At 32.2% G+C, this 58191-nt stretch overlaps 5 protein-coding genes and 1 pseudogene across 5 annotated transcripts; 5 read left to right on the top strand and 1 right to left on the bottom strand.

Moving 5' to 3' along the window:
• Positions 1 to 28136: 28136 nt before the first annotated feature.
• On the top strand, positions 28137 to 28628 carry LOC110727645 (pathogenesis-related leaf protein 6-like). The gene has a single exon (XM_021907223.1). The coding sequence runs from the start codon at positions 28137 to 28139 to the stop codon at positions 28626 to 28628; it is 492 nt and encodes a 163-aa protein (XP_021762915.1).
• A 4930-nt stretch (positions 28629 to 33558) lies between these two features.
• On the top strand, positions 33559 to 34053 carry LOC110727644 (basic form of pathogenesis-related protein 1-like). The gene has a single exon (XM_021907222.1). It carries the CDS (start codon positions 33559 to 33561, stop codon positions 34051 to 34053), a length of 495 nt encoding a protein of 164 aa, XP_021762914.1.
• Positions 34054 to 35954: 1901 nt separating this feature from the next.
• LOC110727643 (pathogenesis-related protein 1A1-like) lies at positions 35955 to 36449 on the top strand. The gene has a single exon (XM_021907220.1). The coding sequence runs from the start codon at positions 35955 to 35957 to the stop codon at positions 36447 to 36449; it is 495 nt and encodes a 164-aa protein (XP_021762912.1).
• Positions 36450 to 38660: 2211 nt separating this feature from the next.
• LOC110727642 lies at positions 38661 to 43796 on the bottom strand (annotated as a pseudogene).
• An 874-nt stretch (positions 43797 to 44670) lies between these two features.
• Positions 44671 to 45469, top strand: LOC110727760 (pathogenesis-related protein 1A1-like). The gene has a single exon (XM_021907338.1). The coding sequence runs from the start codon at positions 44867 to 44869 to the stop codon at positions 45356 to 45358; it is 492 nt and encodes a 163-aa protein (XP_021763030.1). The 5' UTR covers positions 44671 to 44866; the 3' UTR covers positions 45359 to 45469.
• A 5891-nt stretch (positions 45470 to 51360) lies between these two features.
• On the top strand, positions 51361 to 55256 carry LOC110727641. Its single transcript, XM_021907219.1, has 8 exons — positions 51361 to 51843; positions 51901 to 52311; positions 52427 to 52850; positions 53075 to 53364; positions 53421 to 53498; positions 53995 to 54568; positions 54639 to 54785; positions 54886 to 55256. Exons 1-8 carry the CDS (start codon positions 51361 to 51363, stop codon positions 55254 to 55256), a joined length of 2778 nt encoding a protein of 925 aa, XP_021762911.1.
• The last annotated feature ends 2935 nt before the right edge of the window (positions 55257 to 58191 follow it).

The following is a 58191-nucleotide window of genomic DNA, read 5'->3' as shown; positions in this document are numbered from 1 at the left end:
AACATGCAATCAATAGGATTAACCCTAAACCTGTTTAATCTATGTTGGTTGAATATTAATGCACAAATAAACTATTATTGGCGATCACTTGAATTATAATCACAATTAACCCTAACAAGATTATTAATTATCTTATTAAGCATGATTACAAGTACCAATTCCCTTTAAACATGCAATAAAGGTGATCAATCAATAAATATCAATAATATATCAAGCAACATAATCATTAATCAATATCACAACAATAAAATTATAATCAAAATAATCATTATAAAAATAATAATAAATTATAACAATTATAATCATAATCATGTTCATGTTAATATTAAAGCATAATAAACATAGCAAGATCCTAAGCATGATACTAACAAGATTAATAACAAACCCTAGCATGTCACTAAGCAATAAAAATCAAATCTTTAACCCTAACATGATACTAACAATCATAAATATTAGGAAGAACATAGGAAGCATCGTAACAATCATATTTAATATTAAAATTAACCTAGACATGATACTAGGAATATCATAATAACAATATAAACATGATTTCTACATCATAATATCAATTAAAACATTAAAGCACTTACTTTGATGCCTCGTACCTCTTTCTAATAACAAAATACACACGTTAGTAACTTCAAGGAAAATAATAATCAAACAATTAAATTAAATAATTGAAATAGAGATTTGGAACCAAACCCTCAGAAATTAAAAACCTTTCACGTCTAGGGCGAAGGCAACTTCGAATATGGCTAGGTGTTTCTAGATCTTGTGAATGCGGAATTTTGTATGAAAAATTAAGAAAGAATTGAATGAAAGAATGCTAAAGAATTAATGATTGTTGATGAAAGCTTGAGAATGAAGAGAATTGGTTGTAGGTGAATGTAGATGATGAATTGGTGAAAATTGGTGAATGAAAACGGAGTTTTTGATACGATATTTATAGAGAAAATTAGCCAAAAAAGATAATTTAACCAAACAGAGTCTGACGCACGCAAAACAAGGTTGGCGCCAACCCTGGCTAGCTGGCGTCAGCCACCAACGGCTAGCGCCAGACGCCAATGGCTAGTACCTGGCGCCAAGCCTGGTTCCAGGCGCCAATGCCTGGGGTTGGACGCCAAACTGGATTTTAATGCGTTTTCGGAAATCTGATAAATTTCCCGTACTGGAAGATAAAATAAAATAATTTCTTCGAAAATGCTATTTGATTTTGATTAAAACTCTGAAAAGTCAACAAAGTCAATTTATCAATGCTAATTGAATTAGGAATGAAAAGAACCTTCTAGAAGATTCTAGAAGACTAAAATCTTTCCTAATTGCATTAGGAATGATAAATCACATTAGGCCCTCCCCAAGATCATTGGGCCGTACATAAAGCTCAAACCGGGCCCAGTTTGGTAAATTGGCCATAACTTCCTCAATATTCATCGGAATTGGGCTTATAATATATCGTTGGAAAGGTCTTTGCAAGCCCCATACAACTATACTACTATTGGACCCATATAATGGACCAACCAAACTGGATTGGCTGTTTTATTAAAATAAAGTTTTCAAAAACAAAGAGAATAGAAAAGAAATAAAAACTTTCCGCGACACTAGACCTTTCCACACTTTCGTTTCATTCGATTATGATTCGACGTGAAAGGTACTCATCATTGGGTTTGGTTTTGGGGAGACACAAATGGGTGTCTACAATTAAGTAGACCTTGTGTCCTATCGGTACACAAGGTCACTTGGGAGGAAAACGGAGTTTTTTCGCTCCCATTTCTTTTATTAAGTAGACCTTGTGTCCTATCGGTACACAAGGTCACTTGGGAGGAAAATGGAGTTTTTTCGCTCCCATTTCTTTTATTAAGTAGACCTTGTGTCCTATCGGTACACAAGGTCACTTGGGAGGAAAACGGAGTTTTTTCGCTCGCTTGTAAAACATCCACGAACATTACAATAAATATTTTAATAAATATACTTAACAGAGTGCAAGAAACATAGTATTGAACCAAATAGGTTAATAACACATTTTTCTGATATAAAAAGAAAGTTTAAACATAGCATAACATTAAAATTATCTATTATCCTAAAGTGAGAACGTCGATCAATAATCTAACGTCCTCACTTGGGGGGCTAGTTGTATGGGATGATATGTGACGAGGGATGATATGCTCCAAAAAGCATAATGATATGTGACGAAGGCTGATATGATCTAAAAAGCAGACATATCGGCCATGTAGGCTCTTCGGGTGGCAGTCTTATCATTGACACTTGGCGAGAAAAGCCTTGCATATCTTATAGCCACCTGTCACGAAATTTATTATAAATAGTAGATTAAGCTTCATTAAATGGTAAGCATTAATTACTCTCTCTCTCTCTCTCTACTTTCTCTCTCTTACTTACCTTCTCTTAAACACATTCTAACTTTATCGTCGGAGTGGTTATCTCCGGATCACCCCGGGGTTAGCTAACTTCTGCTCATTGTGTAGGTTCTCAGCTTGCCGATAGGAGTATCAAGATCTCAGGTTCGGGTTCTCGAGCTATCGGATCCAGACAGAAACAATAACGCGGTATTTCTGTTAATTTCTTGATAATCTAGAATTTAATTTGGTCCATAAAGGGCCAAAATGACCCCAAAAGTTTAACACAATATTTTTTGTAAATCGAGAAATTTGTTATTTTTTATTGATTAATATAGATCGTTAAAAAAAAGTGTGTTATGATTAATTTTAATTTAATGACTAATTAACAGAGATAATGGTCATTAGTTATTAATGGGATTTGGTGAATTATTTTTCAATAATTTGATAACATTTGATGAATTTTGAAAAACTCAATGACATTCTTCCTATACAAATTTTATTATAGGAAGGAAAAATTAACATATGGAGTAATAAATTAAATATCATTTGACTCTTTATAAAACTAGCTTATGGTCCCGTGCAATGCACGGATTTACCAAAATTTATAAATATTTTTATTTCAACAACTTTTTTATGATTTTTTTTATAATAAGTATGAAAAAATTCGATATTCTGCTAATTATATTAACAATTATGCATATCTTTTTAAATAATACTATTTTGCTTAAATTTTCTATAAGTTGTTACAAAAATGTTTTAGTGAATTTGGGACGGAAAGATTGCGTTTAAGTAGGAAAGAAAATATTATAGTGTATTAAAAGTGCCTAATATGTTATAAAATTAAAGAGAAAGAGGAGAAATTAGGGAGAATAGATGAGTCTATATTATTCCATAAAGAGGGGATATATATATACATACAATATAACTAGGGTTTGCTTAGATAACAATATATCCTAATTTTAGAACATTCTGTAATGATAAAGGAGGATAATGGATATCCATACAATATTTCATAACACTCCCCCTTGGATGTCCATTATCAAAGACTGTGCCTCATTAAAACCTTACTACGAAAAACCCTGTGGGATAAAAATATAGTGAAGGAAAAAGAGTACATCATTCTTCGTAATACGCTCGTGATGCTGCCTCATTAAAAACCTTACCAGGAAAACCCAATGTGGGACAAAACCGTGGTCAAGGGAAAAAGAGTGCAGCGCGTATTTTCTCCCCCTGATTAATACATAACTTGAGATCTTCTAGTGACGCAGCAATGAATCCAATATGTTGTATATCTTCTCATATGCAGTAAAATATCACTCATTGATATGATCTTCGATCCTCCTAAACTGAAATTGCATCTTCAAGTCTTCACGTTAACATGTGAAGTGTCTTCATTTCACCATACATGTGTTTTCTAATATCAATATTTCAAATATCTGTTTAACAGTTGATTTAAAGGTTAAACTTATACGGTTATGACTTCTTCTGGAAGTCGTTGATAATAAATATTGATGATCATTATTTGATCAAACATTCATTAATATGAGTAATAATTTGATGACAAAACTTAGCTTGATATTATTAATATCATTCTTCTCATATGAATTATAATATAACACACGTAATTATATACGCTAATTATGGTTCTTCTGGACCATAAGAAAATATTGTCACGCATAAGTGATCCATTGATATCCTTTAGACGTTTCATAATTGACACGATAGCTCTCTTACAAATACAAATAGTAAATCTCATTAACTCTCATATGCTCAACTTCAGGTTGAGATGTCAATGATGTAGTTACATTGAATTTTCAAGAGTTTGTTAGTAATTGCAATATTCAAGAATATAAACTTTGTAGGACTGGATATTTAAATATGTCGTATATAAGTTCTTCAGGAACTTATCTTACATGATTCATAACATGCAATTAAATCAGTGTCATCAATAATTTCATTACAATTATAAGCCCATTGTAATATATATATCTTTATCTAATTTTCATCAAAGTTGTAAATATGTCTTACTATACTTTGAATAAACATTCACATAAACGACTGTCATGGTAAGAAACTAATGCATACAATATGAGATATAGAAAACATGATAACATATTAACATATCAAACAAAATATACAATGAGTAATACATCTAACAACTTCATACATATGCAATAAACCATTAACTTATGACTCACATGTACATGAATATAAGACTTAAAATGATGCAAGTCACTGTACAGTGTGGATTTAAAAATCCATATTTCATTGGACTTCGAGTCCATGATAAACTTATGATCATTTCATTATGTCGACATCAAAATGTACATATATTTCAGATCCCTTATTCACTAGTCCATTCCATTATGCATATGCATATTATTCATCGGTTCCATTGTGTACAGGTATCATAAAATTCCTTTAACTTACATTTCGCATGCTATTTTACTATGATATCTGAATACATTTCTCATTGGTACCATCATAACTTTTCTTACATCATAGACCATCTATTATAATAATTCAGATATCTTTAGGGTATTTCATACACTATGGTATTTATACTATTACACTATCAGTGTCAACTGCACTATCTTGCCAAATATCATATCTATTAAACATATCTTTATTTTTGGAACCGATCATATACAACCTACACTTCAGGCGTAGTGATTCAAGTACAATTGGCAAGATTTTATCTCAATGTATACACATAATTAATATGACCAAAATGTATCTTCAACGCTATGCAACATGAGTCATAACTGAATACAAATCAAATCATAAATGTGCAACATATCTTGATAATATATATACAAAAGTTGGCATATTTATAACTTTCCAAACTACCATTATAGGGATCATAAATATTCTTTATTTATTTAATTTTTTTTTTGATTTTTCCAACTTTTGTTATTTCTTCTCCCCCTAAGTTGGTAAAATATCTCTTTTATAGGGACGTCTAATTTTATTCCAACTTAGTATATAAATTTGCATTAAAATTCATTTCATTGGGAGGATCACAATCAAAATTTATCTCTTTTGGAGAACAATTTCGATAAAGAATCATTTATTCATTAACTTTATATTTCATGTGTATTTATTATTAAATTTTCAATAATATTTTCTCTTCTGGAAATCAATGTCAATGGGGAGGCATATGTTGTGCATTTGTACGTTTTTCTTTCTTCTCCTACTTCATATGTGCTGACATATAATAGCCCCAATCAAAAGAATTGTTATACAAGCATAAATCACTTGCTCGTAATTCTAGTAGGTGATGATCTTCTGGATCTTTAAAGACTTAAATAGTGTATTTGGTGAGCTTCTGATCACTTGATGGTTGACAATAATATATAAGTTATTTTGGTGAATTTCTGGTTAGCCATTATTCCTTTATCAGCCATTACTCCTTTATAAAAAAATCAAAACATATTAAATCTTGAAATTTTCATAAATACAAATTATTATAACTCACAATCCAAATATAACTCAATCTCAATGTTACGTCTTGCCATTCAATTCATTTTATATATTTAACATTGAGAAAGCGTCAGCACATTATCAAATGAAACTTCAGGTTTCCATTACGGGTAATTATTATTAAACCCGGATGGCCTAATTTAATTATCACATCCAATCACTTCTCTAAATTTGAACTCTGGTCAGTTTTCAACACTAATTATCACTTTATTAAACTTACTATATGTATGGTCATGAATGTGATGTGATATTAGAACACCAACATGTGTTTCTTTATACAATTGGCAAGACACTCAATTAATATTTTATCCAATAATTACTCATACTCTAGTGGAGTTTAAACTATAAACTTGATACATGTTAATCTTGTTGGATATTTCATACTTATCTGTAGCCTTTTATATAATCATGAAATATATGAATTTTACTAAAAGTGATTTCTTCTAGAAATGTAATGATATTTACCACTTCCTCAAATTTGTTCAATAGTAATTCCTTTCCTTTTCAAAGATACTTAATTATCTTTAGAACCTATTGATTTATCACGCTTCAGGCATGCTATAAGTTCATCAACAATTGATGTTATACTCTTAGCACATCAATTTTAAATTAGAGCATTTAAAACTAGTATATGATAAATCATAAATGTCATTTATTTATATCCATCTTCAGGATGGTATCATTTCAAAATATTTAATTAACATGTGACCACTTCTATTAAATAAATTGTTGATATTTAAGTTATTGTATGTATCAAACTGACCATCAATATATTTTATTATTTATATGCAAGGATTACATACAATCTCCCCCTAATCCTTACATATGGGGTTATGGAATGAATCAATCCAATAACCTTTAAAATCCTTGCAACTTTTAAGCCATAAATTCTTTTGGCAATGTCATGTATCAAGTAACGTGTTCCTTTTAGCAAAAATATGCTTATATAAAATTATATTTATAGAACACTTATCATGTTCCTCATGCCCAATTGCATTCATCTTAAAAAAAACAAAACCTCTTATATTTATGGGCATAATAAAACGTTGATTATGTATAGTTTCTCACAATGTCATGTTTAATTTCTTTAGCTCATAAAATTATTCTGATGCATGTTTACAATTCTTATGAATTTTCCATGAATATTACAGAGTATATATAAAATTAAGAAAACATCATACAAATGTGTTTGTTGTTGTTTCAACTATGTACTTTCTCATTCACTTCTGGGAATGAGTTAGTAAATTTAATTAATTGGTTAGGAATAATCAAATCTCACCCTTTAGTATCAAGAATTTCCTGCCACCCAAAAGATAATACGAAGTATATATCTACTACTAAATATCAAATAGCATACGCAAGCTAATCCTCATAGGATAACATGCATAGAACTTCCCTTCATCCAATTCAATACTGCTTTGCTTCTCATTTGGGATTTATGGAAAGAATTGTCCATCTTCCTCTTACATTAACTTTTCTAGAGACTTAGAAAATTTAAACGGAGTAGTAGAGTAGTAGCATTTACTCCTAAAAGGTATGGAAGATTAACATGCTGCTAGGTAAAAGTGACATTGGGTTATAGGAAAATAGGATTTTATACAGATTCAATTTCATCCATACCAATATAGTCTTACTAGTCACTACTCATTTTAGTCATTTGAGACTGCCAAAAAAAAAAAAAAAAAACCGATCATCTTGTCACAACATTTCTAGAGACTATAAGAACCTAACCTTTTACTGCCAATTTACTCATGAAGTCATTTCTTAATATACATGACAATTAGAAACAATATTGCTCATTTGAGAAGACATTTCTTCATCAATAATTCAATACTATGCTTAAATATATATGAAATAAAGAAGCATACTGACAAAACAAATTGACGTACCTTCGTCTATTTCTAAATAACACAATACTTAAAAGGATATGGGCATACGGCTAAGGTAAAATTATTTTATTAGAAATTTAACAATACTAGAAGTCTAGAAAACAGTTGAACTAGATATTGCAGCAATTCATAAAAATTCACTAAAGAAGTATTAGTATGATCTTATTCATCACAATTCAAAATTGGTGGTAATTGAAATACAAATCTATTGAATTACATCATCAACTCATCGACACAGGCTTTCAAAGTAAACAAATAGGATATTATTTAATTAGATATAAAAATTATAATACTAGTATTAATCATGTAATGTGAAAATATAATCATGAACATGCTATCAAGCACGCATAGTATGTTAGATAATCGTTAAAATTGTTATACAATATCAGAAAGTTAAAAGCTAAAGATAAACATGTATGGTTTATCATGCAAAGATAATTATTGAAGTGGCTAAAACTGATACTTAGCTAATCGGCAAAACTCTTCATATGATAAATAATTACAAAACTATTCATTTCATTTCAGTTCAGTTCAGCTCCTAATTTCCTTTTCTTATAAAATATTCATTTCAGTTCAGTTCAGTTCAGTTCAGCTCAGTTGAGTTCAGTCAATGAGAACAGGGCATTACACTTACCAAATCCGATCGTGTTTTAATAAGTGTTACACTTTTTTTTTGGCTAAAAACTACATTAAAATATTATATATCTCTCCTCCCATGGTCCCCACCCAAACCCACTACTACTATTTTTTTATTACTATGTGTATCTTTTGTTTCGCATTCATTACTTTTCAATAAATTGTTAACCCACTATCTTTCTTTTACATTTTTTTAATACTTCAACTACTTTACTTACCTCTTATTATATTTAAGTCAATTAAATTGCCTAAAACTATGTGTCGGTCAAACTGTAACACTTAAAAAAAAACACGAAGTGAGTATTAGGTATTATTTTTGTAAAAAAAATGAGGTAAATATTATTAAACAATATTGTATATATTATTTTAATTTTCGATAATACTATATATTAACTTTTTTTTCTTCCAATTTTGTTACTTTTGCAATAATGTTTAATTAAATTAAAAATAAATCCATTTTGTTAAGAGATATCCACACACTTTATTTTCTACTTTTAAAATCCGTATTAATAATAACGCAACACGTGTAAAAATAAAACCTTATACATTGATATAGTTAGGAATAAAATTAAAATTATATTTATTTTTAAATTAGTATTATGATTATAACTTTAGTTTGTAATGCCTTACTCATTTTTTTCCAGTTTGTCTAATAAGACTTTTTCTGTTTCATTTTCAGGATAAAGAAATTGTGTGAAATGGAGGCCTTAGGGTTATCACGACTGAAAGTAGTCGTTCTTGATATGCATGCTGATGTTAAAGGCTTTTTATTGCTTACCCTCCAACAAGTCAGGTTAGCTAGGCCTTTAAAAAAATGTTTTCATGTTTTTGGTTGCTGTCCATCTCTCAAGTTGGGAAGTCAGCGTATATATTGGTTTTGGCCTTTATCACCCCTCTTAAATCACAGGTTCAAGGACCCTTCAGAGTAGCATAACGTAAACTTTAAAACATGCAGCACTAGATAGACACAATTGTAGGATTCTATATCCTGCAATTTATAAACATGATGATATAAATTCTTTACTATGTGAGGCATATTTTATGAGTATTTTTTTTCCTGCTTCTGGAGAAAGTTATTACATAATTTGCACTCTATTTTATCACAAAAAATAAAGATGTATGACTGTGCGAGTGGTTTATTCATAGGTCGGCGTTATATCTGTTGATGGACTTTTTACAAGCATGGAAGAGAGGCTTGTTCCATGTTAGCTACTCGTCTTTTTTATATTCTTTCTTAACCTTCCGCAATAGAACTCCAAATTCTCATTCTGTTTGTCTTTGTATGTATCTTGATCTAGGAAAGAAAGCATTTTGAAAGGCCAATGAATCATTAGGATTCATTTTAATATAATCTTATCGAAGCATGGTTTCCATCGTTTTCATTGCTTCTTGGATAATGATTAGGTCTAAACTTTACAATGGAGGTCGTAATGAAATTTGTTGAGACTTCTTTTTACCCTCATAAAGCCTATCCCCACTGGGATAATCCGACAGAGCTAATGTCAGGATTGGGGTAAACCGATAAAGTGTTATCTCTTCTGTTTGCTTCTCACTTAGTTCATACTAGGTTAAGTCCCGTGTCATGCACGGTCATAATTAAATTTTGTAACAAATAAATAATAAATAATGGTGTTAATTCAACGATAATTTATCCAAAAAAAATTATTTGTAACAAAATCACTTGAATTTTAATTAGTTTATACCAATACTAAATACGTAAAGGTTATTGAATTGGATTACTACCTCCGTTACATTATTTCCAAAAAAAAAACCCTACCTCCGTTACATATTAGTTGCAACTTTTGTCAAAATGGGTTGCTACATATTAGTTGCAACTTTCTATTTTTTTTTTCCTTTTTTAGTAAACTTTTTTCAATGAAAGTACAAAAATACCCTTACTAATTATTTTAAATGCAATTAAAAATAATTTTAGTTTAGTAAAAATAAGTTCAGTTCAGTAAAATTAATTTCATTTCAATAAAAATAATTTCAATTCAGTATAAATAAGTTTAGTTCAGTAAAATTCAGTTTTCTTAAAGAAGAATTATAGTAGAAAATCAATAAAAAATAATTTCAGTTCAGCAAAAATAATTTCAGTTCAGTAAAATTAATTTAAGTTCAGTAAAAATAATTTAAGTTCAGCAAAAATAATTTCAGTTCAGTAAATATAATTTCAGTTCAACAAAATTAAGGTGAAGAGAACAGAGCCTTAACCTAGTAATCTAATATTTGACATTGATTAATAATCTAATATCTATATGTCAGATATTAAAATAATAATGTCATATATTATAATATTATTGTCATATATTAAAATATTATTGCCGAATATATTAGACTTACGGTGAGTTCGGTCTCATACAAAAGCTTCTCTTTAAAGATAATCCTATAATACCGAGTATAAAGGCATCAAGTGTATCCAAACTTTCTAGAAATAAAATATTACCTTTACATGAAAGTGATCGCTAAATCCAAATTGCAATCGACATATGTTGACAAATATTAGCAGTTAGGGAGTAATAATTATTCTGTTCTTTATTAATTGTAATTTACTTGGTATATCCTTATTATAAATTCATACTCTCTCTCCTTAATACAAAGCTTCGTTTTTTTGTTGGCTAAACCAAAATACATGTCTCTTTCTATTTAAAGGTTTTATTATTTTTGACATTATTAGCATTTTTTTTATGGGTTGTCATCTTTTTTCCTTAACTTTTTTGTGCTTTAACATCAATTTTCAACACTTTCTTTCTCCATCTCTTCAATTATTACCAACTACTTTTTCTTTCTCTCTATCTCTCTCTAACCTCACATGCATATATGTACTTTTAATCATCAATATTAAAGATTTTCCAACTTTCTTAATCCCCGCGCAAAAACCAAAAGATGTTTTGTATTAAGGGACGGAGGGAGTATTGATTATTGATACATAAATTATTTAGTTGTCGTTTGGTTGGATCCTTTAAAATGGGTTGAAATGGAATTAGAATCTATTCCATCTAATTTTTTGTTTGGCTGAGATTTTAGTAACAGAAACTCATACATAAGGAGTTCTAACTCCCCTTTATACGCATGGAATCTCATACTCACCCATTTCTCTAAGATTCACAATTCATTCTATTAATGAAAGATAAAATTCATTCCAATAGTAAAATCAAACAATTTTGAACTTGTATGGGTTTTAGAATCCATACATGTCTAGTATGAAATTTCATACCAACCATTCCAAGTTGATGAACTAAACGTGTCGTTCTCTTAATAAAAATTTTCCCGCCTAAATGCAATTTTTTTTTTTTGTAGAGCAATCATATTTCACATTTTTGAAATTTAAATATTAGAAGCTTCTACATTACAACTTAAACCTATTAATTTATCGTAGGAATTTTAAATAATTTTAAATAGCACATTAATAAATGATCTTCTACATTGAACTATGAATTAGACGACGATGAACAGATACTATATCATAATTTTGATGAAAATAAAAAATTTTAAAATTTCAAAACGTACGTAATTCTTATTTATATTCATGTACAATAGGGATTTTTTTATTAAAATGTACAAATTAAAAATAGGTTTTATATAAACCGTGCATCGCGCATGTTCTAACCTAGTATTTACACTACTTTGTAAACAAGGGCTACACCTTGAAGTGACAATTATGGTTAAGCCACTCGTATATTATCATCTTAAAATGGTTTAGCAAGATTGGTCATTTTTGTTTGGTAAACCTCTAATTGCTCATTTGTCTATGCCATTATTGGATTAAAAAGACAAATAATTATGGGTCGCGAATCAATAGAAAGTGATATTGGAACAAATTTGCAATTAATATCCACAATAAACCATTCAAGAAACAAGTGAAGCGATCAACCATTAATGAAGATATTAAGAGCAGATTTTTTTTTATTTTTTATTTTTTTTTGAGGGAACAAGATATTAAGAGCAGATAGAGAAATGAGGTTCGTGGAAAACCTTAATTAAGAATCAGAAAAGGGGGAAAAAAATCACACCCTACCACTATAATGTAGTTTTGATAATTGATGATTAACTAGTGAGTAACCCGCGCGTTATCCTGTTGGAAAAAATACCTGTTGATTCCATGAATAAAAATAGACAAATCAAGAACTTCCCTGGAACAAATTCAATCGTCATACTCGAACCAAATACCTGTTCTCCTTCAGTTGTACCGTGGTTTGGAATTCACTGACTTAGAAGCGAAATACGCTACCACCGGTACAAGTGTCCTAGTGACGCACGCCCCCCAAGTTTTACACAACGACCTCCATAATTCGTGTACCCGAATTTGAAGGTTGGAATTGCTCAAGAACTGTTCAGATTTTAAAGGGGTAGGCTTGTGTTTATGTGTTTAGGGTTCAATAAACTGTGTTATGAATTATTAAAAGAAGTAGACAATACTCGTATTTTATATGTATCCCAAAAATAGGAGACAAATAAACAAACCCACTTAAGCAAATTAGGTGGGCCCAATTGGGCAATGGCCCACCCAGTCGGCCACGAGTATTCCTTGGAACGTTTAATCCCCCACGAGTGCGGATCGTCAGACCTTGCAATTAACCGATTGCATTACCATTTCCAACAATCCCCCACTAATGCAAGCGGATTAACAACATGAAATCTGAACAGTAAATGAAAGTCTCAGTACTTAAATGCTAGTATCCAAAGATTTGAACTAACACATTAGTGCACAAGGTTTTCAATACTTCCCTAGTGAGTATCCAAAGGTTTGAACTCCTAGGAGCGAGGAAGGGACCTTGGGAACACATACCTTGACTTTAGAGCTCGAGCAACTCCGCGATTCTTGGCTACACTTGGGATCTTATAAGTACTTCAAAAGGATCACGACCAATCCTTCCTAGAAGAGCGCCACTCTTCGTACTCACGCAGGTGTCTCCGTGTGATCTTCATCACACACTCCTGCAAATCTAAGAACTATTCATGCAAATATGTGCAACTCACAATACTTTGCAAATTCAAGGACTATTCATGCATCGGAGTTTCGACATTAAGAACTCTTAAGTTCATCCTCTTTCAACATTTAATAGTGCACCATCTAGCCGCAGCTCAACGAGCTTTCGGGCAAGATGCACTCAACACTTCGGTGTCTCTATCGGTCCCTGCTCAGGTATCTGGGCTAATAGTTCATGATCACTTAAGACCACTATAACTCCCTACTCTTGAGTTACTGGACTAGAGCCATTAAGAGCTACGCTCAACCTATCTCTTCGGTACTTCTCACTGCACATTCCCTACTCAAGCAGTCTTAGAGATGACAGTCCAGGTCACTTAAGACCACCATCACTCCTCACTCTTGATTACCGGGATAAAGGTATTAAGAGTATGCTCAACCTCTACGTTGGCGTCATTATCAGTCCTATTCAAAGAATATCTGGACAAATGACATTGAGAGCCACACTCAGCCTGTCTCTGAATCACTTGTGCTCCATCCTTTTCTAAGGAACTGCTTGATTCTTCCTGCTTTTACATACTCTCACCGGAGTACCATTTCCACAAGCTCTGTCTTACTTTTTCACTACCTTCGTAGTTCCTGACAACACACACAAAGACACTTTAGAAAATAATGTAGAGAACATGAGGATCAACTTACCCCCACAATGGAAAAACTTTCAGAGTTCACTTTGCAATAACTCATATTCTTGACACTTATCATCCCTAGATAGCAATGATCTTTGCTTCCTACCGGATAGTGTGTCACACTTGCTTTGGAATTAACTCAAACAAAGTACAACCCATCAACCTGTAAATGCATACACTGGCAGGGTAATCATAATCTTTAATGTTTACTTAACCTTAGCTTTGTCCACTGCATCACTCCAACTCCAACAACGATTGGACAATGCTATCTAGACAAATTAAGTGAACGAACAAATTCCTTTCTGCAAATCCACATCATGTCAAGAATAAAATGTTAAACCAAATTATTTGTAAATCATTAGCATATTGAATCAAACATCAAAGCTAATCCACACCCATCAACTCTGGTTTTAAGATAATTAGCATATTCACCATATTAAATTCTCTACATAGTGAGAATGAGTTCAAGACATACCTTGGCCGATTCAATGATCTCACCACCTAGAATCGCACCACTCATCTCATCATCTCATACTTTCATCTTGGCATAGATAAAAATTAAGACCTTCAATCTTAATCAACCAATACATGTGTAATCAACAACATATGATTAATCTAGCAACTGACTAACATCGATGTTTATCATAATAAACACACGCATGCATTACATCAATACATTAGCATGCCAAGAATGAAACATTTAACATAGTTTGGGTACTTACACTTGACCCCCCACATGACTTGTCAAGTCCACTCACCATATTAACTGCAAAAGTTGATTTAGTATATGAAGGTTATACCTTATGAAGGTTATACATCATACCTTAAGTTGTCTCATATGATCATATATATCACTAACAAATCCCATGATCATTAGTCAATCATCTAGGAAGCTTACACTACCTTACTGCAAAACAGACAAACTCATAACACTAGTGAGCAACAAAATTGAGTCAATACCAAACTTACATACATAGCTCATAGTTCAACATATATATCACCCACACATTTACATACTGGTTACTCATGCCATATGAGATGTACTTTACAAAATATACTTCAAAGTTAGAAACCCCCATATCAGATCACACACCCTTGTGATAATAAAACATGACTCCTGTCAAAGTTTCAGGGAAAGACAACTAACAACTTGGGTGAACAACACTTTAAAAGCATAACAACATGAAATATAAGGCTACCCCCACATAGCAAATATTCACAGAATAAATAATCTACAATTAAGACATAGAAATTAAAATTTACTTTCTATTCTTACCTCATGTGGAGTCCATAACATTTAAACTAGTATAACTTTACTAGTCCTTGTCAAATTATACCTTTCACTTCTGCTCTCAAGCATGGAGGAAAGACCTGTCATACCTAGACCTTCAACAAGAAAGGTTACTATTCCTCTAGCAATTATGCACAATTCAAGTTCAAAAATAAGCTAAACAAAAACACAAGAATTAATAACAATAATTCTAAATCCCCTTTTCAATTTAAAAGGGAACATCACAACCTTATCACATACTGCATGCTCAACAAAATAATTTTTCCAAGATTAGGAAAATAACTCAACATAATGACTATCAAAAGATAGAAAAAATAATATCCCTAATCAACTAGGAAAAAAGCAAAGTTCATAATCATACATGATTAAACAAAGCACACATCAAAAGGCAGAAGTAAGGTACGTGCAACTCATAAAATCAGTAAAAAGCCATAGATAAAATGATCACTCATGGAAAACTTCATCCTCAATACCACTCACTAATATGAGTAAGACCAACTTACTAGTTAGTCACAAACATCTAACTCAAATTACCCCCATATTGCAAAGCAATACTTCAAAAGTACAAACAAATTATGCATACTTGGGGCACATATAATAAACATATTATATTAAATAGAGTTAGAAATAACCTAAATAAATTGAGAAGGGACTTATCTGGTATCGTGCAAATATTTTGGTCAAGATTGGCATCATATCAATAATCAATGAGATTTCCCTCGACTTGATCATCACTTCTTCCAAATTACCTTTTACTGACTTTGAGCTCCAATGCACTGTTGGTGTCCATTAAATAACTTCCTTCACGTTGCATTGGTTGTTAGCAATAATAATAATAATAATATATTTTACACCAAATTGTAGAATATCCGACTTGACGAAGGAACTTCCAGTACATAATATGAATCACTCGTCAATCTTGGAGTACAATTTTGACGCCCATCGTCAAACAACAAGAAACCAGGCATCGCACTCTATGACCATTAATATAATTGCATTACTCAAAAATTTGCAGCAAACCTTTATACACAAAAAAGTTCCCCAATATTGATGCAAGATTTCACTATAAAATTCCACTAGATTTGATCATAGGAGTTGAATGCTTGCAATATTAGTTTCCAGCAAGTGGAATAATCCCAAAACCAAATTAAAGCCACCGACTTCAATCAAATTTATAAAGTCCAACACATATGGACAAATCAAATTCGATCGTGCAAGAAACTCACAAAGGCTCTGACAATCAAACCCTCAAATTAAAAATAAAGGGATCACAATGTGACCGATCTTGATTTTCGAAAAAATTATTGATCGATTTATTCAACATTCGATCAAATATACAGAACCCAAATAAAGCTCCAACGTACAAAATATAATTTCTTGCGGCAAACGAAATCCCATATTCGAAACAAGAACGATTCCAAATCATGGCAATCAACAGAGTGTAAATGATAATATTTCGCTTCTAAATTGTTGGAAAAAATACCGGTTGATTCCATGAATAAAAATAGACAAAACAAGAACTTCCCTGGAACAAATTCAATCGCCATACTCGAACCAAATATCTGTTCTCCTTCAATTGTGCCGTGGTTTGGAACCCACTGACTTAGAAGCGAAATACGCCACCACCGGTACAAGTATCCTAGTGACGCACGCCCCCAAGTTTTACACAACGACCTCCATAATTCGTGTACCCGAATTTGAAGGTTGGAATTGCTCAAGAACTGTTCAGATTTCAAAGGGGTAGGCTTGTGTTTATGTGTTTAGGGTTCAATAATATTGTGTTATGAATTATTAAAAGAAGTAGACAATGCTCGTATTTTATATGTATCCCAAAAATAGGAGACAAATAAACAAACCCACTCAAGCAAATTAGGTGGGCCCAGTCGGGCAATGGCCCACCCAGTCGGCAACGAGTATTCCTTGGTTTAATCCCCCACGAGTGCGGATCGTCAGGTGGGTGCATTACCATTTCCAACATATCCCAGTTTGCTACTGTTGTAGACGTGAAATATATAATTTTTTTAAAAAGGATTTTTAGAATTGAAATTATCATTGTCAAATCAAAGTTGAGTTATTATTTGAGTATCTTATTTTTATATATTTTTTTAACTGAAACTTGTGGTTTACACTTATATAAATTTTCTTTTATATTAGTAACATAGTTCACTACTAGAAAAAGGTCTATTTACGACCAAAATTCACGACCATACGCGTTTTTGGTCGCAATAAATCAGTATCAACGTCGAGTTTATTAAGTGGTCGCGAATAGTATAGTTATTTACAACCAGTTACGAATCTCGTTGTACTTTGTCAATATTCTCGTCGTCAAAAATACCAAAATTTCGCCAAAAGTAAGGCGGGATTCTTCCCGGGTTTGCAATAACAATTACGACCATATGAAATTTATTTACGACTAGTTAGTGGTTGTGTTTGTCAAATAAACTTTCTTTTTAAAAAAAAATGCTTGAAATGACAATACAACTTCAATTAAAAATAAAAATAAAAGTTGAAAATGAAAAAGAAAAGTCAGGAAATAAACCCTTTGTTTCCTTTGTCATTTCGTCACCGATTCACCGTCGCTTTTTCATTCTCTCTTTCCAAGTTTGATAATTGTCAAAAGTGATTCTACTTGTTGAGCTTGGATTTTCCTCACTAATCTTAAATTTGGTTAGTATTTTAGTAGATTCATACTCCAAAGGCCCAAAATTTGGATATAATTCGCTCAATTGTTCGATTTGTTCCAAGTTGCTAAGTGTTGAACTGTGATTGTGGGTGAAAAACCTGTTGAGGTAAGCCTAATCTTTTCAATTTTATTTTCGTTTAATCATCTTTATATGGGTTTAATTTTCTATTCATTTTTCTGTTTTCATTTCTAAGGTATAATTTTTTCTATGGGTTTAACTGCTTTTTTTAGGTGGTATAGGGTTAGCAAATTTGTCGTTGAAATTATCAGTAGAGATGGAAGAATGGGGTTTTTATAGTGGGAATTTTAGAAAAGAAAGTGAAAGTTAATTAAATAATAGTTTGAGGAATCCAAAAGATTACTTCATTTGTTAAATAGTTTGGCCTTAATTTAACCAATTATGTTTTGTAGTGGGAAGAACAAAGAGTAAAATATTAGTAGGAGCAGAGTATATGTGATATGACGTCTTTAAGAAAAATTGAGTTTTTTTTAACAAGAATATGCATCTACATACCTTCAGAATAGGCAAAATTAGATGAATGTCTTTAGAGCTTAACTTTTTCTTGTCTTCTTTGTAAATGATTATGTAGTAAAGTAAGATAGTTGTTCTGCTTCTTTATTTTTATGTAATTTATATGTAGGCCACATACTTTTATACGAAGTATGAGTGATCCCATATAGTGTGTCTTTCGATTTAATCATAAAGAATAGATTGAAAATAAAGTGATTAACTTATAGTAATTCTTTTTGTTTATTATTGAATATATGTTGTTAATGTTTCATATGTTTGCCCCACATTAATTGTATGACACTAAAAAGACTGTTAAAGATTTAGATGGAGTAATGAGTCATTTACTATGTTGCTGCAATTTTTGAAAACTCAGCTACTACCAAAAGAGTCATCCCTTCCTGATTGTTTTTATGATGCTAAAAAGACTGTTAAAGATTTAGGTCTCTCTTATCAAAAGATAGATGCATGTGTTAATGACTGTATGCTCCTTTGGAAAGATGATGAACAATTAGAATGTTGTAAAGTATGTAAGGCTGCTAGGTGGAAGCAAGGTAAGCATAGTGGAGAAACTAGAACCAACAAAAAAGGTAAGAGAATACCCCAGAAGGTACTTCGTTATTTCCCACTAAAGCCTAGACTTCAACGTTTATTCATGTGTTCTAAGACAGCCTCTGATATGAGATGGCATCATGACAGACATATTGAAATTGGTGTGATTAATCACCCTGCTGATGGTAAACCATGGCAACATTTTAATGAACAACATGCAACCTTTTCTTCAGAACCTCGTAATGTCAGGTTAGGGTTAATTAGTGATGGATTCAACCCATTTTCTAATATTGCAAATTCATATAGTATTTGGCCTGTTATGCTAGTCCCATATAATTTACCTCCTTGGGTTTGTATGAAACAATCTAATATGATGTTGTCAATGCTTATACCTGGTCCAAGAGGTCCTGGGGATGCAATTGATGTCTATTTACAACCTTTGATAGAAGAGTTGAAAGAGTTATGGGAAGTGGGTGTTGAAACCTATGATGCATCCAAAGGTGAAAACTTCAAATTACATGCATCCAGGGGCGGAGCTAGAAGGGGACGAGTGGGGACACTTGTCCCCCCATTTTCAAAAAAAAAATTAAAAAAAAAAAATTTAAAAAAAAAAACAAAAAAAACGCAATTACAGAGTGCTTTGTGCGACATTTGCAGCCAAACCCTAAGTCTTTCAATTTTTAATTTCTCTCTCTTCGATTCGCCCTCACCTCGCCAGAGTCGCCTGACGCTGTCCACCGTTCTCCGGCAGTTCGCAGCAGTGAGGCCAATGACGAGGTTCGACAGACGACAGCGCACAGCGGACAGCCTTCAATTCCGTTCGACAGTCACCAAAATTAAAAAACCAAAGTCCTGTCTGTCGCTCGGTCGCTGCCTGCCAAACCCCTCATCGTCGTCGGTCGTCCGTCAGTCGCCAGTCGCCGCCTCGGTCATCTTCTGGTCTTCGCTGCATCTAAAGGTATGTCTTAACTCTTAAATATATTAATTTGTTCTTCTAATTGAAAATTTGAAATCCCCAATTTGCAATTTTAATTGTTAACCCAATAACCCTTTCTTTCTCCCCATACTTTACTTATTTTCTGAGGCTATATATTCTGAAAAGGGAATCGGAATTTGTGTCAAATATTGAAGGGGATTTGTTTTGGTCTTTAAATGGGGTTGGTGCTCCTGATTTGATCTTTATTTATGTGCCTGAAGGGTGCCGAGTTGATGCCCCTTTAAATTTGAGGTCTTTCTCACTGAAAGGGAGTGATGCCGAGTCGAATATGTTGCCGGTTTCGAACCCGAGAGTATTGGTGTTGATAGAAGGGAGGAGAGGTGGGTATAGTTGAGGTGTTTTTAGGTGGAGATGGTAACAAGTGTTATTGGACTAATTATGTTCTTGAGGTGATCATCGGTGAAGGAGCAACATTTAGCCATTTTTATGTACAAACACAATCTTTGGGAGCTGCCCATATTAAATGGACTTCCATTAGGCAAGTATATTTGGTTCTGCTTTTATTATGTTTTTGTTGATTAAGTGTCATTATGTGCAACACTTTAGATTTTGTGATATCCTTTGCTTATAATCCTGTTAGTGCATTATCATGTGATTGCTTATACTTCTATTCTTGTTGGTGCTTTGGTATATCAGGATTAAATCAATTATAATGCAACTGTCTTCGCTTTTATATTATATCCATAATTTGTCCCCCCAATTTGAAAATCCTGGCTCCGCCAGTGCATGCATCTTTACTTTCTACTATTAACGATTTTCCTGCTTATGGAATATTATCTGGATGGAGTACAAAGGGAAAATTGGCTTGTACTAGTTTATGATTTATATGTAGTGTGTATATATATATATATATATATATTTTTTTTCTTTTTTTTTTTTTTTTTTTTTTTTTTTTTTTCTTCTTATCTTCTAAATTTTATTGGCATGTTTTTGGTGAAGTTTTCTGCCTTTTTATCTGCCTTTTTTTTTATCCTTTTTGTCTATACTTATCTATTGATGATTTTCTTTTTGAACTTGAAACCTCAAGTGATAAATGGTACTAATATAAAAAATTGCATCAGCTTTGTTTATGTTGTGCGCACTTTGAGTATAAAGTTTAATATATGATATGCTAATATATAATATGCTGATTAAGTCAGGGGCTTTTTAGGATAGCTCATTTGTTGTTTTTCTATGATACTCTTGTTCTAGCATGAGGTGGTTCATTACTTTTATGTAGTACGATCTGTATTGCTTGCTTCCTAATTTTGCTGTCATTGGGCAAGCTTTGTAGTTTTCTTTTAGCTGCTGCTATTTTATGTTGGTTGTTATTTTATGTTGGTTGCTTGGAGGTGGTTCTAATATGTTTGATTGTCTATCCTAAGTATTACCTGTGTTTCAATGGATTGCAGGGATATATAGTAGATATTATTGAAACAACTTTTGAAGACTCGACAAAGCTCAACATGCTCATGGAAGCTTCTATTTTGGTGATTGATCGAATCCACTAATTTTAGTTAGATCAATACTTTTGATATATTCTAACTTTAGTTTATTGGAAATATTCTAAGCACATCGTATATATGATGATTTTTGCTATTTTGGACGATTAAAGAATGTGTATCCTTACTTTTGAATATTTGTAATTGACATTGTGTTAAACTATATATGATATCAATGAGCAAGTTTGGAGTTATTATAAGGGTGTGCTAAATTGCAACTTTATAACTATTTTGATGAGTATATTATTTGTGTAGAAATTATATTTAAAATTTATACATAAAAAAATGATGATAAGAAATCTAATCGTAATTATAAAATTATTCGTCGTAAGTAATTAACATTAAATAATCAGAAAAAATAATCGCGACAAGTAATCTGGTCGTGAATGTGTACAATTGTTGTCTATGAGGAAAATGACGACAAGAAATCTAGTCGTAATTATAATATTTATTTGTCGTAAGTAATTAACATTACATTATCATAAACATTAATTACGACAAGTAATTTGGTCGTGAATGTGTACAATAACGACAAGAAATCTGGTCGTAATTATAAAATTTAGTTGTCGTAAGTAATTAGCATAACTTTATCGGAAACAATTATTACGACAAGTAATCTGGTCGTGAATGTATACAATAACGAAAAGTTTTGTACCTCGTCGCAAAAAACTTAATTACGATGAGTCTTCAAAACCAGTCGTCAACTTTTCGCGACCAAGCCTATAGCGACGACTGACGACCATATGCGTTTCTCGTCGTAAAAGCCCTTTTACGACCAGATTAAGCTCATTTGCAACTGGAAAACTCGTTGTAGATGAACTATTTTCTAGTAGTGGTTGATATTTAAATAGGATAGCTAAATAGCCATTTTTGTTATAAGAGGTTGAGGTTTCAAATCTCCATATCCTTATGTTTTTATATAGAGGTTGCTTGGGTGATGTGGTGTATTATACGAAATAATATTGGTCTATTATTGTGTGACGTGTCGTAATGATTAATTTTGTTTGAGTGATGATGTTGCATCGTGAAATTTTGGAAAGGTGATGTGACACAATACAAAAAGGACTATGTGGTCATCGATGTTATTGGAAATGCCTTTTAATATATTAGTATTGATCGATTTACAAGTATTTATGCTATGGTGCTACTCGAGCTACTCTTTATTTCACTTTAAATACTTCCTCTATTATTTTATTATTGCACCATAGAGGTTGGTACACTTTTTTTTGGTAGTGGGAAAAGGGAAAAGAGAGATGGGTAAAATTACAAAGTTATCCATGTAATGTAAACATGAACTAAAGAATCAAGTGACAAAAGTAAGGGTATATTGGTTATTTGTAATGTGAACAAAGATATTTTGTTTCCTAAAATATAAATGGTGCAATATTTGTGAAACTTCCTTAAAAAGCAAGTGGTGTAATAAATAAAATACGAAGGAAGTACTTGTATTGGAACCTTAGTTGAGTCGGACACTTGAACATGTACATGTGTCGAATATGGATAACTGAGTCTAAGAAGCATAGACAAACATCAATATTATGAAATTTAAACTCGTAACATGCCTTCTCTTAGAATGTAAGAAAAGCTTTATATATATATTTTTTGAAATAAAAAATCTTTAATCATATAACTAATAATAAAACTAAATTTTTAGTCAGGCGACGAGACAACAATACTTGGCGTTCCAACTTTTCGCCAAGTGTTGCGCCACGTAGGATAAAGTTTTATAGATTCAATTTGTAAGATAAAAAAATTAGGGCATGTACAGTTCAACTTTATTTCAATTCAGTCAGTTCAGCTCCAATTAGTTTAGTTCAATTCAGTTCAGCTCCAATTAGTTTAGTTCAGTTTGATTCAGTTCAGCTCATGATTTCCTACTCTCATAAAATATTCATTTCAACTTAGTTCAGTTCAGTTTAGTTCAGTTCAGCTCAAATCAGTTTAGTTCAATTCAGTTCAGATCAGCTCCAATCAGTTGAGTTCAACTTAGTTCAGTAAATGTGAACATACAGGCTATAAGGAAGGTGTTCCCATCGTAGGGGATCCTTTTTCTTAGATTCTCATGGCCCTCTAAAAGGCTAGGACTTTACACTTATTATGGTGTATTAGGATTTGAATTCCTGACTGTTTGGGGGACCTTGAATTAGAGTTGATTATATCATCACGCTTTTCTATAAGAAATAAGTAGGCTGGAGTCGCCAATGAGTTTTAGGCTATTAGTGGTGTAACACTATAATTATATTTATCGTTAGTGCTTGTAACATAATAATTCGTATTTAATTTCAAAAATAAAATTGTCAAAAAGTATTATAAACCACATGAAAAATTTAACTACGATATATTTATTTTCTTATTATTTCTAATATTTACTAAAATAAACACACGAAAAATAAAACAAAGTACAAAGAGCTTATTAACAATGAGTTTTGTAAAAATACTCCTTTGACTATGAGTGTTTTAAAATTCACAACAAAGTGATGCTTAGATTTTGCAAAAAAAAAAAAAAAAAAAAAAAAAAAAAAAAAAAAGGTGTAAAGGGCGGGAAATTTTTTCACAAGATAATGACAATTATCATGGAAGGATTTGCTTTTAGTATAGGTTAATAGGTGAAAGGCATAATTGATGATAATAATGTAGATAGTTCTAAGATGCGCATATAATGGGACTATGGCAGCAACAGTTGATCATTAATAATGTTGCATATCTCAAACACTTCTCTAAACTTTATACCCCGTAATTCTCGGCTTTCTGTTACGGTTACTATTTTATACAACCTTTATGTTTTTTTTTTGAAAGATTATACTACCTTTATGTTAATTAGGATTAATTTGGCGGGTTTATCCATAATTGGGTTTATCCATAACCCTACTTTAGCAATTATAGTCCACTAATACCCGCGATTAGTGCAATTTGAGTTGCTAATTGGCGCAGCAAACATTCGACTACAGTACTAGTTATTGCGTAGGTCTAAAGTATCTTTATGTCTTGATTTTTTTTTTTCATTTTTTCCACATATGATGGAGCCTACGCTTTGTCCAGTGGAGCAGTTTGGAAGACTTTTTTTTTTTTTTTTTATTTTTTTTTTTTTTTTATTTTTAATTTTTAATTTTTTTTTTAAATATATGTGATTCGTAGAATTTATTTGGTGGACGAGTTGGACATGTTCCGTTCACCTTATAATCTTATATTCACTTATTTAAAATGTGAACTATGTTCAGATAAGTTTAGTTAACTTCAGATAAGTTCAATTTAAGTAAGTTTAATTTTAGAAAAAATAAGTTTTGATAAAGGTTACCCTAAAACAAATTACAGATAGAATAAGTTTTATAAGGTCTGGTTCAAATAAAATAAGATAAATTTAGATACCTGAAAATCATGTGAATAAAACACATCTTAAACAATAATGATATTTCAAATTACTATTTTCAAGGAATAACCGAATCTATTAAATATTAATAAAACATAAGTTGCTGATGTCACCATTTCCCACTTGTTGCTTTCTCAATAAAAAAAATTCCGCCTAAATGCAATGATGATGTCATTTTTTAATTTATTTTGAAGCTACCATATTTAACATTTTTGAAATTTAAATATTGAAAACTCCTACATTACAACTAAAACCTATTAATTTATAGTAGGAAATTGAAACAATTTTAAATAGCACACTATTAAATAACCTCCTACATTGAAATATGAATTAGACAAAGTTGAACAGATTGTACGGAATATATCAAAATTTTGATGAAAATTAAAAATTTAAAAATTACAAAATATACGTAATTCTTATTTATATTCATGCATAATAGCAATTTATTTTTAAAATGTACAATTTAAAAATAAGTTTATATAAATCGTGCATTATGTGCATCGCACGGGTTCTAACCTAGACACCTAATAAGGAAATCTATGACATTGCGTGGCCACCAACATAAAAGAGTAAGACCCTATTTTTTTAGTTTCTAAGCAAAGCAGGGAATATCATATGCAGAACATGTGTCAGCACGACTGAACAAGTGTCAGCACATTGTTAATACCCACCATCCCAGCACAAGACACTGCATGATCCCCGTAAATATCCCCATAAAAAACTCTTAAGTAAGCTGAACACGAAGTTGAAACGGAGTACAAAGGATTATTATTATTATTATTATTATTATTATTATTATTATTATTATTTTGAGGTATTTGATTAAATTAGATTATATGACCACAGACTTTGGTCTTGTATGGACCCGGTCTACAATAAATTATTGTAGACCCAAAATTTTATACTTTCAAATAATATAATCACATTCTGGATGATATAATCACTTTTTTAGATGATATAATTATCTTTTTGTGAGTCATATTTTGATCTCATATTAAACCATTTAATGAGATTATATAATTATCTTTAGGATGATAAAATTTAAAAATCATCTTTTGAATGATGTAATTTACTATTTGATACTTTTTATAATTATAAATTCACTTTTTGAGTGATACATTTACATAATAGTTTCAAGATGACATAATCACTTTTGTAATAATATAATCACATTTCGTATGGTACACTAGAAGGTTGGGTCTACAATAAGTTATTGTAGATCGGGTCTATTCTAGTCTTTGTTATTATAGAATTCTCACAATAATGACAAATTCACAAACTCACAGCTCAAATACCAAGTTCACACATAATTTGCTTGAAAAACCTAATTTATTATTTTAGCTCGCATGATCGAGCTATATAGTTAAGGACCTATGAAAATTGCAAGTGTCCTTAGTTACAACTATTAGAGTTGCTCCAGCTAGGGAAACAACAAAGATATAAGTAGTTAAAGTAAGAAATCACTAAGATAAATCAAATATCAATTACAAGGATATCAGACATGGTCACAAAATACATGAGTGAAACAATAAGGGCTGGGCAAAGACATATGGAGCTATGTTTCTAAATTGAGCATTTGTTTCATCAACACCTTTTATATACACCTGGATGTACATAGAGATAGGCGCATTCAAGTGTGATTTTTGCTCATTTGATATTTTTTCACTTATTTTATTATTTCATAGATCAAAATTAGAGGTATTCGTTCGGTTTTCGGATTCAGTCCAAACCCGATCCAATCCGAAATATAATTCAATTTTAAATTTTCCAATTAATCCAATCCGAATTTCTCTCCCAATCCAATCCGATCTAAGTTGAAATAAAATTCGGTTATTTGAATCCAATCCGAATTATAGTACATTATTTTTTAGCGCCTAATTCGATTATAAAATAAAGTTTTAATATAAATAGAAGTGTTCAAAATCATGATTAAAATAAATAATTTTTTTTGGTGAAAATTAAATAAATAATATAGTTCAACATTAAGTCATTAATTAATTAATACTGTACAAAGTATCCCAAATTTATTTTATGTAGTAGTAAGTATTTGAGCTAAACTTTCAAAAATAAAGAAATACGCATTTATACGAAGTACAAGCTTATTTTTACAATTCGGATTTCGGTTTCTCAATCTGATCAGGTCCGATTAAAATTTCAAATTCGATCCGAGTTGCTAATTCGGTTTGAATTGAGTTGGATTTCAGTTTTAATCCGAATTATGGACACCCCTAAATAAAAAATGATGAAGCAAGATTCAAAATCAAAATCAAAATATTAGACTTTTAATCAATTTTGGATCCAACATGCCTGTTAATGTATTTTATAAAGTTGACATATTACACTAACTGACCTATTTTTGTAAGAACTGTAAAATTTTGAATTGTAAAATGGTGGGTTATGTTTTTGGATTGGTCAGTTAAACAACAAATATGCGAGAAATGAGTTTGTGGCTGGTACTTTTGTTTTACTTGGGTGAAAAATTAAATTGGGTGTAAGTTGGACTCATCATGCTAGTTGTGTAGCAGCAGTCTGGGTTAAACAAGCTAGCCTAATGGGCTCATAGAAAAAATGGGCTTTCCCTTTTATGGGCTAGTCTGACTGGGCTATAAAATCCGTTTCACCCATGTTCACTTCCAAATTTTGAGCACATAAAAAACATAACTCTATTGATTATTGTTTATATGACTTCCGTTTTATATTATTTGCAATGATTAAACATTTTTTCTCTCATATTATTTGCAACAATTAGACATTTTTTTTCTACTATATGTCAAATTAGTGCAAATAATATGAAACGGAGGTAATATAAAATATAACCATCAAATGAGCAAAAACTTCCTCTAAATTCACCTTACACTTGGGTGTATGTAAGAATTTAATGAACAACAATTTTATGTTGCGCTAATTGTGGCCGTAAATAATTGATAGTTGAACTTTTTCAAAAGCATACCTTTAACTCCAAAAGTATATAATGATCTAATTAGTGATCGATAATTGATAAAAATTTTCCACAAATAATCCATGCATTTACATTTAGTTTACCCAACCTAATTTTAGAACTTTATACTTGTAATCAAATATTGGATTATTGGTCATGCGAAATATAATCATCAATTGTATTGTGATTTGTGAATAAGAAGAATCAACCACAAATAATGCATGCATTTACATTAGTTTAGCCAAGCAAAATGGATGGATAAATTTAGTCTATATATATTGCAACACATACTATATCATTCCTCTAGCAAACAATTCAAATCCAATCACAACAAAAAAAATATGAGGTTACTCCAACTTTCAATTTCATTACTATATACCGCGATATTTTTATTCAAAAGTAATTTATGCATTGACGAAAGTGATAAAAAATTCATCCTTGAGGGCCATAACAATGCTCGCGCCCAAGTAGGGGTAGCACCAATTTCATGGGACAATAAGATTGAAGCCTATGTTCAAGACTATGTTGATAAGGTAAAATCTGATTGCATTGTCAAAGATGGTGTAAAGAGTCCATATGGGATGAACATCGCGTCGGGTTATGAGGCTAGCATTGGTTGGGCGGTCATAGGTGATTGGGTTAGTGAAAAGAACAACTATAACTACGCTTCAAATTCATGTGTCAAAGGTAAAGAATGCTCTCATTATACTCAATTGGTTTTTCGTAACTCCGTTCGTGTTGGTTGTGGTAATGTTTCTTGTGGTGCTGGATGGCCTTACTATGCTTGTGCTTATGATCCTCCGGGAAATATCGAAGGACAACGCCCTTATTAGTTGAATACTTGAATCCCTATGTATTTTTATGCAATTACTCTCTTCCTTTGTTAAATCAATTCAAATAGGTTGAGTTTTTGATTGAAGATAATATGTTTTGATCGAGTTGTAACATAACTAATAATCCTGTTAGTTTTCTTTGGTGTTCGGAGAGCCACAAGGATGAGGGTAAGAATTGATCTAAGGATTTCCTTAAATATGAAGGGAATCTCTAAAACTTGAGTTATCCCTCACTCTCATCCTGTTAGGTTTGGTTAGGTTACTCTCTCTCTCTCCTTTTTTTTAATTTTATTTTTATTTTTTTTAATATAATGTAATTTATAAGTTGGGGGATTATCATAGCGGATTATATAAGAATAATAATTTGCTGCTTTGATTTTAATTAGTTCTTTTTCCCATGCATGTTAGATGGGATTGTCTTACTTCATTCAATTGCCATGTTTGATTTCAATCAGAGAACTGGTTATGCTTGAGGATTTTTTAAAATTTTATTCCTAATGGAGGTTAGTCAACGTCGGAAAATTAGGTCTACATCAGAAATAGAATAAGTATTTTATAATATTTTAGTTTTTATTAGGTTACAACATTTTATTTAATAGGTAGTTTTCACAAAATCTGGGTTTTATCAGGTTGTTTAGTTAGTTTATTATTATTATTATTATTATTATTATTATTATTATTATTATTATTATTATTATTATTATTATTATTATTATTATTATTATTATTATTATTATTATTATTATTATTTATTATTATTATTATTATTATTATTATTATTATTATTATTATTATATCTCAAAACCATACAAAGTTATACAACCTATAGATAATTAGTGGGAAGCCCAAATACAATATGGTCCCCCACTCCTCTAGCTATAGAAAAGCCGATCGTAGTAAAGATATGGGCTGCGGCACGCGCCCCGATATCCTGAGTCTTCGAGAACTTCTGGATTCGCTTAAGCAATGCAACAACCTCCTTTTCTAACTCCCCAAGAGAAGAGAAAGAGAAAGGAAGGAAGCCATATCCGATTGTCGGACAACTAGATTCTAACTTGACCCGCTTCCGATTGGCCGCATCAGTCACTACCCGTCCAGGAACAAAGGCAGAAAGCCCAGACTGTGTCAAAGGAGAAGACCCTGTCAAGTCAACACAGACATCGCAACCACGATCCCATGAATAAAGTAACACATCTGCAGGTCTGAGAGCCCCGTCGTTCCCTCCAGATAACCCAATGTCCACCTCCTTTCTAGCTGAAATCCCTGACCGATAGCAAACATCAACAAGGGTATCCCGAACAACATTATGCCGATGTTTGATGCCCACAATACCAGCACAAGACACCTCGTGATCACCGTAAATATCCCCAGTAAAAACTCTTGAACAAGCATAGCACGACGTCGTGATAGAGAACAATGGAACACCCAACCGGTAGCACAACACACGGCGATAAGTCTTGGCGCTCGTCGTCTGACCCAACCTTGAAATAGGGATCGCCCTAAGCCAAGCAGAGGTGTGATCTCTTTGCTATGATTTCCATAATGCTGATTGCCGAGGAGTTAAAGAAAAAGCAGAGTCTGCTGAAGCGGTAACCTTTGTGAAATATATATCTGCCAATTTCTTCATGAGTTTAGGGGCAGCAACCTCACTAGGATTACTCAAAATGTCAGACTCCACTGTTCCATTAAATAGACTCAGCGCATCCTCAAAGGCTCGTCCAAGACCAACAACACCAGCATGCCGTAGAAGTTGTGTCTGAACCCAGCAGACTGCAACCGAGAAGCAAGAAAAGCATAGTGACGAACATCACCTGTGGAATAAACACCAAGCCCTCCAAATGCGAATGGTAAGGTGGCAAGCCGCCACTGCCAGTCGCCAAACCCAAGCCCTGAAGCAGTAACAATACGCTCCAAGGAAGATTGAAGAGCCCCATAGAAAGTGCGTTGAGCCGCCTCAAAAGTACTAGGAGGACAAGTACGTAATGCAAAGTAGAGTTTAGAAACTCCGGTACAGGCCCTAAGTAACAACAGCTCACACTGAGGATCATCCAGCATAACGATCTTATCCATAAGGGCAATGGTCTTGGTCACTCTCTGCATCACAAGCTCACCACTAAAACTAGGATCGGAACTAGCGGGACCACCAAGCAACTTAACTCCAGGCAAAGGTCGAGCAATATTAGGTGGAAAGACACCCTCACGCCTGCTTCGAGGATTTTTTGTAGGCCAGAAAATTTCAGTTTTTTCCACGTTAAGACGTAACCCAAAACGAGGCCCTTCCTCCATAATCAACTGTAAAACCTTCCCCACCACTAATGTGTCACCAATAATAGTGTCGTCATCCAAATACCAAGCCTGAAGACATACATTAAAAGTCTCTCTGATTTTACACACCAGGGGTTGTAAAACTAAAGCAAAAAGCAAAGGACCAAAGGGATCACCCTGCTGCACCCCTTGAGATGACCTTAAGGTTTGGTCCCTATAATATAATCTGGCTGGATTAGAATAGCAGAATTCAACCCATCACAAAATGCATGGACAATGGCGACGAACTTCATGTAACATGACCGAACGATCAACTAGATTGAAGGCGTTTTGAAAATCCACCAACAACATAGAAAGACCAACATCAGAACCACGGTCCTCAATCAACCGATTCACTACATGAAGAATTGCCTCACCACCTGAAGAGACCCCGACACCAAATTGAAGACCATCAAAGTAACTCCCTAAGGACTGACCAACCATAACAGCACCCACCTTCGAAACTAGACACCGCCAAACTGTACCCACAACAATAGGACGAATACCACCACCGGGCTTGACAAGTGGTGTAAGAGGAGCACTAGCAATATACTCTCCTAATTCCATAGGACATCTTTTAGCTAAGAAGATTAACCACCCCAATAATATAGTCAACCAACTCATCCGAGACTGCCACAGCTGCACCACTCAAGCAATCCATAAGATGTTGAGCACGCAAACCATCCCTACCACATGATGTTCCACGAGGGAAACTCTTAATCCGATCCAAAACAACAACAGAAGTCGTAACGAGATGAAGTTGATCAATGGGTATATCAGGCAATGATGGAGCTGGAGATGAAGGATGCTTTGACTGTAAATCCGCAAGAGTGGCGTCATTATATGGAGCAACGCCTGAAGAAGAAAGAACCCGAACAACAGCGGTGTAATGGCCATCGTAAATCTTCCTACGACACTGCTTAATAATACGCTCTTCCAAATCAAGGTCCTCATCATCAACCACCGACAATGTAAGAGAATCCTCTGCCAAAATTTCCTTCACAAGCTGCAAATTACCACCCGCTACACTCCAAGAACAAATAGCACGGGAAATACTCTCTTCATGATGCCGACGTCTAATCGAAGACCGAGACTCACGACTGCTCCGCGGGCGAAAGGTTTTTAGGATGCAAAGAGGTAACACCAACAAAGAGACCCAATAAGAAATGTCATCAGGCTTAGAGATCACCTTATCAAGAGCACCTTTTAAAACCCGAGAAAACCCCAAACGACACTTGGAAGGGATAGACTTAACAAAGCGAAACCCCTTAGAGAATAAACAGTCAAGGAGAGCCACATCAAAACCACCGCTATGATCTTGTGTCAAACCATCCACATGTCCAACTCGAGCAGGAGAAGAAGGAGATTGCGGCTTGGTGAAATTATGTAACACAAAACGAATAGTACCATCTCCTTCATCAGGGGGTGACACGTCCTCACCCCTACCATGACAACAGTTCTATATTATTATTATTATTATTATTATTATTATTATTATTATTATTATTATACGAAGTTAGATCCTATTATCGTGGATTATTTTATGTCTAATTAATATAGAAGATTATGTGTAATGGAGTTTCCAAACAAGTACATCAAATATCAATCCATCAAATTGCTAAGCTCTAAATTTTAGACTATAGATTTTTTTAACTTATAAAAGAATAAAATGTTGGACGCGTCGTCTCAAGAATAAAGCCCCAACCTATACAATCCGCTACCTATGCAATTTGCATATTAAGGAGTAAAAGCTTATAAAGTAATACAACCAAAATACCTGACTTTTGTACATTATCCAAATATATGTGAGGAAATGTTTTGTAAAACGTTTATTCAAAAACCTAATGCTCAAAATACATTTTATACGCCGACCAATGAAGATAGTCATTAGAAAGTGAAAGATAGCTCAAGTGGTCAAAGCTTTCCTCCCAATTCTAGGAGATCCTGGGATTAATTCTCACCCCTGCCGCTCTTTAAACACGGAAAAAAAAATGAAGATAGTCATTACAAAAATAAATCAGCAAAAACACTATTTTTAACTTCAGGCAATCAAGAACCCTTCAATAATACATTGTCATTAAGAGTTCATCTTTAAAATCCTTTTACGACAACGGTTTCAAATCAAGGTCAACATTCATATCTATTTGTTAGTTAATGCATGCATAGTATTCCAAACATAAATGAGTTGTATTTCACTAGCTATTGTATTGCCAAGTGATCAAACGAACGGCTATTTACTAAATATCTGGAAATTCAATGAATAAATAGAGTTGTTACAAAATTACATAGACTATAATAGAAATTTTAGATGTAAGTAAATATAACATCATTAAAACCAAATTAAAAAGTCGAGTAAAACGCATAAATATTTTAGTAACCGAAATATTTTAAATTGGAATGTAAAAATAATACTCCCTCCTTCCTTTTATTAGTATTCCATTTCTCTTTATTATATTGAGTAATAAATGTTAGAAATGAGACTCTAACAAAAGGACGGAGGGAGTATTATAACAAATTACAGTAATTAATATTCTTTTTGATCAAAATATGTAACATACTCTTCAAACCATACATATTTCTTTGGCATTGAAATTGTTTACACAATCAAATCCCAACCAACAAAAAAATGAGGTTACTCCTATTTTCAATTGCCTTACTCTATACCATAACATTCTTACTCAAATCTTATTCATGCCAAAACCAAGATGATGACAACAAAACCTTCCTAAATGGCCACAACGCTGCTCGCCGCGAAGTCGGGGTAGATCCATATACATGGGACAAAAGGCTTGAAGCCTATGCCCAAGACTATGCTAACAAGGCGAAATCTGATTGTAACACGGACAAAGGTTCAAAGGGTCCTTATGGGTTAAACCTTGCGTCGGGCTACGAAGCCTTGAGTAGTTGGCAAGCAATGGATGGATGGGCTAATCAAAAGTCCGATTATAACTACACATCAAATTCTTGTGCCAAAGGTAAAGATTGCACTGCTTATACACAAGTTGTTTGGCGTAAATCGATTCGCCTCGGATGTGGCGGTGTTGCTTGTGGCGCTGGATGGCCTTTATATGTATGTGTGTATGATCCTGCAGGAAACATTCCTGGCCAAAAACCTTATTAATTAACCAATACATAGTTCTTCATCAAATCAAATACTGTTGAGTTATTTCTTATTAGTAACAAAGATTATATTACGAGGAAAGTACGCGAAGGGGGACCTTCTACCGGGGCCCGGTCCCCAGTAAATTATTGTAATTAATTAGTTAATGAACTTATTAAATAAACTTATTTTACTTATAAAATATTAAAATATAGTGATTAGTTTTGAGCGGGCAAAAGGTAGAAGATTTAAATCTCGGCCCCTTTAATATTTTTGGCCAAGATCAGCCATGTACTAAATAAAACTAACTTAAGAAGAGCTCATTATTTTTTCTTTCATTAATAACAAAGTTGATGAGGAATGTAATACTATAATTGTCTTTTTTATAATTTTCATTGCAAATATTTGGGTTCAAAATAAATTTGTTTCAATTCATGTTGCACTTATCCTTATTAGTCCAACTCATCACAGTTAGCTTAGTTCAGATTAAATCTAGTATAACATTTAATTTTTGTGTTTGTGTTTATTTATTTTAATTTAAATATACTTTAATCCGTGGCTAAAAAGACATGAATATTACACGTTAATAATTTAATACAAATATACAATTGTTATTTGTCAAATTTCATTTGACATATATCATGATGAATTGTCTAACGAGTCAAATCTAAAAACTTCTCAACATAGCCAATGTTCAAAATTACCAATATATAAATAAAAATACTGATGGTCAAAGGTACATATTAAAAACCTTGTAAAGTTAAAATCAGAATATTAAATTAAAACAAATGTTTTTTTTTTTTTTTTTTTTTTTTCAATTATCAATATGTAAACATTAAATTATGTGTAATGCTAAATGTAGCCATTAGGGCTACAAATAAGCATTAAATACTTTAGGAATGGAATAAAAATCACACATAAATTAGTGTAATTAATGAATATATTACACTAATATTTCTCTCTTTAGTTTCTTATACATAGCCCTTAAAGCTATATATAACTTTTTTTTTAATTATTTTGATATTTAAAAAAAATACTACAGGATGACAAAATTACACGTAAATCAGTATAATTAATATACCAATTATTTGATTAATAATTTTCTCTTTTAACAGGGTACCCTATTAAATTTTCAGTTTCGAACACTAAACCTCAGGGATATAAGATCAAATATTTTTAGTATCGCAGCCAATAGTAATTTAGGATTTTCATATACACTTAAAAAAATACGAAGTATATCTTTGACTAAGCATAGCCTGGAAAAATGATTAAAGATCGAGGAATAACCTCAACAATTCCAAGACAATAGTGAATTATATTCTTTAAATCCTCTTTTTTTATTTTAAACGAATGGCATGTCTCAAAATAGCAACCTAATACAATGCTCGGGTTATACAATACTTAAGTGATTGAAAAATGTACAACTTTGCCAATAATAAAGATCAAAATTAATAAGTAACAGTTTGACTTTTACCACCACAAAAAATACGAAATTGTTTTTTACTACCAAAACTTCTAAAAGTTTTATTATACTACCAAGTAAAAATTTAAAAATTGTTCTTTTACTACATGTTAAAAATAACTATTAAATCTAACGGAATTTAAAAAAGTCTTGAATTTTCATTCTTTGGGACCAATTTATTAGTTATAAAATACTACGGAGTACAATATATATATGAATACCAATGACAGATCACTATTAGTATTTAAATTATTGATTGAGATAATTTTTTTTTTATCATAAGTAATTTATTTCCTTATATAGAAGATCATATGAGATAACATACCAAAAATATTACATCAAATTTTAGCCTATTAAATGATTTTATCCTATAAATAATGTAAGTAACACATACATTATTCATATGCTCCTCTAGCAATTACATTGCATTTTGGTTCCAATCAAATTCATCCCCCAAAAAATGAAGTCACTCCTATTTTCAATTGCCTTTCTTTTCACCATAACATTCTTATTCAAACATTGTTCATCCCAAATCCAACCAGGAGACAATAAAACCTTCCTAGATGGCCATAACGCTGCTCGTCGCGAAGTCGGGGTTGATCCATATACATGGGACAAAAAGCTTGAAGCCTATGCACAAGACTTTGCTAACAAGAGAAAATCAAGCTGTTCAACAGACTTGAGTTCAAAGATTCCATATGGTATAAACCTAGGTTTAGGTTATGGTTCCTTGAGTAGTTTTCAAACGATTGATAGATGGGTTAGTCAAAAGTCCGATTATAACTACACATCAAATTCTTGTGCCAAAGGTAAAGATTGTTCGGCTTATACACAAGTTGTTTGGCGTAAATCGGTTCGTCTTGGTTGTGGTAGTGTTGCTTGTGGCATTGGATGGCCTTTATTTGTATGTGTTTATGATCCTAAGGGAAACATCCCTGGTGAAAAACCTTATTAATAATAAGTCATTATGTTGTTCTTTATCATATTAGTATGTACTCATGTACTATCTTGCTTTGTTAAATTAAATAAGGATAATTTTCAAATGGTTACAATAAAATTGTGGTCATTATATTACTTCCTCCGTTCTATTAATATTGTAACAAAGAGGAAGTTACGCATCCCTGTGCACATTTTATATGCTAAATATCTATAATTATGTAAGAGTAAAAATTATAAAAAGCTGATATTGTGAAAGTATTTTATGAGACGAATCCAACAAGATCCCACATGACTATATTTTGCTAAACGTATAAATCATATTATATGGTCAAACAAGAGTGATGAATTGTGCAAAGAGTCCATTGTTGCAATATTAACAGAACGGAGGAAGTATTATATTAGATTAAATCTCAACCTTTCATCTACTTTAACTATATTTGGTTTCAAAAATGTTTTGTTCATAACTCAATCAACCCCTGTTGATCCAATTCATCTCATTCAAACTATATTCATTTAAACTTTTTTCACAAATGATAGGATCAACTCGACAAATCGGACACAATTTTTTAAACTTTTTTTTTTTTATCCAAAAAAGAAAAACATTCTTTGATATGATGTTAAAAGAACCACATCAACTAAAAACTTAAGCTTATGGTTGAGGTCCATTAATATGTTTTATTCTCTATCACTTTGTTGCACATAATAAAAAACGGAGGTATCAATTAAGATAGACTAATTGTATTTGTATATCTTTCGAACAAAAAAAAAGGTGTAATTATTGACATTACAACTAAGCAAAAAAAGGTGTGTGTCAATAATTACTCCATGGCCCTTTATATTTGATCTGGTACGTTATTGTAGCATATGAGCCTCTTGAGTCTTAGACTATAATATTACTATATCCGTAAGTCCGTTAATTGTTATGTGCAATTTTGGGGTATTATTTGTGAGATATAAAATATTTCAAACTTGCACATAATATTTAACAGAGGTAGTATAATAATGGATAACTTTTGGCAAGTCATTTGGTTTAGCTTCGTCTCTATTAGTGCCTTGTGCAAATACAACGTTCTTTGAGATAACAGACATAGCTCCAAAGAATAACTCTACAACATACCTAGCTATAATTTTGGTAGTAATAATGGCTTGCGATGGTACAAGGAGCTTGACTTAGATATCAAATTAAACAATTGATAATAATAGATCTAATCATACTTTAATAACACCAATAACAATTATAATCAAGCTCAAATGGCTAAAAAAAAATATAATAAAAATTATATACGGAGTATTAGCTAGTCAAATGATAGAAGGGAATTCCAAAAGATGATGAAATTAAGCAAATCACCTCTTTAATCTGGCCATGTAATTCTTGCACTAGTATCTATTAGCCTTTGGACCTCTAATATCATTGATACAAATTATATTTTGTAAAATAAAATATTTTACAAATGCTCCTAAAACCTGTTAGTGGTTCTTATATACAAATTATATACATGTACTAAGAACATTATTTATTTGTTTTGAATATTATTGTTTATTTACTCATCAAATGAGCAAAATATACTCTTTGGATAATACAAAACTATGAAGTTTTGGGATAGTACAAGCTATAATGTGCGTTATAACATTATTTTTTTTTTTTGGTGTTTAGAGGAGCCACAACGGCAGGGGTGAGAATCGATCCCATGATCTCCTGGAATCGGGAAGGGAGCTCTAACCACTTGAGCTATTTTTCACTCTCAACATTAATTAATTTTGATAGTGAACTTTATTGTTTAACAATCACTCGTTTTAACGATACGGTTTAGTGGTTTATTCAACACTTCTCATGGGTCCAACCCTTTCTTACTCTTGCTAGTAGTTAGTATGGTTGAGTTTTTTTTTTAGGTTATTATTATTTGATAAGTTGATTGATGACACTTATTCAAAGTATTTGTACATGTCTGGTAGAAATTTTATTGGTACAATGTATGTGGGCATTTTCATACTCTCCGGACTCCGTATCCCTTACCTTTTTTATATCTAAAAACTAAAATTACTCGTAATTCAATAATAATAATAATAAAATTGTACAATTTTTTCTGATAGAGTACAAAATTATTAAATCAAATTCAATCAAATAAATCTCAATTGTGGCAAACTAAGATTTTTTTTTATTTTGTCATTAATCTATTTATCTTCTACTATTTTCGAAGTCAAAACAGCTCAATAGTTTTAGTCAATCCTACCAAGAATACTGCAGTGTATTTTTTTTTTTTGGTGCAAAGAATACTGCAGTGTATGAATACCAATAAGATGAATTGATTGTTGCAAACACAATGTCTTGTCTACTTCCCTTCGAGATAACTGGAAGGATTTGTCGAAAATCTCCTCGAAAGACAACTACCTTACCCCCAAACGGTTGCTCTGAAGGCCTTAAAACATCTCTTAAACTTTTGTCTAGTGCTTCAAAACAGAATTTATTTATCATAGGAGCTTCATCCCAAATGATAAGTTTTGTCTTTTTTAAAAGCTCCGCCAAATCACTTCCCGATTTTATATTGCGTGTTGAGTCTTCCGTTACATTCAAAGGTATTTTAAACCTAGAGTGAGCTGTTCTTCCTCGGGGAAGGAGAAGTGATGCGATTCCACTTGAAGCAACAGGGAGCACAATTTCTCCTTTGGATCTTATAGCAGCGCATAGAGTTCTCCAAATGAAAGTTTTACCCGTGCCACCATAGCCATATACGAAGAAAACACCTCCCTCATCTTTTGAAACCGCACTCATGATTTTATTGTACACCTCTTTCTGCTCATCGGTAAGACTTGAACAAAGGGCCTCATGTTCTTGTTGTAATGATGACCTATCATACTGCAACTCATCTTGAATCAACTTATTTCTTCCTTCTGACATTAGCATATCATCTGGAAAAGGTATCCTGGGATATTCGAAGTGTGCTACCATTACTTTGCAAAAAATTTTCTATTTCAGATAAAGTGAAATTCTTTAGCTGATCATCTGTTAACTGCAAATCTATAATATAGTTGAAATTATGTCAATGATTTGCATTAAAGCTTATTGTAAGTATATTATTCTATTAAATGATTAAGTGAACAATCACAAAATTTAGATTAAATAAAGTAAAAAAATTGATTCCATGAGAATTGCATTACAAGTTAGAGAATATATACATTGCACAAGTTATAAGCATACAGTTACAGCTAGTGGAACGACATATGTTTATAGTATACAAAGACCCACCTAATAAATAATTCAAATCTAACAGCTTAAGAAATAACATATCAAGGGAATTAAAATGGTCACCTATATTGGCTATATATTATGAATGAAGTATCAAAAAAAAAAAAAAAAAAAAAAAACAATCAAATCAATTCATATATATAGCTTAATCTTAATTACAAATTAACTATTAAACTTAAATTTGATCTCAAGTATTGACAAACAAATATTTGCTTACCTTGAATTTGTAGACAACGCCTTTGTTTGTGAAGAATATCCTCCGATAGTAAATGCCATGTCGCATTCCACACATGTTCTGGTCTTGATAGACTATCTGACAATAACAACAATGCAAAAAGGCTCCTAAGGTAGGTTTGCAGTTCCCCAAAAACTTGCTTCCGTGATTCCATCAATGTACTCTTTGTCATCATCTAACAACCCTCTTGTATAGCAAGCTTCTTTAAAAGATGAGTATAAAACACCATTGACTGATCTAATATCTTCATAGCATGTCGGACCTCTCACATGGTTCAACAAAATTCTCAAATAGTACTTTTCACCACAACCTGGAGGGACATGATAAATTCTTCCAATAGAAAATGAACGTTGCCTTTCTTCCCACCTGCCTTCTTTCCACACATACTTTGTTGGAAACTCAACATAAGTGAGCTTTCTAGCTCTCGCATCTTTTTTATTACATTCCATCCATGCCAAAAACTAAGATTTCCCAATGGAAGGTTTATTTAATACCGCATCTATTGGATCATCATCTTCGAACACGACATTTTTCTCACCAGGAAGATGAAAACTTAGTCTTTCGACTGAAGGAGTTCTATAATGCATGTCAAATCCGAAAATTCTCCACACTGCTTCACAGGGTGAAATATACCTTCAAACAATAAATTAAATTAAAATAAAATTAAAAATAGATAATGGAATTCCTTCAGAAGATGAAATTGAACAAAACATTTTCAAACTCTTAGTTCCATATAAATCATGTCATTCTTTTATTCTTGATACCATCTAAATATAATATCCAAAATCTTAACATTTTTATATGGTTACAACCATTTCAATATTCCTTTGAAGTTCAAGAGGAATAAGTCCACATTAAAACATATACGACATATTATATACATCAACATATAAAAGAATATCCATCACCCACTACTACCTCCAAATTAGTTTACTGCAAATTTTAGAAAATAATGATAATTTTTTTTTAAAAAAATGCAATAAATTAATTTTCATGAGTATTGATATATTTTACTACATATTTTTACTTTATTTAATCTAAATTTTCTTTTGCACTCTCTCGCAAAACCACATGAAACAATAAATTGACGAACAAATTAAAAGATATATTCAAACAGAGAAAAAGAGATGACTTACAAGCATTAACTTCGAAGGGAAATATCTTTTGCTCCTTTAGATCACTTATTAAGCGATCTAGCTTCATTTTAAAAACTCTACAAAGGATATCTGGTCTATCCTCTGGCCTCAAACCTCTCTTTTCAACGAACCTTGTGATTTCTGGCCATTTTGGATTACAAGTAAATGTAATAAATAAATCCAGATATCCATATCACTTGCAAAGGGCCATTGCATCTTGATAATTCTCCATCTTATATCTTGGTCCAGCCGTAAATGATGAAGGTAAAACTACTCTCTTTCCGGTGGAAGATGGCTCTGTGTCTCCTCTCATTACGACATTAGCAAGATTCTTGTATAATTCTGATCTTAGCTGTTTTTGGTGTGTTCGGATGTAAGAAAGTCTCTCTGCCTCGATCATTGTATAAGCATCAACCAAAAATTGTTGGAATAATTTTTTTGACAACAATAGTGTCGCGGCTTCATTGAGTCTGTCGATAATCCTAAATGCAAAAAACTCTCTCATACTTAGCCTAGACCTTTTCCTCGTAGCTCCAATGTCCCTTAATGGAATATCAACCCTATAACCATCCTCACCATATGGAAATAATAATGGATATTGTAAAGCCGAGGTAAGAAGGGTGTAACTCGTTGATGCGTTGAAGTGCACCAGATTGTTTCTCCACAATAATATCTCTATCTGTAGAACTTCCTACATCACCAACAATAAGTGCTGCCACTTCGGATGCACTTGGGAGGTTGTATGTCCGCCCATCTGTTCCCCTACTTCCGATAAGCTTTAGCTTAACATCTTGAGAAGCATTAGAAATAAAACGATCCCTTGCCATCCTAAAAGCTTGAGCAAGAGGGTTGTGTAGATCAAGCATAGTTTTGAGATCATTAATAATCCCATCAGCAAAATCATCAGAATTTCTTAAATAGTTTTGCAAAAAAAAAAATTCCCAAAAAAAAAAAAATGTTAGTATTATATTTGTAATAATAATATCCTTCAATTGAATGAATAATATTTCATGTATGAAAGATAAATGTTACACACCTCATATTAAACTTTCTGTTGGAAATCTCATTTTCAGTGTCATAGATGTACAATTGAGCAAATTTCGGAGATGATCCGGAAGTCGGTAACAAACTTCCTATCTTGTGATAATTTTGACCATGCAATCTAAGGTATAAGGCCCTCTACCATGATTAATTGTTGAATCGATCCTTCCTCCCATTGAGGTAAATGAGTGCATACTGTTATAAGGTCTTATGTTTTCTAGAAAATGGTTACTTCTAGGATCCTCCTTCTTTAAAAGACCATTAAGGGGTGGTGGTGGTTCTTTTAGTAAAGGTAACTGCACTTTTCCTTGCATACAACATAATGAAAACTTTGGATCTTTTGATGAGCCACGTTTCTTCTCTAATCGCTTCTCGTACCATAACATGGCTCCACAAAATTTACAAATACAAGTCGGATCTCCAATGTCCCAATACTCTAAGTAAACATTAAAAAAAATATTGTTAGTTGAGACTTTTTTTTTTGTTTTTTTTTTTGCTAAATAGTTAAAATATTAATACGTTTTGTTGTAGATTAAATTAATTATCAATAGTTCATCAAAAGTACCTTAAAATTAAATAGATATATAACTTAAATTTAATCTCAATACTTATATTTGTAATATACCTTGATCTCCTTGAGTATATAATTTTTATAAGTGTTATTGATAGAAATTGAGTTATGGCTCATGTAACACGTCTTCATTTGCACAATCTAAACCTTCAAGCTATACTATACTTTATAAACTATAATATTATAGAATGAATTTGATTACTTACCAGTACTTGAAGTAGTAGCACAATTTGACATAGTACTTGTGACAGATTTTGTGATAGACCTTGTCTTATCTTGAGCCACACCATCACTTTGAATTCGGTTGTCAGCATGATTCGCTTCATGAAACAATACAAATAGTGATGATTAGCATAGATTAGTCGCTAAAATATCTTTTACTGTATCGTTGAAAATCACCTTGAGTGTTGCAAAAAAAATTAAAAGTTACTATTCCATACAATTGAATAAATCTAATTACTTACCCAAACTTGAAGTAGAAGCAAATGTTGTAATTCTGATGGATTTAGAGTTAGACCTTTTCTTTGCTTGAGTACCGTCACATTGGATGAAAACATCATTTCTTTGAATTAAGTTGTGAATATGATTTGCTTCATGAAAAATACAATACGTGAGGATTAGCATATATTATCAACAAATTATTTCACATATAAATTTTAGCTCATACACTATTGCACATTCAACACAAAATGTAGCTAAATTCATACTACGTACATTACATACTCTCAAGATTAGGATATTATGCATAGGAAGTCTCCACTTATACTATATTGATTATGAATTATTAATTGATGAATTAAAAGTAAAGTATGTAAAATATAAAATGTTGATCAAAATATGATGGACCTGACCATTTGAAATGTCACCCAAAGGGATTCTCTGACCACTATTGAATGATTGCTCTCTTTGTAGCCTTATTTTTGTTGCTTGGTCTGTAGAACCTAAATCAATAAATTAAATGTTAGCTTTGATCATATATATGTACTTGTAAATAGTGTTCTTATTTCATTTTGAGTACGTAAGAGATGTATGGGTATTGAAAAAGTACCAGAGTAATCAATTTCTTTTCTTTGACGCTTCCTTGTTAGAATAGCCTTCCTCCTTAGTCTTGCAAATTTCGCAAAATTTGGATCCATAGAAAAATCTTTTATAAAATGCAAAACAGATTAATTAAGTGTTTCAATTAAGATTCATGCATGAATTAAAGTTTACTCTCAATAATCGAGTTATAATGAATTAGTCCACTTCTCTTATGTAGATATTTTATTTTATTTTTTAATTTTTTATTTAATTTTTACGAGCACTTCTCTTATATAGTTATGTGGAGTATTATTCAATTATTAAAATAACATTATAAAAGATTAAAAGAAATTCAAATAACATAAAATACTATTCAAATAACGTTCCTTAAATTTTTTTTTATTGACCATCAGTAACCAATTCCTTTATTAGTAATTGAATTACCTTTGTTTTTATTTTTCCTACGAGTTTAATAATTTGATTTATAAACCGTGCATCGCACGGGCACTATGCTAGTTTTCTGCTATTTTCGAAGTCAAAACAGCTCAATAGTTTTAGTCAATCCTACCAAGAATACTGCAGTGTTTTTTTTTTTTTTTTTTTTTTTTTTTTTGGTGCAAAGAATACTGCAGTGTATGAATACCAATGACTGATCACTATTAGCATAGAAAATATTGATTGAGATAATTCACCTTATAATTTAGTTATTAAGTTCCTTATATAAAAGATCTTGTGAGACAACCTACCAAAAAAATTACATCAATCAAATTGTAATTTGGCCTATAAAATGATTTTATCCTATATTGTTACAAAATAGAAGAAAAGAAAGAATGAAAGATAAAGATGTGCGAATATTGATTGCCTCTTCCATTTCCTGTACAATTACATACGTGATACATATATACATTATTTGAATTATAACTTCCTAATGACAATAAGAAGCCACATTATGAAAAGAGTTACAAAGAGATGTAATAAGGTTAAGGGAGTTAAAAGGGGGTTTATTTATAAAAGGAAATAATAAAGCTAAATAGGTTACAAATATAATAATGGACATACATTAATATAGTATAATTTATAATATATATATATATATATTTGTAATACATCCATCATTCATATGCTCCTCTAGCAATTACATCTGGTTCCAATCAAATTCCCCTCAAAAAAAAAAAAAAAAAAAAAAATGAGGTCACTCCTATTTTCAATTGCCTTTATTTTCACCATAACATTCTTATTCAAACATTGTTCATCCCAAATCCTACCTGATGACAATAAAACCTTCCTAGATGGCCATAACGCTGCTCGTCGCGATGTCGGGGTGGATCCATTTACATGGGACAAAAAGCTTGAAGCCTATGCTAAAGACTTTGCTAACAAGAAGAAACCTAGTTGTTCAACAGACTTGGGTTCAAAGATACCATATGGTATAAACCTTGGTTTAGGTTATGGTTACTTGACTAGTGGTCAAACGTTTAATACATGGGTTGGTCAAAAGTCCGATTATAACTACACATCAAATTCTTGTGCCAAAGGTAAAGATTGTTCGGCTTATACACAGATTGTTTGGCGTAAATCGGTTCGTCTCGGGTGTGCTAGTGTTAATTGTGGTTTATGGCCTTTATTTGTATGTGTTTATGATCCTAAGGGAAACATTCCAGGAGAAAAACCTTATTAATAATCAATCATTATGTAGTTCTATATCATATTATCATGTACTTCTTGCTTTGTTCAATCAATTAAAGTGCTTTTTGATGAGTTCTTTAATTTGATTGATAACAAAGATGATAATAAGAGGTGTAATATATATATAAATAAAATGAACTTATAATTAGTTATCTTGTTTCTGTTTATTTGTCTCGGTTATCTATTTGTACAATTTCATTCTAATTTTTCGTTGTAAATTTGGGTTCAATTCTTTTGTTTCATTGTTACGTTCCATGTTGCAGTGAATATATTGGTCCAATTCATCACAATCAATGATTCAAAGTTTCAAACTACTTTTTTTTTAGGAAATGATTCAAACTATTTTCATTTCAGCTTATTTTCAGAAATGAAAGATATGATATGATCAAATTTATTTACTTGTATTTTTTAATTCCATTTTTAATAAAATATGAAATTTTCTAATTTGGGAAATAATACACATTAATACAAATCAAATGACATTCAATTCATATGATATTATTTATCAATGGATATACAACATAATGCATAAACAAAGTCAAATTTTAGTCAAATATGGAGATTATATCATATCAGAAAGATATAAATTCATATCAAATCAGGTGAAGTAAACATATACAAGAAGCCTAACAAAACAAGTCAAATTATTTCTTAGGTTTAATTTAGATGAAACGTTTGAGTGCATATATTCAACTATTAACATATTCAAATATCAATATGTAAACATTATTTTTAAAAAGGGGAAAATTACTATTAATATTACAACCTTTGAGCGCTTAAACGAGTACAACTTTTTTATTATTCGTGAGTATTACAACAACGTTTGGGGTGTCAATCTATCTATATCTATATCTATCTATAAATATAACTAAAGTAATAAATATAACTAAAGTAATTACCGCTGATATCATTATTTTTCACATGTCAACCTCTTATACAAAATTTCCTGACAAAACTAATAATGACATCATTATTTTTTTTCAACATAAATAAAAATTTGAAAATGATAAATTAATTATACATATCTCTAGCATATTTTATATTTAAATTGAATAATTATGCAATTTCGATTGGAAAAATTAAATGAACGTCAGACTATTTCATTTTCTTATAAACATTACCTTTTTCTCCTACTCCGTATATTTTATACAGATTATATGAATTAAGGCTTCCACTCTATATTAATTTCTCAATTTATTAGATATTGATTTAAATATTTGTACTGTGTACATATTGATGATCATGATAGCACTACTACATTTCTGATCTATTGCAACCCCCAAATCCGTTGCATTAGGCGTCAAAATCCGTGGCATTAGGCCTAATGCAACGGCCATGTACCGTGGCATCTGCTGGCGTTGCAATAGGTCTAATACAACGACATATAACACCTAATGCCACGACACCAATGATCCGTGGCAATAGACCAATACCTGTTGCAACGGCATAACTTATCCGTGGCAATAGAGTACTGACTAATAATTATGATGAAATTGAACCTATTGCAACGGATGAAGCTAATTAATACAATGATAGGAGTACGTATCTACTGCAACGGATTGATATTTTTTTTTTGTTTTTTGTTGGGATGGGATGGTAATATAATATATGTATAATTAGTCAGTACAAATTAAAATATTCTAACAGAAACAAATTAAAGTATCATTTATATATAATAATTATAATGCGAAATACGTACATTATTGCCCTTAAAGGGAAAAGTTACAAAATCAAATTTCACTAATTAAATTAATTGAGAAAACTACATCGACTACAATTTTTGAGAGGCAAGCGACCAACATTAGCAGGTGAACAGCAGCAGTAGAGACCAGCAACACAGCAAGCTGTCCCAACATCAACAAGCTCAGCAGAACGACAGCAGCAGCCAAAACCAGGCATGCACAACACCATGCAGAAAGCAGTACAGTAGCTGACAGTGCAGAACAACAGCAGTAAAAGGAACAACAGCAACATTAACCAGCCAAAACCAGAACAAGACAGCAACGGAAACTAGGCAACAAACTAGAAGCAAACAGGGAAAAGCAAGTCCAAACCAGGATGCCTTCTTCAACCCTACAACAGCTCAAAACAGCAGAGACAGGCAGAAAAAACAACAACAACCAGGCAGCCCAATAGAACCTACACGACAGCAGCCTGCACCTAACAGCCCCACAGGCAACCAAACAGAGACCAGCAAGCAACTAGCAACACAGAACAACAGAAGCCAGCAGGCCTACAACCTGCATATATCAAAGAAACCTAAAAACCTTATAAAAACACAATCCAATTTCATCAAAATCAAAAAAGAAGATAAACATCCATCATTCCTCTTTTCTCATATATAATTCAATGAGAAATAAAAAGAAGTAAAAAAATACCCGGAGGATGTAGTGGCTACAACAAACAATAAAGTCAAGATCAATAATAAAGGATAATTATTCACATGTTGCTACAGGTTAAAGTTAAAGCCGAAGAAGAATAGCAGCAGCAGCTGCCTAAAACGCATAAAGAGCAACGGTTTTTAAATTTAGTTTGGAATCAAGAGTAAAAACTAAGCAAGAACTCACAAGGGGTTATAGATATACATATATAGAACAAACCTGCAATGCAATAAAAAAAAACAGTATTCATTCAAATTTGCAGTGTTACCGGTGAATATATGTCAATGACAGCATCTATATCTTATTAAATTTCTTTCGGGGTACTTACAAATGAATAAGCAAGTGTCATATTTTCATGGAGTAGCTGAGGTGGAATTTTAAAAATAATATATAAAAATAATTAATTCATATATAGACATGTCTCTAAGGAGTAACTGATTTTCATTCTGTCAGACCTTTACTGGTAACTGATTTTCTGTCTCTATTTCGTATCCACATAATCACTACGCTTAAATGAGGCACATCCTATAACACCAAACAACATATAATACGGTATCTCTAATTCGCACTGTATAATGAGAGGTACTTATTAGAGGTAGGCATGGGCCGGGCTGGCATGAAAGTCAATCAAGTATGATAGTAAAATGGACTAACATAGTATGAGTCCGCCATAAGCCTTACCACAGTCACCACAGTTCGGAGGGTATGGATATTATTTTTAAAAGTTGACATGAACATGGCACAAACATGGTATGTCAACCTCCTTTAATAATCTTATTTACCAAACAGTATATAAAAATTACTAAAAGGATCTACTGACATAACACCCCCAAACGAATATTTCTTAACTTGTTTCAAGCACGGCCTACTTGAACACGAGGCATGCTAGCACATTGGCCTATCTCATATCCAACATTAGAAGTTGTATACTAGCAGTTCCTCAAACCTTGTATAGAATCTTGTATAACTCACTAATTTGCTCTTTTTTGTGATTCTCTTGCACTGAACAAAAACTCTTGCCAAAATGAAGCACGACCCAATACAACAAATACGTCCACCATCTGTGTAACATTCATAATTCCATACAAAAAAAATCTGAACATCTAATCATAATAATTCACAAATTATAAACCCCAAACAAGGGGAAGGAAAGAGAAAAAAATGAACTAAGACCATAGTATACAAGACCTAGAAACCAAATCTCCCAAAGAAAAAAAATTAGAAATCAGAAACTGAGGGAAACCTGAAAGCTAGAAGAAACAGTTCAAAGGTCAAAGATCCAACAAGTTTGAATTTTTTTTTATAAAGGGCTGAGATGCAGAACACCCCCTCAATTTCACTTTCTTAGGAGCCTTTATTTGATGCACCATCAACTCCCATCCACCATATATTGCCTCTGCAGTTGAATAAATGAATTATGCAAACTCTGCAGTTGTGAATTACGGCAGCATAAATCATGAATATAATTATCATTCTCAAATTTCCATTAATATGACAATAACTTGAACCAACAGTAAACTCAAATTCATATAGACAGCAGTTATAATTACTGTGATTAAAACAGATAAAAAAAATCTGATTTGAGACGAGACAAGTGCCAAGTGATGAGTGTACAAACTAACATATATACACTTGTATTTCTGCTAAGAATTGCAACACGTCACAATGGCCATTATCAGAAAGTGCAAGAAGACAATAAAAATCATAGAACCATACAGAAATAACAATCAGCCCATGTAAGCTATTTCTAGTTCAAAGAAAATATTGTGATTGGAGACATTAGTAGCAATTGTCCCAACATGTAAGAAGATGATAATACAAGAAGCCTCTGGAAAAAGGACAGAAGTTTAATAAGCACCAGTTACTAGACATTATAACACCAACTATAGTAATCTATTGTCATTACCTATACCATAACATTTGCATTACCATAACCAACAAAACAACCAAAAGCACACTTATTTGCAAGTTAAAAATCAACCAATTTTCCAATAATCAAACCAAATCAGAAATGAAAGATAAAAGAAGGAACCTGACAAGAACATAAAGGCGAGAATCCCAAACGAAAGAAATTAACCTGACAGTTCTCGAGGAATTAAATGTTTTACAAACGAAAGAAAGAGAGGTAGAAATGCAATAGAAATAGCGATTATACCTGACTCCGTTGTTGAGCTACCAAGCGACCAAGAACACCAGGTCCAACAATTAGCAAATCACTCTCACCAACTACCACGGACGATGATGATGTTCCTGATTAACATTAAATAGTCAATTGATTGAAACTTTTTAAGTGTATAATGTCGAAATTGGAACAATAATTGAAAGGGGAGAGAAAGTAGCGAGAAAGAGGAAAAAAGAGAGATAAAGATAGAAGGCTTACTCAAAGATCAGGGCACGAAGCTGGAGTTTGAGCGACATTAGCTCAGCAACTCTCCACCACCGCCATCAATTACAAATCAAAACTCACCATCGTTGCTCTCCACCACCGCCAACAGTTACAAATCGAAACCCTAGAAATCGAAAAAAATCAAATTTTTGAATGAATTTTTTCGTGATTTTCACCTCAAAATCGGCCTCAGAATTTTTGTTTTACAATGATTATTTATGTGAGATGATGATGGGGAAACTAGAGAATTGGGGGAAATTGAGAAAATGGAGAATTGGGGGAAATTGAGGAAATGGAGAAATAGGGTAAGAATGGGTACTGTGAGAATGAGTGGAGAAAATGGGTGAGAAAAGTAAAAACGTGTTTGTTCAAAATTTTGGTGAAAAAATTAGAGGGAACAATGCGCGCTTCAACCTAGCTAAAATTTTCATGATACAACACTACTGTTGCATTAGCTTTCATTTTTGTTAAAATATCTAGGCTATTGCAACGGTTCTTTAGAGCCGTGGCAATAGCTCTACCTCTAAGAGCATTAGTTTTATATCCGTGGCAATAGCCTACTCTATTGCAACGGCAATAAAAATACCGTTGCAATAGGCTATCTATTGCCACGACATTTGGATAAGGCGTTGCAATAGCTCATTTTTTGGCGTTGTATTTGATCGAAAATGTAGTAGTGTAATGATCATACTATCAAGGCTCCAGATTCTGTTCTTACAGAGCACAACAAGGTTGATCTAGCTCGAGATGACACAACAGCTTTTCCTCATAAGCTGGAGCAGGACAGAAGTTTGAATTCTTGATGATGAGCTGTATGGCTAGCTGGAAGAAGTCTAGAAACTACTATTTTCTGTTATAAGTTTGTTAGAGTTTGTTACAAGATATTTTGTTATGTAATAATTCTGTTAGAGCTCTTGCATATATAAGCAACAATGCTGTAATATTCTGATTCATTCAGAAATATTCCTCAATTAATAAAACAAACTCTTACTTTCTCTCTCTAGAAATTGTTCTAAACTCTCAATTTTTGAATCTTATCATGGTATCAGAGCAGAAGATCTGCTAATTTTCTGCAAATTTTTCATAAAATGCAGTAATTCTGATACTCATTTTAGTATCAGTTCATATATTCTTTGTGTTTTTCTGATTCGATTTTTGAATTCAAAAACAATTTTTCATATAATTTTCTGTTGAAATAAATTCTTCAAGTATTAAACCTTGATTACAATGGAAGCACAAAGTGTTAATCCAACACAAGATCTTGGATCAGTTTATTACATTCATCCAAGTGAAAATCCAGCAATTTCACTTGTTTCTGAGAAATTTAATGGTGAGAATTATCAAGATTGGAAGAGAGGTATGATTTTGGCACTGTTAATGAAGAATAAGATGTCCTTCATAGATGGAAGCTTGCAGAATCCAGGAGAAGCATATCCAATGTATAATGCTTGGAGCAGGTGCAATAATATGATAATATCATACATACTGAGATCTTTGGATAATACTCTTGCTAAGAGTGTTATTTTCTTCTCAACTACATATGAGATCTGGAAGGATCTTGAAGACAAGTATTCTGTAATTTCTGGACCTAAGATTTATTCATTGCAACAAACTTTGAATCAGTTAGAACAAGGTTCTTTCTCAATAGCTGAGTTTTTTACAAAGATCAAAGGAATTTGGGATCAGATTAGTGTTGCAAATCCGATTCCTGTCTGTAATTGTTCAAGGTGTACCTGTAATTTGACACAAAAATTTCTGAAATCTTAGCAAGATGAAAGACTGATTCAGTTTCTCATGAAGCTTGATCCTAAACATGCTGGAGTTAGGACAAATATTTTGATGATGAATCCTTTGCCTTCTATGTCTGTTGCATATAATCTGCTTATTCAAGATGAAAGGCAGATGCAGATTACTGATGCAGTTACCAGGCAGCCTAGTAGCATGGCATTTGCAGCTGCAGAGGAGAGGAGAATTTATAGTAAGCATTATCCCACAGCTGCTCGAGCACCTCTATTTTTTGATCATTGCAAGTTGAACAATCACACCATAGACAAGTGCTGGAAATTACATGGCTATCCTGCAAAGGGAGGTTTCACCAAGAACAAAGGGAAGAGAGTTGCAGTTGTATCCTGTGGAGAAGGTCAGAGTGAAGAAGAATGCACCAATTACCAAAGAACAGTATGAGAAGCTTGTTAGCCTTATTCAACAAGATAAACAGCAGGATAGTTCTTAGAAGTTCAATGGAATGGCCAATATGGCAGGTAATTGCCTAATAACTTGTCTGAATTCTAAGTGGATAATAGACAGTGGAGCAACTGATCATATATGCTCAAATTCGAGTTTATTTGATTCATATGATTTGTTTGATAAATTTCCAAGTACAATTACTGTGGCAAATGGAAAGTTAGTAGAAGTTAAGCATATAGGTACTGTGAAGTTTGATAATGGTATAGTGCTTAACAATGTGATGCATGTTCCTGATCTGCATTTCAATTTGATATCCACACATAGGATCTGTAGAGATATGTGCTGTGATATTGTCTTTACACATGATAAGTGTTTGATTCAAGATCATTCCCATAACACTTCTCTGGTTCTTGGTAATTTGGACTCAGGTTTGTATTCTGTATCAGATGATGATTTGAAGAAGACAGTGATTAAACCCTCAATAAATTTGGCTGTAGGAGATGAAGCTAAGCTACTGCATTTGAGATTAGGTCATTTTCCTTTCAATAAAATGAGTCATATAGATTCTAAGTTTCAAATAAAGCTTGTAATGACAGCATATGTCAAATTTGTCCAAAAGTTAGACAAGTTAGGAAGTCTTTTCCAAAAGATAGTGCTAAGAGTGTCAACTGTTTTGATTTGTTACATGTAGACACTTAGGGGCCTTACAAAATAAGAACTCATGATGCATGTTGTTATTTCTTGACTGTTGTAGATGATATGTCAAGACATACTTGGACATTTTTAATGAAACAAAAGTCTGATTGTGTTGATATTTTAGAGTTCTTGATTACTTTTATTCTCACTCAATTTGGTATATATGTCAAGAGTTTGAGGACTGATCATGTAAAGGACTTGTGTGAGGGTAGAATACTCACAGTATATGAGAAGTTTAGGGTTTTTCATCAGAGGAGTTGTGTAGATACTCCACAGCAAAATGGAGTTGTGGAGAGAAAACATAGGCATCTTTTGGAGACAGCAAGGGCTTTGTTTTTTCAGTCTAAGGTTCTTACAAAATATTGGGGAGAATGTTTATTAACTGCAACACATTTGATAAACAGGATGACATTGTCCTGTTTGGCTATGTTACACCATATGAGAAAGTTTATGAGGTTGCAGCTAGCATTGAGCATCTTAAAGTGTTTGGTTGTTTGTGTTATATATGCTGCTACTCTAAAAAATGGCAGAACAAAATTTGATTCCAGGGCAACACCCTGTGTAATGCTTGGATATCCAACTGGATAAAAAGCTTATAAGCTCCTAAATTTAGAAACAAACATAGTGTTTGTTTCTAGAGATATCACTTTTCATGAGAGACACTTTCCTTTTCATTTATCAGACAATACACCCAAACTTGATCCAATTTTTTTCCCAGCAGAAACAACATACACTTTTACTTTTGATCCTGATATACCTGACATTTTTGTCCTGTTCCCTGAGCAAATTACTACTGACCCTACACCAGAACCACAAAATAACCCAAGCACACAAATATTACCTCACCCTATCTCAAGTAACCCTCCATTTACAACCCAATCACCACCCCGACCTGATAGACAATCAACCAGACCCACAAAGAAACCAGCCTGGATGATTGATTATGTGTGTGCAGTTGATTCTGCAACCTCTCATTAGTGTAATCTTGTTTCTTATGATGAGTTTCCTGTTCCATTAAAGGCTTTCATTACTCAGATCTCAAGTGTAACAGAACCAGCTACTTACTTTGAAGCAGCACAACACCTAGAATGGATAGATGCTATGAATAAAGAACTTAAAGCTTTGGCAGCCAAAAACACCTGGGTTGTTACAGATTTGCCTAAGGGTAAGAAAGCTATAGGGTGTAAATGGGTGTACAAGGTGAAACTAAAGAAAGATGGAACACTTGAAAGGTATAAAGCAAGACTTGTTGTTAAAGGATTTACACATAAATATCGAATATATTATGATGAAACCTTCTCTCCTGTTGTTAACATGGCAACAATAAGGTGTTTGCTGGCCATTGCAGCTGGTTATAATTGGCCTTTGTTCCAGATAGACATTAACAATGCTTTTTTGCATGGCACACTTGATGAAGAAGTTTACATGAAGATGCCTCAGGGTATACCCAATCCAGAGAATAAGGTGTGCAAGCTTGTTAAATCTTTATATGGGTTGAAACAAGCAAGCAGACGGTGGTTTGCTAGGTTGACCTCAGAATTAAAGAAGAAAGGTTTTATTCAGAATAAGAATGATTATTCTCTATTCATTCTTTAAAAAAAACAATGACATTTGCATTGCAGTAGTATATGTTGATGATATTATTCTCACTGGTTCAAATTCTGAGATTTTGGTAGACTTAAAGGTTCATCTGCATCAAGTGTTCAGCATCAAAGACTTAGGGGAGCTGAGCTATTTTCTTGGAATTGAGGTTTCAAGACTGCCTAGAGGTATCATTCTGAAATTTACCTGAGGAGTTACTTGAAGGTTGTGGTTTAGATGTTTCAAAATCAGCTAAGACACCTTTGCCTATTAGCCTAAAATTCACAGGAGAACTTTATAGTGATCCAGAACTCTACAGATGCCTGGTAGGAAAGTTGATTTTTCTTACTCATACAAGGCCTGATATCTCTTTTGCAGTACAAACTCTAAATCAGTTTATGCATAGTCCCAGAGTACAGCATGTAAAAGCTCTACAACACCTTTTAAGGTACATAGCTGGTACTATAGGACAAGGTTTATTCTTGGAAGCCTCTACACAGTTAACTTTACATGCCTACTCATATTCAGACTGGGCAACCTGCATTGATAGTAGAAGGTTTGTGACTGGTTACTTAATGATGCTTGGCAAGAGTTTGGTCTCTTGGAAATCTAAAAAGCAATCTACTGTATCAAAGTCATCAACTGAGGCAGAATATTGAGCAATGGCTGCAGCTTCATCAGAGATTGAGTGGCTTGTCAGGTTGCTGCAAGATCTTGGTGTTACAAATTTGAAACCAATCAAGATGAATTGTGACAATCAGTCAGCAATTCACTTGGGAAAAAATCCAATTTATGCATGAAAGGACTAAGCATATTGAGATTGATGTCCATTTCACTAGAGATAAAGTTTTGGAAGGTCTCATTGAGTTGTCTTATGTCCTTACTGATGCTCAGTTAGCTGATATATTGACAAAAATTCTGCTGCTCCTTAATTGACTAAGTTACTCTCCAAGCTTGGTCTGTCTGAGTCATCCACACCCAGCTTGAGGGGGGTATATTGATGATCATGATAATGATCATACTATCAAGGCTCCAGATTCTGTTCTTATAGAGAACAACAAGGTTGATCTAGCTCGAGATGACACAACAACTTTTCCTCATAAGCTAGAGCAGGACAGAAGATTGAATTCTTGATGATGAGCTGTATGGCTAGCTGGAAGAAGTCTAAAAGCTACTATTTTCTGTTATAAGTTTGTTACAGTTTTCTACAAGATATTTTGTATAGATATTTTGTTATGTAATAATTCTGTTAGAGCTCTTGCATATATAAGCAACAATGCTGTAATATTCTGATTCATTCAGAAATATTCCTCAATCAATAAAACAAACTCTTACTTTCTCTCTCTAGAAATTGTTCTAAACTCTCAATTTCTGAATCTTATCAATACATATTACACACAAACAAGCTAAATTAAATAATATTTTTGAAATCATAAAATAATATTTAAATTGTGCATCGCACGAGCTTACTCTAGTACTCTATTAAAAGACAAGCGCCTCAATGTGAGACTGACAAATGTCACTCCTTCTTTTGCTTATCTTGTTTATATAAATATTTCTAGCATAATTATTATTGTTAAACTTCAAACTTTAATCTATCAATAAAAAGGAAGTTCTGTACATGCATAAGATATTCATGATTTCCTAACTAAATTTTGTATTTATTTTTAGCAATAAATTATACTATGTGTATTGTAGTTATTAAATGTTATCTGTAATTTTTATAGTGTAACTATGTAGATTTACTTACTCTAATACTACAAATAACTCATAATATATTTGCAACATTTACTTCATCTATGATTACAAAAGTCATCAAGTTACAGAATAAATAATTTGAATAAATATAATTTAAGTGGTATAAGGAAACAAGATAATTTGTATATTGAAAGCCTAATATTGTTTTTTCTACTGAAACGTAAACAAAATTATTGGTAGACTTTAGTTTGAGATCAATTATGGAGTCAATAAAGGTACAATGCAAAATAGTGTTATAATTAATTTTATCGGTTGTTGTACTCCTTGACAAATATTGAATATTAAGTTGAAATGTTGCTTTAAAAAAATTAGAAACTTGAATATAAATTTAACTTTAATTGTCCTTTCAATTTCTGTACAATGTCTCTTGCAATGACATTTTCCCGTTTTTTTACATAAGAAATTTGAAGCAAAAATCAGTCTAAACGAGAAGAATACAAGTTAAATTAAACATTTGATAGGAAAATATATATAGGAGTAAAATGTTTTACAACAACTACTCGTATTTAACACGGTAATATTCATATATTGACAATGCTTTTACTTTTAAGAATTTTGAGAAAAATATTATTTTGATTCAAAATAAAATTGTGCATTTCACGGGTGCAATACTAAATATATAGCCGTTATTGTCAATAATTTTATATTGTTCTACATATAGTAATGTTGTTAATTAGAATATCCTAATTTACACCAATCAATTAATGCATTATACTATATGACAAACAAATCAATCACTGATTCGTTTATCTTATATTTGTAATGAGATAACAAAGACTTGATATATTGTGTTGCATATTTTTGGTTAGTTTTTGTTATATAAATTATCTTGAATTCAAAATATATTTTATTGACTTTAATTGATTCCAAATAATTTATTACAAAAAGTCGATCAATATGTTCCTAGCCAAAAATATGCCAAAAATTTATATATAGTGTGTGAGATATAAGGTTATTATTGTGTCTATAGATTTGGTAACTGCGACGGGTAAAACAAATTTAGATTATAATGTAGCTATTGAAACAGATGATATGACAAGAAAATATTTAGTTTTTACTGACCGGGGATAAAAAATGAATATGTCTATTTCTCTTATATATTTTTTTTTGATGCTCTGTTTATTTTCTCTTATATAGTTATGTGGAGCATTATTCATTTAAATTTCAATAAATAAAACAACATTATTAAAAAAAATAGCGAATAAAATGTTAAAACAAATGCCAATGACATAAAATATTATTCAAATCACATTCCGTAATTTCTGTATTGGCCATTACTGCGGCTAAACAAAATTTTAATAATTAAATTGTTAGTGAAAACGAGTCCTTTATTACTGATTGAATTGTTTTTATTTTTTTCATGTGGGATTAATAATATGATTTATAATTCGTGCATCGCACGGGCACTATATGCTAGTTTTAAATAAGTCAAAACCAAAAGTAACCTGATAAACAAGTTAACAATGCCATGTGTCGCTCTATTATTGGCTTAAATATTTTTTAATTTTTTTTTATCTTTTTTCTTTCCTCCCCTCTCCCCGTCTTCATCCCCACCACCACTGCACCACTTTGATAGCCCCCTCTCCTAAATCTGGCCTTCTCGCCCACCCTCACAATCAACCAACCCATAATTCTTGCCCTACCCAATTACAAGCCCGAAACTCCCACCCACCCACCCTTCGCCAGTCTCGAATCCCTAGCTACACCCCTTCATCCACCTCGAATACGTCGCCCTGTCTTTACCACTAGCCTTTGAAACCCCACCCATCCATGAGCCATGAAACTCCATCGAAACAGGGTAAGTTTTTATACCTTGCATTTACTAGTGTACCCCCA

The sequence above is a fragment of the Chenopodium quinoa genome, unplaced genomic scaffold (assembly GCF_001683475.1).
Source record: "Chenopodium quinoa cultivar QQ74 unplaced genomic scaffold, ASM168347v1, whole genome shotgun sequence".
NCBI classification, from domain to species: Eukaryota; Viridiplantae; Streptophyta; class Magnoliopsida; order Caryophyllales; family Amaranthaceae; genus Chenopodium; species Chenopodium quinoa.
Note: the sequence above shows the minus strand (reverse complement) of the source record. Positions and strands in the feature narration are given on the sequence as shown.

Bases quoted from the DNA above. Each gene is read 5' to 3' on its own strand.
- LOC110727641 (XM_021907219.1), top strand. From the start codon at position 51,361: ATGGAAGCACAAAGTGTTAATCCAACACAAGATCTTGGATCAGTTTAT. The intron at 53,365-53,420 runs GTTCTTACAAAA...TTTGATAAACAG, and splicing joins CTTTGTTTTTTCAGTCTAAG to GATGACATTGTCCTGTTTGG. The intron at 54,569-54,638 runs GTTTTATTCAGA...TTTGCATTGCAG, and splicing joins CTCAGAATTAAAGAAGAAAG to TAGTATATGTTGATGATATT.
- LOC110727645 (XM_021907223.1), top strand. From the start codon at position 28,137: ATGAGGTTACTCCAACTTTCAATTTCATTACTATATACCGCGATATTT.
- LOC110727760 (XM_021907338.1), top strand. From the start codon at position 44,867: ATGAGGTCACTCCTATTTTCAATTGCCTTTATTTTCACCATAACATTC.
- LOC110727644 (XM_021907222.1), top strand. From the start codon at position 33,559: ATGAGGTTACTCCTATTTTCAATTGCCTTACTCTATACCATAACATTC.
- LOC110727643 (XM_021907220.1), top strand. From the start codon at position 35,955: ATGAAGTCACTCCTATTTTCAATTGCCTTTCTTTTCACCATAACATTC.